Raw genomic sequence first — 67,043 nt, forward strand, 5'->3', positions numbered from 1 at the left:
GAATCTACCTGGAAAAAGAATTGAGGTGGGTTTTTGTCTCCAACCCAAACTTCATCGAAAACATCATCTTATCATTTAATATAAGAAAGTATATGATGAAACCATCTCACATAAATTATTTGATATAATAAATCATGCTATCCTTTGAGTTTGTGTGATTGCATAAGCTAACTAAGACTCTGTTCTTTTAAACTAAAATGGGCTGAAATGAACTAAATTAAACTGCGCTAAACTGAATTGAATTGCGCTGAACTGAACTGCAATTAACTGAAATTAATTGAAAATAAGTCCAAAAGAACAGGGCTCAATAAAAAATGAAAATAACTGCAACTCAAGTAGTTGCTTGATTGACATAAATTCATTCGAATTAGAATTTCATAGAAAGTAAGATAATGTAAGGTTGTTCGAATTACAATAATATAGGAATCTGTACGCGTACTTAGCTTCCTACGAAGTTCCACTTTTCATAAAATGGATGGAGGAAGATATTCACCTAGGGGGACCTATGTAAGTAGAACTTCCCATAATCAACCAAAAAGCTTCAACGAAAATACTACTTCTTATGAAATAATAATTCCTACATGCAACTAACAAGCCTTGAGAATAATAACATACTCTGTTAAATCAGGTGCCTCCCTCATTCGAGAAGTTAATGGGGGGACAATTGAGAAAGTGGAATTTAACTGGATCTGGGGTATTCATGCTCCGCCCAAAATTAAGAATTTTCTTTGGAAAGCTTGTAATGATGGGCTGGCTACTACTAGTAGACTGGAGAGAAGCCATATATTTGTTCCCCAAAATTGTTGTTTTTGTGACTGCCCTTCAGAGACAATCTGTCATCTCTGCTTTCAATGCCCTTTTACTTTAGATATCTATTTCTCATCTTGAGGATAAGTTTCATTGGCCTGCCTATCCTAGCTGGTTTTCTACCCTTCAATTGAGTTCGTTCCGTTCGGTTTTAGAAGCTTGTCACATCAATTTGACGTTGGAGTACCTTACGAAGTTAAGTATAGTGTGGTGGCATGTGTGGTATTTTCGGAATAAATTAATTTTCAATAACGAGAGTACGTCCTTTTCTCAAGCTAGTTTTATTATTCACTCTTTTATGGGAAAATGGGAGAAGGCCAACTTAGAAATCCCTTCTTTTAATACCCCTCTCCCCAAGGATTGTAAACTCCCAGTCCGTTCAGGCAAAAATCTTATTTGGTCCCCGCCTAATGAGGATGTGCTGAAAGTTAACTTTGACGGATCCAAGCTGGACAATGGCCAAGCGGCGTATGGGTTTGTCATCAGAAACTCCAATGGAGAAGTGCTCATGGCTAGGGCGAAAGCGTTGGGCGTTTACCCTTCGATTCTTATGGCGGAAGCCATGGGGCTTTTAGAGGGCATAAAAGGAGCCATTTCGCTCCAAAATTGGAGTAGAAAGATCATATTTGAAGGAGATAACATTGCTGTTATCAACGCTATGAGCCCAAGTGCCACTGGTCCCTGGACCATTGCTAACATTATCTTGGATGCAGGTGCTCTCTTGGGCCATTTTCAAGAGGTCAAGTTTCAACATTGCTATAGGGAGGCTAACCGACTGGCGGATTTCATGGCTCACAAGGGGCATTCTCACCCTGAAGTCTTGTGTTGGCTCCCCCCCTACTGTATTGATTTTTCCCTTCTTATCCGTAAGGATGTTTTAGGTTGGCCCCCTGACTAAGTTGGGCCATCTAAGGTTTTTCTTTCCCAATCAAAAAAAAAAAAAAAAACAATTATACATCTATGTATATTAATTATTAATAATCTATTAAAAGGCATTTATAAATAAGAAACGGTACATGTAGACACATAATTGTGTCTCCTCGCTTAAGGATCTAACTAGTTATTAGGCCCGGGCTATGCCCCGGGTAAGAAAAATTTCATTTATTAATATTGTACTTTGATATGATAGCACTAAATACAACTTGGTCTAGTGGTTAAAACTTTAATACATGAACTTCATGGGATCAAAACCTATACTATGCAATTTCTACTTTTTTTAGTGTACATGGATTACATGAACTAAAACTCCCTAGGGAGAGCGCCACGTGGCACCGTTCCCGGTTTACGCACGCCTTTTAATATCACTAGTAGAATAAATGCTATTTGCTGCGGTCAAAAAGAGGCATATTGCTGCGTTTTTGGGCGCGCAGCAATTAAGGGCGCAGCAATAGGTATTAATTATATTGCTGCGGTTTTAAACCGCAGCAATATCTACGCAGATATTGCTGCGGTTTCTAGTCCAAAACCGCAGCAATATATGTTTTTTTTAATTGAAAAAAATACAACATATTGCTGCGGTTTTGACCAAAAACCGCAGCAATAGGTACCGGTAAATTGAAAAAAAAATATTTTTTTTTTTTTGCATTATTCTATCAAATTTGAAAGACAAAAAGGCGGAAAGAAAATAAAACACTACTAATTGAAACTAATGACAAAAAATTATAATACAAATTCAAAAACATAAAAAATACAGATTAAAGTATATTATTACAATAAATTTAAGGCAGATTATAAAAAAATCAAAATTATAATACCAAAACAAAAAGCCTAATTTGTTAATAAAACTAGGTACTAATCTACTACTCCAAGATGCAAGTAAATGACCTAAAATCTAATCAACTATAAGCAACTCATACACTACTGATTGAAATGGATTCGCTTGAAGATGAGTGGGTATACCGGAGCTGAACCACCCGCAATGGAGGTGGATCTGAGAGATGTCACAAGATCTCAGAATATCACAGTGTGAGTGGGTATACCGGAGGGAAGTGGTGCACCCGGTCCTTGGTTAACTAGAATATCGGATTCACTGCACTTGTTTGTATCACCCCAAAATCGATTTGGCTTGTCAACGTTCTTTGGCGCTGCGACAAGCCAATCGTCTTCTTCGACAAGCCAGAGGCAATAAACATCACCAATTAAAGGAAAGAGAAACAGCGCAACAAATTGACAAAAGAGTATAATACCAAAACTTCGAAAATATAGAAATAATCGTCTTCTTCACATCCTCTATAAATGACGAACGACGACTGAATTTATAGAAGAGTTTGCGAGCGACGATCCAAACGACTGAATTTATAGAAGGGTTTGCGAGCAACGAACCAACGACTGAATTTGGCGTGAGTTGTGAGAGAGCGCTGAAACAATGGTGAACAGTTGTGGTCGAGAGGAAGAGAGGAGGAGAGGAAGAGAGGAGAGAGAAGATGAGAGAGGAGAGAGAAGATGAGAGGAAAGAGGCGTGAGTTTTGAGATATGAGGGAAGAGGCGTGAGTTTTGAGTTTTGACTTTTGAGATATGAGGGAAGAGGCGCGAGAAATAAACCCTAATTGAGTAATTGGGCCGCGTCTTTTTTTTTTTTAGAATAGACAATATTGCTGCGGTTTTGGGCGGGAAACCGCAGCAATATATTTTAAAAATATTTTTTATTATATTGCTGCGGTTTCCCGCCCAAAACCGCAGCAATATTAGTCTCTCCAGGCCCCACATTTTTTTTAAAATGTATCCGTTGAGCAATATTGCTGCGGTTTTAGGCGGGAACCGCAGCAATATTGTTATTTTCTATTTTTTCTATTTTTTTGCGTGTAATATTGCTGCGTATAGGTAAAACCGCAGCAATATCACCGCAGCAAATAGCATTTATTCTACTAGTGTATATTAGTATAGATAGATTTGTAAATGTAATTAGTGTAAAGATTAAAGGTATTAATTGAATATGTTTTGTTCATCTTATTTTTAGTCTTTATTAGAAAAAATAAGTTTAGATGAGGTCTAATAAAGTCTAATAAGTTCAAGTTCAATTCAGCAAAAATAAGAAATAAGGTATGACACCCTCACAAAATAGATCAAATAAAAGTTCATATGAGTTAAATAAGATCTAATGAGGACTAATAAGTTAATATAAGTTTAATTAAGTTCAGATAAGCAAAATAGGTTGAATAGAAGAGTCCCAAGTTTGTAATAGAGATTAATAAACAATATTAACTTGAATATCATCATTATCACCATTAATATAAAAATGTACTCCCTCCTAGGGATGTGTACCAGTCTAGGGCTGGATCGGAACCGGCCAAACCATTAGACCTTGATTGCGAGTTGGATTATAACTTTACCTCGCAATATGGACTGCTGAATTTCCTAGATTATATGTGGAAAAAACTTTATCTACCCAGTGGGTCAACAACCCACTACTAATAGAAACAAATAAATAATGGAATCCAACTCGTCACTTCTAATATTTTTTTAACTAGTTATTAGGCCCGGGCTATGCCCCGGGTAAGGAAAATTTCCATTTATTAATATTATACTTTAAAATGATAACATCAAATATCACTTGGTCTAGTGGTTAAAACTCTAGTATATAAACTTGAAGTCACGAGATCGAATCCTACACTATGCAATTTCTAATTTTTTTGGTTGTATGTGGATTACATAAAGTAAAATGAACTTAGGGAGAGCGCCACGTGGCACTGTTCCTTGTTTAGGAACGCCTTTTAATATATTAGTATAGACTAGCTTTTAACCCGTGCAAAAATGCACGGGAGGCCACATTTATATGAGATATTATAAATTATTTATTAGACAAAAAGACAAATGTTATTAATGTCAGCAACATTTTTGTTTAATGAGATTGATTGAAATCAAATTGAATTGACAACACATTATGATAAACAAACAAACAATTCACTATCTAAATTGATATATATAAAATTGGGTCAATTACAACTCAATACACGATTTAAACATTTTGAGAAACTTCCTTATAAACCACATTGGTTGAAACAGATGAGTTGCCACAATCTTTATCACATATTAAGATTTTCATACCCTTTTTGCTTGTAACTGAAATAGTAACATATAATTGTCCGTGGTTGAATACATAACCCAGCTGAAAAAAATGGGTAACTTTATTCCCTAAATGCGTCAATTTACTTATACAAAGCTGACTTGTTTAACATTAAAAGTAACCCATTCTGAATTAAAAATACAGTAACCCATTTCGACGTGAAAGTGACTTGTTTTGACCTAAAGTGAAATACTCTGATTAAACTTATTGTACTCCCGGTACACATAATAGTAATTGAATATAAAACCTACTAACCCTAACACTCTAATCATCACCACTGTGTTATACACTCTCGTTCCTCATTCCTCTTCCCTCATTCTCTATCTTTTCCTTCAAAATTGCCAACACTCAATTTTTTTCATACCGAAATTGCCAAAAATTACAACCTTAAATTTGTTGATCTATTTTAAAAATGATATTTCGATTTTTTGCACCTAAAAAAATACTTAATTTTTTATCAATTCTATTTTCAGTTTGTTTGTTATTTGAGATTCGATATTATCTATATCATTTACGTATATGTTGTGATTGTTACTTGTGTTCACTCAGATCGAAAAGTTGATTAATATTTCACCTCAAATTTTAGTTTTAAAATATTTTAAAATATGTTCCTTAAAATCTTGTGTAAATAATTAAATATTTAGTAAGATATTGATGACTTAAAAGTCTTGACATTGTAATTATCCTATATACTAAATATAAATTAACAAAAAATAAAGTATAAAGACATTTTCCAATTCAATTTATTTAAAAAATAAGTTTGACTTATTACATGTATAAACAATATATTTCATTATTTATATCTCACATCGACTGCTCCTTACAAAATTGAGATCAAGATTTCGAGCACCAACTCAGTGAATTTCATAATTATAAAACAGGTAGTTTGCTTAAAGAAACAAAAACTTTATAATTTATATTAAATAAATGAATAGAGCAACATGAGTAAAGTAGAAGTTATAGGTTTTATTATTATGTTCCAATGAACTTGTTATCATGAATTTTCTAAGTTGTAATACCTATGTTCGATTTTGATTATTAAGTTAGTATTAAACTATTAATTAAAATTGGACCTCGATGTGGAAAGTCTATGGATATTATGCCAAATGTGATGGTGTGATATATAACTCATGTATTATATATGTTATCTCGTTAGCAAGTGTATTAGCCTAGAGAAAAATTGATTGAATATTTATGGTTGCACCCACGCATTACGATCGGTCCCAGTAATGTCAGAAACCACACACATGGTTCTGCATATCAGAAATGATGATTTAGAAGTTAAAAATTCATAAATAAATTCATATTAGTTTAGAAAAATAAATCCAAAATGTTAACTATCTATAAGTTCGACTAAAAGTACTTCACAAAATCAAAATTTTACATTATCCACGTTGAAATATCAATTTTTGTTCATTTAATTAAAGGAATGTAAAAATTCTTTTAATCTATTAACATTAATCTAATAAGCTCCTTTTCTTTTAGTTTGAAATTTAATTATGGATTATGATAACATCAGTTACGTTTTAACTTTTCATGTTTATTAACTTTAATGAACTTGTAATGAGCCTTCAGTTTTATACTACACTCATGACAATAATCAAAATAGACAATAAATTTAATTATATCATGCCTTAAAAAATTCACCCAACTTAAATGACTAAAATAATATAAAAATTACTTCTATCACATTATTGATAGGGTAAACATATAATCTTATGTATAAAGTTTGATGAAAATTAAACAATTATCTCAAGGCTATATGTATTCCATCATCCCACTCAATAAAACTCTATGTAAAAGCCTTGTTTGTCTATCATTAAATAAGGCTAAAAGTCTGGGTAAAATACAACTTATTAATACCCGTAATATATATATATATATATAATATATATATATATATATATTATAATATATATATATATATATATATATATATATAATATATATATATATATATATATTATATATATATATATATATATAATATATATATATATATCAATCAATTTTGTTGAGCAAAGAAAAAACAAATTGATATCTAATTCCACAGGTTAAAGAAACCCATAATACATTTATCGACTAATTATAACCTCAATGACATATTAAGTTATATGTTGACGAATTATAACCTCAATGACATCTTAATTCGCACATAAATTCATATCTAATATGAGTTTATGATATTTAGATTTGTACAGAAAAGTACAACTTAATTTAAATTAGTATAGTTCATTTAAAAATCAACTATTTTGCATAATGAATTATTCCATGTAAGTTTCATAAGATAACCTCAATAACCTAGCTCTTTCTTTCCAATTGTGGCAATATGGATGTAACCACACAAAAAGGTGCATAATCATTTTCAGCCATTTGCGTTTATAGAAGAAAAGTGTATGTAAGCAATGAATTGGTGAAAGCAATATATGTAAACATTTATATATGATCACATAATTACTGCTATACGAAATAATTTAAGAAAGAAAAGTATAAGCATCAAGCAATGATATGGTGAAAGCAGGATGGTTGAAAAATTGGGACTTTTATTTTATTTTTTCCTTTACTGATTTTTGTAGACTGAATATCATTTCATGTATATTTATAGAGCTAAATGAAGGGCTTTATAATAAATTCCATATAAAAAAAACCTCCCATAAAAAGAACAGGCAATTGGTGCATTGATTGATTATGATTGTCAATCAGTTATACTAATCGTAAATGGAAACCTGTAATAATTGACATTATTAAAGAAGGATGATGCTCACTTGCACTCCTTATCGCAAGACACGTGGCATGTAGCAGCAAGAATCATGACACGTGGCAAAATGTATTGGTTAACTGCCATGTGGCAAGAATGAACCTTGTTATATATATATATATAGATGATGAAACACACGGCAATCTTAATTGGTTCGATCCAAGGACAGAGCAGTTTGAGAAAGTACTCCCAATAGTTTGGATTATTCTACAATAACCTATAGTTGGGATTATTTTGTGCGGAACGGCGATAGTTTGGATTATTCTTATCAATTTTTCCAAATTAGAAAAAGTTGATATTTTGAAAATATAAATTAAGAGACAAAATGACAAATTGAATAACAACTCCCTCAATATTTTAAAACGACTCACTTGGAATCTTGAGACTATTCACAACTAGAGAGAATTTTCTACATTTTTTTCAATATTTAAGAAAAAATATAGTCATGTGGAGTATATCTTGTTTGATTCGTTTCAACGAGTACTTTATTAATATTCAATCATTATAGTTTCTACTGCGAAAAATATAAGATTAAGGAAGTACATTGGTAAACGCGCACAATCAGTACTTAAGTTATAAAAATACAAAGGAAGTACATAAAAACTTTTGTTTTTATTTATCAATAAAGTTACACGGTCGATATGTAAATAGAGCAAAAATCAAAATGATGAACTACTCTAAAACCGATCTGAGGAAGTACCTCATATAATACTATCATAACACAAGTAAATATGAAACGTGTCCATACTAACACTCCTTATGCAGCTGAACTTCTTGTCATCCTATAAGCTAGCTACACAGTGTGCGAAAAGTTAAGATTATAAAAACGCAATCATCTACTTCAATTGTAAAAACACGGTGTATCTTAACTTAGGAGATAGAGTAGACATTTATTTGAATATTTTGACCTCTTGCAGGCAATGGCTCAGGGCGAACTCTATGATCCTTATTAAGCATTGCAACCGCCAATTTAATCTTGTAGCGGACAATATGGCTAAGGCATGTAAAAGCATGAAAGCCGCTTGTATTGTAACCAATTAACTCTGAATTGTAATAGTTTTGAAACTATTAGTTAATGAATGAATAAATGAAAGACTTTTTTATTAAAAAAAAAAATTGGAATTTTTTAAATATAACTAATCATAAATTGAATATGCCCTGAGGAGGAAAAGACCCAGAGGCAGCAGGAGATAAGACTTCCAAGTGATTAATGCAGGGACCAACAAATTGAAAAAAACAATATAAATACATAAATTATACGTATAGCATATATAATATATGAGGACGAAATTCAAACACGAAAGTTTGGAGTTTGGACCCCCCCCTAAAAAAGCCCTCACTTGGACAATCTTATCTCATCTCTTTAACTATATACATCTACATCTGCTTATGGAAAAGGGAAAAAACAGGTGGAGTGGATTCCATAACGTGCGAGAAAAAACTAAATTTTTATCCGGAGAGGTCATTTTGTTTATTTCCTCCATCTAGAAATGGCCAAACATCAATAATGTCACCTTTAGCTATGGAAAATTTGTACCGTTTTCTCAAATTTGTAGTAGACTTTAGGTTTCAATGAACTATTTAAGAAGCCTACCTCTAAATTTTTTTTATAACGAAAAACTAAAATAAAAGAAAAAAAGTTTAAATTGTTTTTGTGACAATTTCTTGTCATTTATAAAGTTATAAACTTATAATGTACATCCATACGGCCGGTTCAATTTGACATAAACAACTGAATTGAATTGAATTGAACTAATTGCAACTGAACTAAACTTATTCCAACTGAACTGAATTGAATTGAGCTAATTGCAACTGAACTGAACTTATCCCAACTGAACTGAAATGAATCTAATTATTAAATTATAATTGGGGCTGAACTGAATTGAATTGCAACAAACCGAATTAAACTGAACAAAATTGAACTGAATTGAAAATAAGTTGACGAAAACAGGTTTAGTTCTGGATTAAAGTAAATAGGAATGGAAAGAGAATAAGTGATATTGCATCTTGTAAGATGTTGAGTACTTGAGTTGGTAATTACTCCACCTTCCTCCTTAGTGGTAGACATTCTAATTAAACTTCTAATTTCTTATGGGGTAGGGCTCTTAATTGACATTTTTTAATAATTTTTGGCTAAGAGCGGTTTAATTTTAGTATGACCTGCAACAATTTAAAACAAGTATTTTCGTTTTTTCACTATTCATATTTTCACTTTGATTAAAATTTGTGACTTGTATATAATGAAAAACATAGTGAAGTGGGATCTTGTTAAATTCGTCTCCAGGCATACTTTCATAAAATGTAATTTTTATAATTTTACTTTAATGTAATTATAGATATTTGTGGTCACAATAATGTCTTGACATGCGTGAAAGTGAATTTGTTGCAATTAATTCGAATCCGAGAAAGTAATTTGATTTTACGTAATTTGATCCTCAAAAGTGGCATGAATTTGCCCAACATAATTCCAACTATTGAACTAATAATTAGTCATATTCATATTTAATCATATTTATTTTACTTTGAAAATAGTTAACAAAGTTAAGGAAACCCTTTTCTTTTTATCACATATTTTGATTTTGAGCTTTAATCTTTCTATTGCCAATTTTTAAATTCCATATGATTAGTACTCCTATTATACAAGACAGACTAACTATATACTTCATGAGATAAGTATTTAGATCTTTGGGCTTGTTGGTTATCTTTTTTGTTTTATGTTTTTTAAAACCAAAAACAAAATTATAGAAATCAGAAAAAATAGTTTATAGTATTATGTTGTGAATTATTAAAATTGATATAGTATTTGATAAAAGTATTATTAATTTTAATTTTGTTATACTCCCTCTGTATTTTTTTATCTTTCTCACTTAGAATCTTGACAATATTCACAATTAGAGGGAATCTTTTAGATTTTTCTCAATATATAAGAAAAAATATAGTCATGTGGGGTCTTGTTTGATTCGTCTCAATGAGTACTTTATTAATATTCAATTATTATAATTTTTACTAATATGTAGTAAAAGATATTCAATGTAGAATAAGTACATTGGCAAACGTGCAAAGTCAAAGTAGGAAAGATAAAAAAATACAGAGGGAGTACCTCTTATATTATATAACTTTTACATTTATAAAACCAAAACACTGGAAAATGAAATTGGCAAGACAAATACTAAAGTTATATATTCGCTGCGTAATCTAAAGATCTTCATTGTTACTGTTCTTACATATACCAAGGAGGATCCATTTGTGTGGGGTGTGGGGTGAGTAAAGTAGGAGAGAGAAAGGGGTTAAAATAAATAAACAAATAAAATTGGGTTAAAGGAGGAGGGGGAAAATGAGTAAAATTGAATTAATAATGTAATAATGGACCATGTGATAGGGACATAAGAGGGTAAAAGAGTAAAAATATTCCAAATAAGGAATAAAGTAAAAAGCAAGAAAATCTTTTGAAAACGCACTTAATAAAAAAGAGGGAAGATTTTTAGAAAACGGAAGAAGTAGATTACAAAGTCTACAACATTTTCGCACGAATAACATTCTCTTACTTTAAGGAAGCAGCGAGAAACTGAGAATGACGAGTATATAAAGGTTTAGAACAGTGAGAATGAGACTGTGAATGCTATCATCAACGACATTATTCCCTAATTAATTAACATTGGCAATATAATATACAAGCCGTCTTAGCTCAGTGGTAGAGCGCGTGGCTTTTAACCACGTGGTCGTGGGTTCGATCCCCACAGACGGCGTTTAAGCAAGATTGTTTTTAACTAAAATTTAGATCAGCTTCGTGAATTATTCTTTTCCAAAAACAATTTTTTTTTGTAGTTTTTTCTTGCAAAATAATCTATAAATATGAAAATATAATTCATCTATCTATTTATATGAACACGTGACCTTTGGAATGAAAAGTAAGATTTTAACCATTAATACATTATTTTGTTTAATGTTTCAAATAAATATATAAAGTCTTGTAATAATTGAAGTTATCTAAAAAGACTTAACAAGTATATACTCCCTCCAATTTTTTTTATTGCTACATTGTTGTATGCACAATAATATATGCAATGTCATTTTCAAGGTTTTTGGAGTATATTTTTTTGATTCATTTAATGTAAAATAATGAAAAAAAAAGTAGTGTTTTGGGTGAAAAAAGAGAAGAATAAATATAAAAGTATTATTTTATGGTGGGTCAAGTACCCCAAATAAGGAGAGCAAGTTCCACATAATTAAAAACCTAGCCTCCCCTCTCCTTTTCTCTCTCTAAAACCCTAGTCTCCCTTACTCCTTCTTCATCAATTAAGGGGCTGCCATGGATGTTTTCATCCATGGTAAGCCCCTTTTTCCCTTTTATTTTCAGTTTTTAGTTCATTTTCTTGTTTTGTTCAATAAATTAGTATCTCTTTATGAGATTTTCTCAAACCCTTTTATGGGGTTTTTAGTTTCTTTTTTGGAAATCTCCTTCTCCCCTATGGGAGTTGTGAGTATGGTTCTTTTGTTTTTAGGTATGAGAAATTATTCTCATTGGTTGAAGTTCGAGATTCAACATGAAGATTTAGGATTTCACAACTTCTGTAAAATTATGGAAGATTATTGGAGTACGTTCATCCCAAAATTTCCGCATCTGCAGATCGTATGCCGAACCAGAGCGAACTCACAGATTGCATTGCTTCAGATGAAGATTTTTATTAAGGCAAAATTAAGTCAAATCTGCGATGTTTACATTTCTAGGGTGATATGTATTTCAATTAGAATTTTATGTTTTTCAAAAATGACTTGTAAGTGCCGTTTGGCGAAATATTAATGAAATCCCTTTTCTTTCTTTCAAAAAAAAAAAAGTACCCCAAATAAGGAAAATATACCAATTAAAAAGAAACAATCATTACGGAAAATGTAGCAATTAAAAAGAAACAACCATTAAGGAAAATGTAGCAATTAAAAAACCCGGAGGGAGTATATCTTTAACACTCTTACTAGTTATTGGACCCGTGCAAACTGCACGGGAACTTTTCAGTAATTTTTTTCCGCTAAAATCATTGAACAAATTAATATACAACATAGACGTGATAATATTAGGATACATAAAAAGGTATCATCAATTAAGTAACAGATTTAATAGCTCTTTTATTCGAAAGAAAGTTAATAAGGTGAACCTTATATACTTAAGTGATGAATTTAGAATTAATAAATAACAATCTCCATAAATATCATTAAAATAATTGACATTAACAAATTAGGCAAATATCTTCATTAGTCAGTAATTGAACATTTTGAAACACTACTTTGTACACCATGTTAGTTGTAATATTCGACTTCGCTCGATCTTTATCACAAATTAGAATCTTCAATCCTTTTTTGCTCGTACCTCTTGAAATCGCCACATAAAATTGTCCATGACTGAAAACCGGCCTAGGAAGATATAAACCAACATGAGATAGAAATTGCCCTTGGCTTTTATTAATTGTCATTGCAAAGCAAACAACCAAAAAAAATTGTCTCCTTTGAAACTTGATAGGAAATTTTGTTCCATCAAGTGGGGTTAGTGTCATTCGAGGAATAAACACCTTGTCGCCTACGTTACTTCCAAATATGACTACAGCTTCAACGATGCGATTACCAAGTTGTTTGACAACCAAACGCGTACCATTTCATGCATAACCCAGAAGTTTGGTCAATATTACAGAGAAGCATTGATCTGAACTTATTGATATGAATTTATCCGAATTGAAATGAACTAATCTGAACAAAATTGATCCGAACTTATTGGACCCGATTGAAACTTATTGGATCTGATTGGAACTTATTGGAACTTATTGAAACTTATTAGACCTGATTTGAACTTATTAGACCTTATTCCGTCGCATAATATAATGCTTGTTTCTTTTTCAGACGGTCTCCAAGACGTAACTTTGACATTTAATATCTTCAATTCCGTATTAATAAAAAATATAAAAAGTTGATATTATGAAACTACAAATTGAGACGAAAATCGAACAAGATCACACATGAATATGTATTTTATATATATACAAATGAAAATATTCGGTCAAAGATTTCAAAGTTTGACCCACCAAAAACGAAGTAGACACTATATTATGGGACGGAGGAGTAAAATTTATCTTTCAAAAAAAATAGTAATTATTAGTTATCTCTTATGATTAACATTTTAACAAAAAGAAATACTATTTATATGCTTGTCTATACACAACTTTCACCACTAATATATCTAATAGTGTTGCTCTAATTTCATAAAGCACTAGTAGGAAATCAATTAATAACATTTATATCTTTCATTGTTATTAGTAACGAAAATATGTTATATCTTGTTATTTAAAGACAAATTGCAAAATATTATAATTATGATGATTATTATTGTGAACCTTATTTGACCACGATTATAATGTTTTTTAATAATAACATAATCAACCAATAGTAATATGAGTAATAAAATAATAAATAATAAATAGTAATACAAACCTAATCATATATAATCATAGCGATAAGAATAACACATCAGTTAATCGTAGTATGAATAATAAAATAATAGGCAATATTACACATGTACATATAATACTATATAATAATCATAGTGATACTTTAATTAAAATTTAAATTCAAATTTATTGATCATTAACTATTTGGAATTGATTGGAACTTATTGGACATGATTAGAGCTGATTGGAACTTATGACCCTGATTGGACTTGATTGAAACTTATATGAACTGAACTTATCTGAACTAAACTAAACTGATTAAACATGAAACTTAATTTATTAAGGTAAACAGAACCCACCCTAACTTTTACGCTTGTCAATGTATTACTTTAGTCATTAATATCTCTAATATTTTATTTATAATAATTATAAAAAATTGGTAAGTATTATGAAAATATACAATTAAATTAATCCAACAAGATACTCCCTCTGTTTTTTTTTTATCATTCCTACTTTTCTGTGCGCGTCTTTCAATGCGCGTTTTAAAACTTAAATATCTTTCATTATATATTAGTAAAAATTATAACGATTGAATATTAATAAAGTACTAATTGAGACGAATCAAACAAAACCCCACATGACTATGTTTTTTCTTATAAATTGAGAACATTTGAGAAGATTCTCTCTATGCATGAATAGTGACAAGATTTCAAGTGAGAAAGATAAAAAAAAACAGAGAGAGTATTAGTTATTACATAGTAACATTTAAATTTATACATGTTATATTAAGTTCAAAGTTAGAAGTCTTTACCCATGGAAATATGCAACTGTTGGATGACATAAGGTAAACACATGGATTTACGAACAAGTATGTGAAACGGGCGGATTGGATCCACCGCTATAACTCGCGCATAAATGAACTTAAAGCAAATGACTTTGCCTTATGCGTGGAGGAGATTTTTTTCGCATTAACATGGGTACGTTGCTTCCTAGATAGAGCAATTTTCACCCTTCCATGCACAATTTCTTTCTTATTTTAATGATTTAAAAGGAGCATACATGTTCAGCCGTTTATAGCAACCAATTAATTGCTTTTAGCATGAGTACATCTACCTAACTAATCTATATTCATGTTATTATATGGATAAAAGTGCACTAGATATTGGAAAACACACAAAACAACTTCTTAAAGTACATTGTTGGACTAATGCAAAAGAAACTATATATTTGGACGGGGATTAAGTTCAGGATTTGGAGAGTGTTATGCAAGATCTTGGAGGAGGGTAATACCAATATCTTATTGCACCATTTTTTTGGTACATTATAAGAAGTTAGGACACCCTATTCTCAACATAGTGTCTAATTACGATGTGTATTTTTAAAAACTCTATTTTAGTTAGCCATTTCTCCTTGATTAAAATAACTTGGGATCAAATCCCGTTTACATTGATACTTTGTCTCTCTCCAAACAACAAAGATAAAATTATTTATGTATAATTGAAGTCTTTCTTTGGTTACGATTACTTTTGTATAACCAAAAAACCTTTTTGGAACTTATGTATTTCGGTTTTCGGAGATATGATGATACATCGATAGACATGATTATCTTTTACACAAGCTTATATCCACCTAAAACTTTAATATGTACTTACAACCTATCCGTTTTCCAAACATAGACAACATTAAAAAAATTCATGATTTTTTTTATTTTTTTGCAATCCCAAACTCCAATGTGAAAGTGAGGTCCGAAACACGTGATGGATTTCAAATTAAGCATTGTGAAGCTCGTAAGCAAAGTAAGAGGGACAAACAAGACACTCCTCCTAGTTATAAACACAAAGTGAAATAAATTGGAATAGAAATAGTGGGCTAGGAGAGTTATGCTCCTAGTTAAGCATTGTTTGGAAAATAAAGGGTAGAGGACTTTTGTACTATATAAAGACATCTTAGGTCTTGACTCTTTCAACACATTGGCAGTTTGGCACTCAAACATGTTGAGATGTTACATATACCTTTAGGTTTCTTGATTAGAATTGTTGAGGGAGAGATGATAAGTATGTATAAGTGAGGTTCTCTAATATATTTTGATTGATTAATAAAAGTTTTGGACCTTTGGTACTTATTTCATGTTCAAGTTTGTAACTAGTTTTTCGACGTTAAATTGTATTTGACATGTTTTTTTTAAAACTCGTATTATTTTCTTGTTAATTGTTGTCCGGAATTCATTACACAATTTATACCCGTCTGCTTACATAGACCTAAATCCACATTTGCCTACACGAAATCCGGTATCCACTCACTATCCATCTTGGCCACCTATATCCACATCACATCAAACCTAAAAACACTTGCCAAACACTATTAAACAATTGAAACTTCATCAAAAGTTCTCTAGAAATGCCGACCTACAACTCAAAAGTCTAAATATAACAAAGATTAGTGTTCTAATAATATATGTTTAAAAAGTCAAACAATAACCTGTCTAATCTGAAGACTCTTGAATAATAATCATTTGTAATAGTAGGATCTCTAGAATTAGTTTGGTTCAGTGTTTGGGCATTGCTATAAAATCCATAAAAGCAGTAGAGAAACCTAGATGATAGATTTGGCCAGTGATGAAGGTATTCGTCTCTTTATATTACTATAACTTCTGTAATAATCTATCCTCTTATCATATAAATGTCCCCAAAATCTGACAAATCCATTGCAGAACATCCATAGCACATTCAATAATCCACCCACGGTCTTTCGAACTTGATATGTATTTTTTTTCCATTCCTATTAAAATATATTAAGGAAAACTCAACATTTGAAAGGTACAAATATAATAATGTGGACATTTAAAAGCATGATTAGAAATTGGTTGAAATGGTAATTGTGTTAGAATAATAGCAAGAGGTTATGGTTTCAAATCTTGTTGCAAGCTAATTTTACTTTTGTTAATCGACATGACTTATGTACACATTGAACAATTCATTTTTTTCTATATAATTTTCTAGATAGACAGTTAGCTTTCATATTTGAAAAGACTATCTCAATTCTATAGTACTATATCTTTTTGTTTAAAAGGAAAAAAAGAAAAGATTTATCTAAATTAAACAAGATAGAACTATAGAAGTTCAATTGACATCTTGGGTCGGATTTCCTTACCCATTTCCTATCCTTAAGTCGACCCTCGGCTAAACTTGCTTTCGTTACATACCAAAAAGAAAGATATTGAAATTGTTGGCACTTTTTTTCGGGTTTTTCACCATATACCTCTGAATTTTTTTTTGCACCGTATACCCTTTCACTTTTCCAAATTTATCATATACCCCTCATTTTTCGAAAAATACATCAAACTACCTTTTGACTAACGGTGTTAGCTAGACTTCCGTTTGTCATTAGGCCCTAATCCTCTCCTAATCCTAATCTAATACCTTAACCCTAACCACCCCAAACCACCCCTGCCCCACTCCAGCCTTCCCTCCCCCTCATCACCACCACCACCCTCGAAGCCCCCCTTCCCCACCTACAGTCGATGCCCCTCCCCTTCCCCCGCTAACCCCTCTCCCCTTCCCTCCCCCGTTCACCCCCTTCCCCCGCAGTCCCCTAACCTCCATCCACTTCTCTCGCAACACAACATCCCTCTAAACGATTGGAGCTTAAAGACAAACGGTTTAGGCGAACCAGACTGTGGGAACGAGCGAGGGAGGACCAACGACTGTGGAGACGAACGAAGGAGGAGCAACGAGAGAAGGGAGAGTAGTGCGCGAGGGAGAAAGGCGAAGCAGTAGGGGGAAAAGCTACGCGACTGTGGACGGGTTTCGATGGAGGCTGCCGGCAGTGAGGGAGTTGGTGTCGCGACTGCTGTGCGAGGGTGCAGCGAGAGCATGGGGTAGGGGATGCGTTTTTGCCCGGGGGGGGGGTGCTAGGGTCGGAGTGGTGGGGAAGGGTTGTTGGGTTGGTGAAGCGGTGGGGGGAAAAGGGAAAGGGGTGGTTAGGTTTAGGAAATTAGATTACGGAGTTAGAGTTGGGGTTTGACTTAGATTTGGACTAGCTAATTAAGGTTAGGGGGATTAGGGGGTTAATGAATAACGAAGATTAACGTTGTCAGTCATTAAGGGCAAGTTGATGTATTTTTTGAAAAGTAAAGGGTATATGGTGAATTTAGAAACATGCGAGGTATACGGTGCAAAAATTTTTTTGTCAAGGATATAGTAAAAAAAACCATTTTTTTTTAAGTTGATAGGATGAAGGACCCTACTGAACTGGCCTCGCACATGTATAACCAGTCAAATTTGCAGTAAGAAAAAACTCGCCCTAAAGTGCGTGCCCCTAGTGAAGTTTATCTTATCTTATTTGATCTTATCTTATCTATCTTATAAGATCGTTTATTGTGTGTGTCTAACATCTTATTTTATCTTATCTATCTGATCTTTATATAAGATCTTATTTTTTCTGATATAAGCTAAAATAAGTTCACAACAGATACTAAGACTAAGGTAAGAGTTTTTCCAAGTAACCAAGTACTCCCCCGTATTTTTTATATTAGTTTTTCCACTTGATTTTTTAAATGTGAAATATATTTTGTTACATTTGTCTCTATGTGTACTTTCAAAAAATTCATTTTTCCTTAAATTATTAGCACTTAGGGGGCGTTTGGTTCACAAAGGGGAAAGGGTAAGGGTTTAAGAAACGGAAACAAGGAGAATGGAAAGGCAAACCCTTAGATTTACTATGTTGTTTGTTTAAGACATCTAAGGAAAACCTTATTATATCACCATCTCTCCTCCTCCACCAGCACCACCACCCCACTTTTACTTCAAAATAAAATCACTTTGTAGCCACCCCATCCCTTCTTTCGGCGGCCCCTCCCCCACCACCGTCATCTCCTTTCAACGGCGCCTCCCTCACCGCCTTCTTCTTTTGGCGTTGCTGCCCCCACCCCCTTCTCCTTCCTTCGGTGTTGTTGTTGCTGCTGCCCCCACCCCCTTCTCCTTCGGCGTTTGATTTTGGTTTAGGGTAGTGGGTGGGTTTTCGGGTTTGGTAGTGGTAGTGGGTTTTCGAGAATATGGATGGCTTTTTGGATGCGGTGGTGGTGTTTTGGGGTGCGGTGGTGGTGTTTTGGGGTGCGGTGGTGGTGTTTTCGGGAATGGGGGTGGGTTTTCGAGTGCGGTGGTGGTGTTTTCGGGTTTGGGGGTGGGTGAAGCTCCGGCAGGTGGTTGGCGTGGGGCCATTGTCGGCGGTGGGCGTGGTTTTGGTGGTGAGGGTGGCGATGAGAGGTGGTGTCGGTGGCTGGGATAGTGGGGCGGTGGTTGGGGTGGTGGTTTAGTGGTTGGGATGGTTGTTCTAGTGGTTGGGTGGTGGTCAATCATTAGTCAAAGTGACCATGGAGTAGAGGAGAGAAAGGGTAAGTGAAACCTTGGGGGGGGGGGGGGGGTAATGGAAGTAGAGGAGTTTGGGGGAAAGGGAAGGGTAAAGGGAATGATTAAAATGTGCTAACAAACAACAAGTAAGGGAATCAACCTATTTGTTTCCCTTACCCTTTCCTAAAAACCTCAAACCAATCGCCCCCTTACATAAGATATTAATGGCCTAATGTGAGAGCTAGAGATCGCAAAAGTATAAATGGAAAAATCCACCTTACACTAGTGAAAAAAAGCTCTTTTGTTATTACATCACAAATAATGCTACGTTTTTTTTAAAAAACGGAGCATTTGAAATAAAAAAATTGAAAATTGAAAGAGTATTATAAAAAATATTATTGTGGGTATTTAGTTGAAGGTTTAGGGATGTGATACTATGAAAATGGAAGGTTGTTTGGATGTTGTAGCTTGGGTAAAAATGAAAACTTCATTCTCCAAAAAATCTGGAATTTCATATCCACACACACCTTATGGATTAAGGTCCCCATATACCCCCTTAGTAATGAACCGTTAATCCATGAGTGAACAAACAACTAGAAAAGGAGTTCCAATCATCTATATATGCTTGTTAGGCTCTCATTTTCATACGTATTATTCTATTCCAATCATAAAAACCAAATGCCTCCCAAATAGAAACTATATACAATCTCTCTATTTTTAACTAATTGTTCAATTTGTATTTTTTGGTAGTGTCTATTTCACATGTTTGACAATTAGTATGCTAAATTACATTTTAAGTGAAACCTTATAAGAAGTTAATTGATATGGATTTCCTATGATGCATCACACCCTCAAAAGATAATGTTGCATTATGAATTTACAAAAATTATTAAAAGAGACGGTCTAATTTTAATACTCCCTCCGTCCCAAAATATAGTTCCCATTTCCCTTTTTTCATGGTAATTTATGCAAGTAGAATCTAAGAGGGGTATCAAAGATTTTTTGTTTATTTAAATAAATGTTGTATGGGAAAAGATGATTTTGAGAGAGAGAGAGTGGAGAATAATTGGTGAAAGAGCATTAATTGTAACATTTTGGTTGAATAAACAAAGGAAAAAACAAATTTCAAGAAGCAAATAAATGATGGGACACGGTTTTTCTAGACAAATTACGGAAAAATGTGAAACTAAATATGGAAATGGGAACTATATTTTGGGACACCCAAAATGAAAATGGGAACTATATTTTGGGACGGAGGGAGTATAAAAGTAGACCTATTCACTAAATGGATTAATCTAGTTACTGAAAGAAATTAATCTAGTCACTATTGAGTTTATTCTCTTTTTAATATTGGGTTTACCATTGCCTAATTTTAATTTAAAAATAGGCGGTCTCTTACAAGACAAGCTCATGAATTTATCTATTTGTTTCTCAATAAATATATGTATTACGTGCAACCTCATTTCAATCTTCTCATCAATAAACTCATATATGTATGATTAATTATAGTAATCTCGTTTATGCTAATTAACCCTCGCAATTCAACTTGCGTGGACCCGGTTCACATTAAAAATACTGTGCACCAGGCTCAGGCACGTGACCCGCTACAAACTACTCACTCCCACTTTCCAAAACCTGTGATTTTCTCTCTTCAATAATACAAAAATAATTGTTCAAAACAAACATACACTATATCATGTCAAAACACACTACATCGTGCAACACTATCATGCCAAAAAAAACACAGCAAAATGCTATATCATTTCAAAATACACTATATCATGTCGAAACAAATTAAACTATATCATATTCATATACACTATATCATGCAACACTATTATGGCAAAAAAACAGCAAAACAACATCATGTTTAAACACACTATGGGCCTGTTCTCTTCGGCATACAACAGCTGAACTGAATTGAATGGAAATAAACTGAACTGAACTGAATTGAACTGAGCTGAATTGAAATGAACTGAATTGAACTGAAATGAATAGTGAAATGAACTGAACTAAAATGAATAGTGAAATGTGAGAGTAAAAATATTGTCCAAAATTGAACTGAACAGAAAATAAGCTGGAGATAACATGTCCTATATCATTTAAAAATAAACTATATCATTTCAAAATACAAAAAAAAAAAATCTTCTTAACAACCTAGGGAAAAAAAAAATTAAAATTCTCATACAAGTACACTGACAAAAACTAAAGTTACTAGCAAGTATAGAAAAATAAAAATATATAATATATCCTTTAAAAAAAATATATATATAAAAAAAAATCTAAAAAGGGAGGATTTGAGTTGATCACGCAAAAATCTTAAAAATTCTCCTCTCTTTCTCTCTCCACAGTCCACACCTTAACTTTTATTTTTTTTACCCCCCTTCCCCCCGCCCCTCCCTCTCCCCTTCATATATTCTCCTTTCTCATCCCACAAAAAAATACTCCCTTCACTCACAACATCATCAAACTTAAAATCATACTCACTCCATCCCAAAAAAAAAAACACAAACATTTCCTTTCTTTTATTTTCCAAATGAGCCATTTCTCCTTAAATCTCCCTTCTTCAGATACACTTTGGTACACCCCAACTTCAATGGACCAACAACAACAACAACAACAACAACAATCTTATCATACCCATCAAAAATCCTTACCATTCTTTAATTACCATTCCTCTCTATCTCTCTCCTCATCACATGACGTCGAATCCGACAACAGCTCTTCTAATAATAACAACAACAATAATAACACCACCACAATAACCACCAATGTGGTTGACCGTTCCGAAACAACATCTTCAACTTCATCATTTGATAGAGAATACATGTTTGAAAAACCATTAACACCAAGCGATGTCGGAAAACTTAACCGTCTTGTTATCCCAAAACAACACGCAGAGAAATACTTCCCTCTCGCTAATAGTAACACCACATCAGATGCATCTGCCACCGTTGTCGGCGGCGATAAATCCGGTGGTGGTGGTGGAGGTGGTGGTGGGGTTTTGTTAGGGTTTGAAGATGAGTCTGGAAAGTGCTGGAAGTTTCGATACTCTTATTGGAATAGTAGTCAAAGTTATGTGTTGACTAAAGGTTGGAGTCGGTATGTTAAAGAGAAGAAACTTGATGCCGGTGATGTTGTTTTGTTTGACCGTCATCGGTTTGAGTCTGACCGTTTTTTTATTGGTTGGCGTCGACGTGGCTCCCCTCCGGTTCATAATCCCGGTCCACCTGCTCCGGTTCAATTTAATCATAATAATAATAATAATAATCATCAGAATTATGGTGTTGTGCAGTCTCAAGGGTTTAATGGTGGTCCCCATCATCATCAGATTGCTTCCTTTCCGTCTTACCGACCTGACTGTCTTCATGCAGGTAACCACCCTCCCAAATTTGGACTCGCTTCGTTGAAGTTGCGAAGTATAACTTTACATGAATTTGCATTATTCATGAAATTTTATCCGAGGAAATATAATTTTTTATTTGGTTGAATATTGGAAATTCTATTTTTTATGGAAATGTCTACTTACCTTAGGTGCTAACCAAACACCAACACATATATTTACTTATCAAGAATTCTAATTTGCAATACATTTTAAGGTTAATCAAACAAGCTCTAAGTAAAAAATATATTTATTTATTTTACCATTTAATAACTTCAATAAATGGGTAATATTAATTTGTTACAAAAAGTAAAAGGATTTTTATTTTATTTTTGTCTTAAAGCTTTCGTGTAAAAAATAAAAGTTTTGCGAATTCTGAAATAAGTGAAACACTGCTCTAAAAGAAATTCTCCGATTTCTTTTACTATTTTGTTTATTTTGGAGGGGAGGAAGTATTTTTTTAAATTAAGGATTTAATTAAAAAGAGGAGAGAGAAAATGTAGGGAGAAGAACCGAACAAGAAACCTATCGTCTCGCAGTTGTCAACTCATTATAAACTTAAGTGTTTCGCCTCCTTTTGTTTCTTGTTCCCTTGTTTTTGTTTCTTTTGTTTCCGTTTTTTTCCCAAGAAAATCTAAGATTTCTTTCCTTGAAAATATATATACTATGTCCAACAAATTCGTTTCACATCTAATTAGAAAAATAAATAAATAAATTCGTTTCACAACTTTTAATAAAATGGAAAACGCAATTTCATATGATTTTCTATAAATGTACGGTAACGCTCATTGGAGTGCGTGACTGACACCTTCCAATTACTTGGGAGAAAAATGTGCTTCATTTCAGCTTCTCAAGTGTCCTTTGGTTTCGCGCGTGATTGTCATGTGCCTATTTTTTCGAATAAAAATTCGCTTGTAAGAAATGTGTTCGGGTTGTATTGTCATGTGGTCCAACTGTATATACGAATATATCCGAGTAGTAGTGAGAAAATATTATTTTGGATCTCTATCTGAAAAGTTGCAAGTATGAGTCAAAATTATGACTAAACCTAAACTTAAGTCGGTCTAACTAATTTATATTGACAAGTATGTTAAAAGAAAAAACGAACAAGCACGTGGGATGACATAAAATAATCGATTAAATCGAGTTACACAATTATGAAATGATATTAAATGTTTATAAAGTTAGTTAAGCAATAAAATAATTAATACTAGTTGTTTAATGATGATTATGTAGGGACAGAAGTTAGGCAAAAAGGAAGGAAATCAGGGGGTGGTAATTCAAAAAGAGTGAGATTATTTGGGGTAAATTTGGAATGTCAAATAGAAGAAGAAGAGGAAGATATTGAGGAACCTCAAACATCAGATGGGTCATCTTTATCAAGCCAAGGTCAAGGTCAGGTTGGGTCAGGTTCAGGTTTCGGCGTAAATCCTGTCGCCTATAATTACTTTGACTACGTGGGTTATCCTCCTAACAACAATTACAACAATCACATGGTTAGTTGCTTTCTTTAATTATTTTGAGTTAAGTTTGTTTGTTAATTACTTGGAATCTTCCTTAATATGTATTTACCCAAATCCCTAATTATTTGCTCCCTCTAATGAGACAAAATCAAAATCGTATAGTTTAATGTACAGGTTACACTAATACTGTGCATTAGGGGATGTATTTCTGACTTGTTTATTGTATGAGTATTCTTAAGACTGATGTTGTGTCTTGCTGTCTTCATATATTATCTCTGCAAAGTCTACATAATATCTCTAGAAAACCGGGAGGTCAATAATAATAAGTGATATCATTTATGGTAACCCTCTAAATTTGACAGGTTTTCTAAATAACTTTATTATAGTATGATTTACAAGGAGATCTCTATGTTATTCTATATTATTTGATGCACCAATAAGCTTAATTTAATTCGTTAATAGAAATAAAAAGTCGGTTTGAAGATCAATCGGTAACGAGAGAGATCGGAATCCTTGAAGTGTTATTTAGAGTTTAGGGTTATTTTAAAGAGCAATATTTTAGGAAAATAAAAATCTTAAGCATTGGGTTATCTTTTATTATTCTATTAAAAATGTTACATTCTAAATCAATCAAGTCTTAGGTAATATCGTCTCACCTAAAAAAAATGTCACATTGTATATATGTAAATATTATCAAATTATTGTACCCGTTTTGTCTCAAAGTACATTACACATTTTGCTGTAGGCACATAGTGAAGGATTATTCGTATAATATCGTCGTTTAGATTTTTTTATGCAATTATAGATAGTATAAGGTAATATGATATCAAAGTTAAGTAATAGAGTAAAAATGAGTTGAAATGTGGTCTAATTAAATCAAAATGGACGTAGAAAGTATTATGATTGTAAGAAAGGATATTATATTTTGAAACCGATGAGTATATTACATCTAAATTTGAACATTTTATATAGTTATTTAGGATTTTTTTTGAACTTATTTTCATTTTATTTCAGTTAAGGGTCTATTCTCTTCGACATAAGACGACTGAATTGAATTGAACTGAACTGAAAATAAGTTGGGGAAAACAGACCCTAAATTCAGTATTTTTTACCGTTCAGTTTCCTAGTGAAAAAGAACGGAGCTGTATCTCAAATAATTGAGATGATTGATGCTTCATATAAAGATAAAAGTCATCTAATAATCATGGAGACAATAGTAAGAAATGCTAATATTGATATGATACTATATTGAGTATTAATTACAGACTAGTATTTCTGTGATTATAGTATAATAGTGTTAGGTGTACGTAAGAAATCCAAAATAACACCTGTTGTGCAGATAAGGAGTAAGGGTGTTTTGTGATTTTGTTGAAAATACGTGTACCTCGTGTTTTGGGGGGCATATGGAAGATTATGGCATGTTAATAATTAAGTAATCAGGTGGTTATGATATAATTAATACTGCAGAATATCTCTTTGATCACAGTGAAGTGCAGAAAGAGATAATAGTAGACTAGTAGTGTGGGTTGAAATTTAGGTCCCATTGAAAATGATAGACTTACATGCAACTAGTAATCTCCAACGTGAATACGTGATGGATTAGGACTATTATCATTAGCACGAGGTTTTGTCACTGTCTTGTTTTGCAGACCAAATTCTTTATTTTACTTGTCTTCTTTTTTTCAATATCAAACTTCTTGTTACACTGACTTTTACTCTCTAAGTCTATCATTACTATTTTTTAATAATATTTATGTAAGGTCCCGTTATTTTCGACTGATAGAAATTAAACTGAATTGAATTAAGAAAAATCGAACTGTTGAAAGTAACTGTAACTGAAATAAAATGAATCGATTTGAAATAATTATCAAGTTTTTAAAAATGTTCATTTAATGACGTAGAAGTTGGAGGAGATCTAGGCATTCAAAGACCTTTAGACGTCTGAAATTTCAACTTTGATGTGACGAAGTCTATTTTGTTAGTGTAGTTTTGTTTGTAATATAGTTTATTTTTATCTGATAACGCATAATTTTGTTACGTAGTCGAGATGTTAATGTTTAAAGATATGTGTCGTGGAGGTATCTTGGACTTGAGTAAGAGAGAAAAGAGAAAAAGAAGAGAATAGAATAAGATGGGCAGCTGAGTGGTGGGAAAAGAGGGGTCAAGGACGGTGAGCTATCACGTTGAACGAGGAGAATTTTGCAACAAATGTTTGAGAAAGGAGAGGCTTTCAAGTTTGAATACAACTAGTGCTAAAAGAAACCTGCAGACCAAAAGACTATTAAACCCAAAGAAAAATTGTAGTTTTATTTGTTGATGTATGTGTTATTGTTTTTGTTTTGGGAGGTTTTTTATGATGAATTTATGAGTCATTGGGTTGGACTTGAAAAAGTGTCAATTATATCTGCCGTGTATGAGTTTCCTACGTGATAGAATGGAATTAAGAAGAGGGAGAATTGGTGTCATTTTCAAAAGATGGGGGGAAAGTGGTCAGGATATGTGGGGCTTGGCCTCATTTTACAGGAGCATTGTTAGATTACAAGATTAGGATTGGATGGGAGTGGGGTTTCTTAGATAGGTGGGATAATTTTTAGAGATTTGGCTTTCCTTGTAGTACATTTTCCACCATGGATGTGGATGCTACATTTATTGTTGAGGTCTTGAGGAGGTGGATTGAATCAATAGGATGCGTGCGTTCTTTTTACTTGAATGTAGGTTGTGTTCTTTTAGAATGAGAGAAATTGAATTGAAATGAGAGAAGCTGAAATACAGAGAGTAACTGAATTGAATTAAACTGAAAATAAATCTAAAACAACCGGGTTTAATTCTATCGATCTTAATTTAATGAGGTATTATAACTTATTAACTTATTAAACATGAAATATATTTTTGTATGGTGAAAAACGAGAATGTTTTGTAATCCCTAAGTATTATCAATTGAAGTATAATTATTGAGTAATATTGTATGTAAAAGAATAGTATGGACTTTTACTAGTCGTAGGCTTGTATAAGTGTGGAGAATAATTGTGTTAATCTAATTAGGTAAATCCTAACATTTAATATGTATAGTGTTTACAATACAGGACTACGACTAGAAAAAGTCCATATATCCTTTTACATACAATATCATTCTAATAATAATCATAAACATTTTTTTTTTTTTTGCTTTTTTAGAGATATTAATGTATAAGAATGTAAATGAAGTTAAAAGGACAAATGGTAAAAAATAAAGTTTTAAGTGGACCAAATTGGAGTTGTTTCTGAGAAGTTACACTAGCATGACATCCCAGGTGATATTTTTGCATCAAGTTGTCATATTTCTAGATGATGGGCCTAATTATAATGACTTACTTCATTTCCCTTGGTGGAAGGAAATATATATAATACTAGTAAGATAAAAAAAAAAACTTTTGTTTAGTTGCAATTGAGGTGGGGAAATGAAGATTGGTTTTGTAAGCATGTGAAACTCCAAAGAATAAGGTGGTAGTGTTGACAATATATATTCACGCGTACCAATGGAAAGGTTTGGGTTACATAATCATGTGCCTCTTTGTACAGCTTAGCCATGGACCACGAATGTACATAGCTGGCCCCTAGTAGTCTACTATTTTGTGGGGTTTATTACATAATTAATGAAATACTACTTCTATATTTTTATATAAGAAGGTTTTATCAAGAGACAATATTTGGGTCGTAAATGTTTTCAGCAATTATATAGTTAAAGCTTACCGTTTGTTTGGTAAGAGGTTAAAAATGGTCGAAATGGTAATGTATTATAGTGTAAATTTATGTTCAAATACGTCGTTATTATCTGGTGTAATGCTATTTCATTCCAAGGTGATATTGAGTGGTAATAGAATTTTATAAAGAAAATTCATGTTTTGTGATAAAGTTTTATTTCTATGGTCATTGATGTGATAACTTTTTTACACATTTACATTGTAGTTCATTACTATTACCATTATTTATGACCATTAATCATACGTACAGTTAGTGTATAGGTTACTGAATGAATAAATTGTATAGCATCTTGGTCCTGGTGGTCCACTAGGCTACATCTGGGTAGGTTATACATGATTCCATACCTGTATTTTTCTTTGGGCTTGTTCTGTTGATATGTCACTTTAACACCTAATAAAAACACCATATTGCTCCCAACATCTTTGTACTTTTTGTGTGAATTTTCCACGCTTCTGCTTTATATGCAATCCTTTTCTCTTGGGAGTTTGCTAATTGTCTTATGAACCCTAATCTCCTGGTTAAGATACCTTATATAGATATTAGGTCTTTTTAGTTCGGATTCTCTATTTCGGGGTAAAAAATATTATACTCGTTCTTATATCTCTTTTTGATTCGATAAATCTTTGCTTGTGAACATATTTCACAAGAAAATTCAATCTAGTACTCTTTTTTTTCCTTGTAAATTTTTCAAGGATATAAGTATATAAGCTTGTTTGTTAAAGAAAAAGCTAGTGCTCTTCTTTTGGAATGGATTGTGATTGACATTATAATAGTCTATTAAGAATTCCCCATAATTTTACTGAAATCCCCTTTTATTTTTTTTTTGTATGTAGAGCTATAAAGGAGATTAGGGCAAATTATATAGAAAAAATTCAATCCCGAATCTTAGATTAATATTTTCTCCGTTTCGTTTTCACAAAAAATACCCTTTTGTTGCATTTAAAACGAAACGGAGGAAATATTTGAGTAATTAGTATACCAACTAACGCGCGGACATCAACTATATATAATGGGTGAATATTTTGATTGGGAATATACGAGTTTTATAATTATATACACAAATTGTTTTTATATTAGAAAATGTGATAATATTTCCCTAGACTGTTACTTCCCATAGAAAAGACTACATCATAGTTGAAATTTCACCAATGTGAGATGCACTAATTATTTTTCATGGACCAATAAGAATTTGTTTGGCACATGCATGACTTTATATGTTTGAAAATTAAGAGTGGTGAATATCCTTACAAGTGGTGTATTAACTTGAAATTTGATTCCTTGATTTGATCTGCTACAACTTTTGGAAAGACAAAATGTTATGCTTCACTCTGTTGATATACCATTAAAAATTTCCACAAATAAATATGCGTAACAATATAGTTTATTCATTTGTAATTTACTCTTTTACCCTAAACACTAATAATTGCACGATGTGGGTGTAACAGGACATGAATTTCCCACAAGATGTCAACCAAATGAGAAATCGGCTAAGATAAGATTTACAAGGATGTGACATGTGCCCTCTATTTGAACTTTGAAGCAACTTGCATGAGGTCAAAGTTTACACAAGTAAAATCCAAAATACAATAAAAATTTGGAGGATATCATAAGAAAGAAGAAGAAGAAATGTTTTTTTACTGTTACATCTGTTTTTTTGGAAGGTAAAAAAAGGAGAGAAAATCCCTAAAATTGAGGCATATTCTCTCCTTATAACATGCATGTTGATGTTATAATACGTTCTCCGTAACAAAAAGAACGCAACAATTGAGTGTTATTTGTCAGGTATAAAATATCCGATGGTTGTATTCTTTACTTACGGAGAAAGTACTATAAATCTTTAGTATAACAACAAGAAGAAGAAGATGAAGAGTGTCTCAAAAACCAAAGGAATGGAGGAGATTTTGACAACACAAGTGAAGAAGAAGGTATGGCATTTGAAAAGTGGGTCCCATTTTTATGACAAAGAAAATGGCAACTGCTATGTGCTAAGTACAAATTGCCCATTTCAAACACGTGGCATTTTGGGTTACTATCTTCCAATTTATCCATTGCCTGAAGAAGTGAAGATTTTTCTACTCAGGGAGGATAATAAAGAAAAAAGAAAAAAAAAATATATTTGAGGCTAACCTTATCTAGTGAGAATTCTAAGTTTACTTGTAGATTTATTTTGGTCTTGTTTAATTTTTTTTTTTCATGCTTTATTTTTTTTTTTATTAAAAAGGTTATGATATTTCTTGGAAAGATTTAAGAATTGTTGAAATGAATATTTGCAAGAAGGAACTTTTGTGTAAATAGGTGTATTGTTTGGGTTACTACTTACTACTATGATGATAGTAATGATTGTCATGTGTTTTACTCAACGATATGGATGCACTTTTAGTTTGGGTTGTAATGATTAGACGTTGGTAAAGAACGTAACCATAATGAACTCGTAATTGTGTTTATCTTACTAGTTAATACGCCACTTAACATTGCTTAAATTAGTCTATACGTCCTTTCAATAAGAAAAATCTATGTTAGTGATTAGTTACGAAAATAAGCAAAAGATTTATTTGGTTTTCTATTACAAGAGATTTAGTATATGTTGTTAGGAACGATAAGTAGGGATGGGATGGTAACGAGTTAGATTTGAAACGAAGTATTATATAATCCGATTTCGACCCTATAAGAAGTTGGATTTTAAATTCGAGTCCGACTACGATATCCGACTCCGAAAATTCGAATCCGATTCGATTTCAAAGTCGGACATCCGACTCCGACTTTGATCCGACTTAAAATCCGAGCATCTGACTCCGAACTCGATCTGACTTATTTTTCTGCCCATTTTTTATAAATAGAATAGTCTTCTATTATACAATAGTCTAATCATTACATTTTATTCTAATAATCATATGGAAATCTTATATATTATAAATAATCTAAATATTAAAACAATCATTTCTTCAATGGGAAAATTATATATAATATAATTTGCTGAAAGTCAAAGTCAGGTTATACATAAATAATACATTAACATAAACAGGAAAAAAGGATTGGTTGACTCAAAGTCGGAGTAGGATTCGAATGTCGGATTATTTTTTGAGATCCGACTCCGACCATCCTCCGACTCGGAGTCGGACTTTTTAAACAGAGTCGTAGTCGAATTACTTTTTTGTGGGAATCGACTCGAATTTTTTCCTTCGAGTCAGAGTGGACTTGGGTCGGATTTGGACTGGGTTGCCATCTTTAACGACAAGTAGTAGGGCCAGTTAGGTGGATATTATTCTATAGTTTCCCCAAATGAAGTAGATAAGGGTATGATGGGTCATTCATAGAAAGTGCTTTGGTATGGAATTGAGATTGTTCAGGTTGATACTTATATTTTCAAAAATGTTTTGGGTGGAATGAGTTTACAATAATTTATTGTGCATCTAATAAATTTACTTTGTCACATAAAAATTAATCCTATAATAAAAAAGATCAACTATAAGTATATGAAAACTGAACATGTATATATTAGAAAATTGGCTGAGTATATCATATAAAAACTATATATATAAAAGGTGACTTTATCATACAAAAGTTATCTATTTCAAAACAAAGACGGACTACTATATCAAATGAAATCTGATTATTTCATATGGTTTTCGGTCCATAATAACTCAATCCATTTAAGTTTTTTGCTATGTTATATGTCTTACCTTATTTGTTTATTGTAAAATGAATTTTCTCTTTTATTGGGTCATGAATTGTTTCTTAAGAGAAGATGTGTATAGGTATATATAAACTAACGATTTAGATGGGGGGTCATCACTAATAGGCGTCATAAGCTGTTGGTTATTTTTGCATAGCGACGAGGAAACTTGCTTCATGCTTGTTTCGTTGTGCATGTCATATATGAGTTCATAGACCTTCAAGAAGTATGTAACTCTAGGTATTTATGTAGTTTTTTTTGGCGAAATAAGGGATGCATTAATTAAATCAAAGTGTCAAGCAACTCCATAGAGTCAGGCCTAGGGCCTGTTCGGCAAAAGTAGCTGTAAGAGTAGTTGTTGGCTGTTCGAGTAGCTGTTAGCAGTGTGCTAGTAGCTGTCAGCTTTTAACTATGAAAGTAGCTGTTTAAAATATATGTGTTTGGTAAAAGTAGATGTAGAGATTGTCATTATAATATTAATTTCAATAACATAAATAATTATCGTACGATATTATGAACATGCACAATGCGTTACTTTCTTTTTATACTAGATAAATTTTATTCAATGTTTATATTAAGATCAAAATGATTAAACTTTATTAGCTTATTCAATGTCAAGAAAGTTATACTTTATCCAGCCCAAGATCTAGATACATCAGAGAACAAAATTATACAACTACTAATTACACATACAATCACCACAATATAGGTATCAAATTTAGCTTCTCAATACAACTAAACAAGTATAATAATTCATGGAATCCACTCTAGGTCTCTCACATGTTTTTAAAATGAAACTCATCATGTAACATGCCATAAAGTAGAAGGGCTCAAGATACTTAAGTCTAATGGTAAGCTAAAAATGCCAGGCATGCATTTCTCCTCATCTTTCGCCTATTTCTCTTCCCCTCTCTCTCAGTTCCTTTAGAGGCACCATTAACAACCTGCAACCACCATGTCATCTCCTTCGTTAATAGCTGAAACGGCTGCCTCAACCACCACCACAACCAGAACCTCCGCTGCCGACCTGCCGGGCTGCCGTTGACGAATTCGAGAAGTTTTGAAGCAGACATGACCGCTTAAACACCTTCAGTTCATATTGGTGATGATGTTCGATTAAAAATAATTATTGCAAGAAAAATATGGATATTCCTCAACATTCATTGAACTGTGCTAGATTTCGATGGAGGCAGAGCAAGAATGAAGATGAGATTAGGAATTTTTTGTAATTTTTCAAAAAAAAAAAAAGAAAAAAAAGAAAAAAAAAGAGAACGCTACTTTTCCTCTTCCAACGCTATAAATTATGACGTTTGCCAAAAGCTATCTAAACACTACTTCAAACTCTAACCACTACTCCAAACTCTATCATGCCAAACACTCAATTAGTGTTTTGACTTAGTCAAAACACTAAAAGCTAGTGCAAAAGCTGTTGCCGAACAGGGCCCTAGTGTTATCACTATTACATTCCTCCAAATAAGTTTCTCCACAATAGATAGGTGGATGAATGAAAAAACTAGCTATGCTATTACATATTTGGGAATCTTCATGCTCCATACAATACTTTGCCATTTGGTCTGCAAGTTTGTTGTCCTGTCGCCTGCAATGTCGAATCTTGAAACCTTCAAACTTCCCTACTAACTCCCTGCATTTACATAGAATATCAGTATAAATGTTAGTTTGGGTTACTTCTTGGGCAATGAGTTGCACTGCCTTCATACAATTGGAAAAGAGAACCAGTTTTTTAAAACCATGATGTAGGGCAAGTGTTAGGCCTTCCCGAATCCCCTGGAGTTCAGCCCCTAAAGGATCCCTCGCAAAAGTTGTTTTTGTGAACCCTAGAATCCAAACCCCTTCTTTCGTTCTTAACACCCCCCCGAGGCCACAAGTCCGAGCTATGCCCTTGAAAGCGGCGTCCACATTTAGCATGGTCCATGTATTGGGTGTATGGTCGGGTGGTCGATATGAGTGATTACTATCTTGATTTGACTCTAGCCTACGGGTTGCTTGGAGGAAGTCTTTTGCGTTTCTCCACGCCTGAGCCACTACCTCCTCAGGAGTATGCGCATTCTTTGTGGGGTTAAAGATAACATGGTTTCTACTTTTCCAAATTTCAAAGCAAAGGAACGGGAAATATATAGGCCATTCAATGTTCCTAAAGACGCTCTTATGATTGATGTTTCCGTGTATCCAATTATTCAAGTCAAGGTCAGGTGAAGGTGTGAAAAAGGATGTGGATGCTAGTGCCCATATTCTTTGGGTGGCTGGGCATTGTCTCAGTATATGGTCAGTATCCTCAACATCGTGCGGACATCTCGGGCACTGAGCTTCATGGGAAATGTGTCTATCTCTGAGCATTTTATTGTGAGGAAGGCGATCTTGGCACACAAGCCATAGAATGACTTGGACTTTTGGGCTTGTATTGATTTTCCATATCCCCCCTAAAACATCCCTGCTACTACTAGTGAATTGGGCTTGGTACGCTAGAGCTAGGGAGAACCCTTCAGGTTGTAAGTATATTTGGGCTCTAATATCACTTTGGTCTTCGTGGTTAGGGGGATTAAGATTCAAAATACGACTCACTATGTGGTCCGGTAAGGTCACGGTCAAGGCCTCTAAATTCCAAGCTCCCCTCCCAATCACGTCACAAACTTTATACTTCTGTTCATAATGATGTAGAGGTCCTTCCACATGACTCCGAATACTTCCTATTCCTAGCCAATCATCATCCCAAAAATCTATAGTTTTCCCATTACCCATGATCCACTGACTGTTCTGTACTAGGAGGTCCCACCCTTTACCTACACTTTGCCAAATTGGTGACCCCTTCGCAAATGATGTAACGTATTCCCTATGAATGTACTTGGAGGTTATACACTTTTGTGCTAGACTATCTGGCCCCTGGGATAGTTTCCACCCTAGTTTTGCCATGTACGCTTTGTTCATCAAAGTTTGGTTGCGTATACCCAGGCCACCCATTGTTTTAGGCATGAAAGTTTTCTCTATTCCTACCAGATGAATTCTTTTTTGATTTTCTACGTCCCCCCACAAGAAGTTATTGCATACTTTATCTAGGTCTTTCAGGGTTGCCGCTGGGAGGGCCATGGCTTGCATATAATATGCTGGAATTGTTGAAAGAGTGGAGGAAATGAGGCATAGCCTACCTGCTCTTGACAGGTACTTCGTCTTCCAGTTTGCAAGTTTCCCTTTTACTTTGTCAACGACAAACTGAACTTGGTTCTTTGAGGGTCTCCTATGGGACAAGGGTAATCCCAGGTATGTACCTAAATTTTCATTCTCCTCTATGTTCAGGGTTTGCTGGAACAGAGTCCTTTGCTCCGTGGATGTATTCGGGGAAAAAATAAGTCTACTCTTGGCTTCGTTGATTTTTTGTCCCGAAACCTGACAAAATTTTTCCAGGATGTCTCTGACTGTGAAAGTGGTTGATTCATCTACCCTCCCAAATATCAAAAGGTCATCCGCGAACATTAGGTGTGACACCGGGACTTTGTCTTTTCCTACCCAAAAAGGAGTCCAAGTCTTATCTATCGTTGCTTGTGTGATCATATGGGATAGGGTTTCTAGGCAGATATTAAACAAGTATGGGGACATCGGATCCCCCTGTCTCAGCCCCCTTGTATGGTTGAACGCATCAGTCTTTTGCCCATTTATGAGAATTGATGATGAGGCTTGCGTTATACAGCTCATGATGAATTTAATGGACGAGTCGTTGAGGTCAAGATTTTGAAGACAGGTTCTAGCGAAATTCCATTCAATCCTATCATACGCCTTTTCTAAGTCAATTTTTAGCGCAAACCACCCCGTTTTCCCCTTCTTCTTTTTCATTGAGTGGAGGATTTCAGTGGCAACTACAATGTTTACGTCAGGCCCTCTTCCCTTGATGAAGCTATTTTGGTTTGGTGAAATCCAGTAGGGAATCAAGGGTTTTAGTCGATTCACTACGACCTTTATTGCCAATTTGTACAAGCTGTTGCACAGACTAATGGGCCTTAGGTGTTTGACCGTATCAGGGGGATTTTGTTTGGGAATTAGACAAATAACTGCTTGACACATTTCCTGGGGAACCTTGCCATGAGAGAACCAGGATCGAATGTTATGACAGACGTCTTTACCAACTATGTCCCACATTTTTTGAAAGAAGATAGGGTGGAACCCATCTGGGCCCGGGGCTTTCGTGGGTTTCATTTGGTTTAAAGCTTTCCTTATTTCTTCATCAGAGGGAGGGTAAGCTATGTCTATGAATTGTTGGCTAAAGTTTGTTGACCGAGGGCATTCCCCTTGTTCTGATGAGTAAAGATTTTCAAAGAAGTTTTGGATATGGGACCTAAGCTGGTCTGGATCATGTATATCTTGGGCTACATCGTTCCTCAGCGAGAAAATGCGGCTAGCATTACGTTTTATCATCACACTCCTGTGGAAATATCGGGTGTTTCTCTCTCCCTCTCTTAAGCGGTCCATTTTATTTTTAGCGGCCCAAAGGGCCTCTTCCTGCATTAATATTTGGACCAGTTCTTCTTGCAAATTCCTCTCAAGGTCATACAAGAAGTTCGAGAAGGGCTTGATATGGAGAGCTTTCTGGGTTCCATGGAGCCTAGCCAAGACTTTCCGCTTTCTTTTATATACGTTCCCAAACGTATTCATATTCCAATCTATGAGCACATCTTTAAGGTCAAGGAGCATACTTCCTATTTCCCCCCCCCCCTCCATAGGCCACGCATTCTCTACATTTTCCTTGAAAGAATTATCTAAGAGCCACATTGGCTCAAACCTAAATGGCTTAATGCCTACTTTGGGTGGCGGGTTGTCTAAGAGCACTAAAATCGGGCAATGATCCGAGGTCACCCTAGGGAGATTCCAAAGGTTCGAATTCGGGAATTTAGTAATCCATTCCGGGTTAACCCACCCCCTATCTAGTCTCTTAAAAATTGGGTCTCTTTTCCGCATATTAGACCATGTATACTTTTGACCTTGGTAACCCAAATCTAACAAGTTACATTCATTCATCGTAGATGCATACAAATTAGCACGGTTTCTTTTTATCGCTTGACCACCAAATTTTTCTCCTTGACTAATAATCTCATTAAAGTCACTAATAGTTATCCACGGGCTCGTTACCACACCCGAAATATTTATCAAATCTTGCCATAACAATTTTCTATCTACAAAGGAAGGGCTTGCATAAATAGCAGATAAAACATAAGTTAACTTTGTATTACATACCTCAACAACTCCATGCACCCCTTGAGCATTTCCTCCTATGTAATGAAAGTTGATGTTGTTTGCATTCCACAAGAGGATGATGCCTCCGGCGAACCCCCTCGGCTCCACCACATGCCAGGAATCAAAACCCATATTTTGCAGGATGTTATTTGTAGTTTCCCGACACACTCGGGTTTCCACCAGGATGACAATATCCGGGTTATGCTGGTTTATAAGTAGGCGCAGGTTGGGTTTGAAGGAGGGTCTCCCAATCCCTCTTACATTCCAAAAGAGGATCGTCATATCAGTTAGTAGTAGGGGTTTGTTGAGGAACCTTGCCATTATTCCCCCGTAACCGGGTTCCCCTGGCTGAACTTCCATCCCGGTTTCTACATTTGTGATCGTTTGTATGTGTGGGTGGAGGAGAACCTCGGCTTCGCGAGGGTACCTTGTTCCTCTTGCCTCATCCCAGGTGGCTGTCACAGCGAGTTGCCTCATCGGCTTTCGCACTCGGGCTAGCAACACCCCGTCTGTGTTGCTCATAATCTGTAACGTCACCATTCTGTTCACAATCATCACCATGGTTCGTGTTCGAGGGAGAGTGGGTGCCGGGTCGAGCCACGGCCCCATATTTTGAAACAAATCCCTTATTTCTTTCTCTACTCCTCCCTCTTTCTCTAGTAACCAATTGAGGAACACTAACATAGTTTTTGGGACGTGACTCGCGTCTTGAAGTTGTGGTACATGCACTGGAGCTAGATCCGAGTTCACGTACAGAATCATTTTTTGGAAAATTACAGGTGGTGGGTATGGGTTTAGGACTGGCGCTTTGACTTCTTGCCACGTAAGATCTGCAAAGTACCCTTCCTCTCCCTCCGGGATCAGATAGTCGGCGTATCCCAGATTGAATTCCGACATCACCGGTCGGACCGGTCTGTTGTAGTGGAGTGGGTGTTCGTATTGTAGCGGTAGGACTCGTGGTGGGGTTGGAGGTGATTTTGGTGGGGACGGTGGTGAGAGTGGTGGTGGTGATGATGGGTAAATTTCTGTTGGTAGTTCCATGGCTGGGTTGGGAGCTTTGTGTTTCTTTAGTTTTTTCGATATTGTTTCTTTGGGGGGAACAGGGTGTATTTGTGTTGGTTTTTGAATTTTGTAGTTTGCTTGTGGAAGGGTTTTGATGGGATGTTTTAGGTATACTAGGTTATGCATGGGTTCCACTTTTCCCTCCTTTAGATGTAGCTTCTTCTATCATAGCAGAGAGGGAGGATCCCCCCAAATCTCCTGACTCCTGAAGCGCCGAAAAGGAGTTTGCAAGAACATAGTTCTCTTTTTCCTTTCCCAAAACCGAGGATGTGTCCCCATTGGTTTTCTTTCCCTTTTCGACGGTTTCCTCTACTTTTCCTTGGGTTCTGTTTAACCCCACTTCCTTAATTTTTTTAGGAGTCCAACGTGTGGTAGTGGTCCCCTCCCCCTGTTGACTTTCCTTCACCTTTTTACCATTCTCTTTTCTATTGACTTTTTCCCATTTACTTCCCCTGTCTTTTTCCTCATCAATACCTTGGGGTCGTGGGTTCTGCATTTTATGATTCCACTTCTTTGGATCTTGACCACAGTTACGCGTGTGATGGCCGAATTTATTGCACACCTCACATAACCATGGACCCTCACAGTAAATTAGGGGTTGGAATGTTTTTCCTAGCCATGCCCCTTTTGGTAATATCTCGTCGTCTTCCATGAGTACACATATGGCGGCGAATCTCCGTTTCTCCCCCGTAAGAGAATGAGCATCAATTTTGAGCAGTTTCCCCAATGAATTTCCCACCTTTTGGAGGATGTTTTTGTTAAAAAATTCAATGGGAAGCTCCGGGAGAGCCACCCACTTGGGTTTTTCCGTCACCTGTGCCGTGGACGGACGGAATCCCGCTGACCAACATTGGGTCCATATGTGACAACCTAACAGAAACCATGGGCCATTAACAATGATCTCGGATCTTTTGAGTTGGCTTGGGCACTGGATACTGTAGAACCCTCTCCCAAGAGTAGTCATAGCTAGGTTTCCTTCCCAGCTCCATATCTTCTGCAATTCCCGGATCAGAAATTCTCTAAAGAAGGACCGCCTTATAACCTTACAAATTAAAGCATTTTCCCAAGGTTGGGCAAGGTTTCTATATTCTTCTTCTGTTATAGGAATGAATATTTCCTCCTCTCTCTTTAACTCAACACATTCGGTTGCAAACGGCAGCTCTATCGGCGGGAGACACGCTATTTCTGACATGGATATCTCCTTGTCATGGTGAAAGGTTATATTCATGGCTTCCCTGAAGGACTTGGCGACAGGTGGGTTTTGGGTGGAAGATAAAAGGGTCAGAGGGGGACTATTTGGATTATTTGGATTTTTTAATGGTGGGGATTGGGTGGAGGGTGGGATGGTGTAAGGCTTGAAGGAAGGATCTTGGTTTTGATTCCTGGCATCTATGGTGGTGGCGAGGGCTTCTCTGGACAGGGGTTTTTCCTCTCTTTGTGCCTTGAGGGCATTTAGGTTTAGAGAGAGAGGCTCTCCCCTCTCTCTAGACATTTTTACCCCAAGTGAATGAGTGAATATAGTTCTGTAGTTTCCCCAAGTGAAGAGGTGGATATCATTGTGTAGTTACACCAAGTGAAGAGAATTTATTATATGGCCTACCTCGTTGGATTATGATACTTCTTTTATATCGAAATAAGTGCAACGTTTCGACCTTCATGCTTGTCTATATAAATTTTTTTGATCATTATTATCTCTAATTATATATTCAAATGATTATAAAAAAATTAATATTATGAAAATATTTAATTAGTTAGACAAACTTGAAAACATATTATATCATTATTTTTAATAAAAAAAAATCTTTCCAAGAAATATCATAACCTTTTTAATAAAAAAAAACATAAAGCATGAAAAAAAAAATAAACAAGACCAAAATAAATCTACAAGTAAACTTAGAATTCTCACTAGATAAGGTTAGCCTAAATTTTTTTCTTTATTATCCTCCCTGAATAGAATAATCTTATGAATAAGTGACGTAACTCTAATGAGAAAGTGATGTAACTCCAAAACTAAATATTAGATAAATAATTCAATTTTATTTTTGGTTCAAAATTTTTTAGGGGATATAACTCTAAAGAACAACTGAACAAGTGTTATAACTCTAATCCAATCGTGTGGTTGATATTCATTCTCATTTCTTATGTAAGAATCATTCTCACGTGATCTTGCTCCTATATATAAAAATCATATTATAACATATTTGCGGTATATATATGACAAGTTTATGAGGGGAGAGAAACAATATTATTTTATTAAGATGTGTTCAATAATGAACGATGACTACAATATATATAGGAGTACATGGAAACAATCTCCAGAAGATATATTATTCTAAATATATATCTAAGACTTATTGGAAATAAATCATAAGATAATATTTCCCTAAGATAATTAATATTCTAACTACTAATATATCCTAAAGATATTTCTCATATCTTTAGTATCCTAATATATCTTTAACACCCTCCCGCAATCGCAACGGCAGTAATACGAACATTGCGATTGGAGAAACAAAAAAAATTAAGTCAAATCAAATTAAATAGATATATTGTTGGGAACGCCATTCTTTTCGAACCCGCCAAATTTTTTCTTCTTTTTGATGAGAACGCCAATTCTTTTCGAACTCACCAAATATTTCAATAAATCGGGAACGTCATTCTTCTCGAACCCGTAATTTTCTTTTTCTTGAAGATGAGAACGTCAATCTTTTCGAATCCATCAATCGTCAGTCAAAGAGGGACACCATTCTTTTCGAACCTGCAAATAAATTTTTTTTCTTGATGAGAACGCCATTCTTTTCGATCTCACCAAATATTTCAGCAAAACGGGAACGCCATTCTTTTCGAACCCGTTAAGTATACGATGGACGCCATTCTTTTCGAACCTCTTATCACATATATATCAATCCACGGAAAACATCGTTCTCTTTCTATCACTTTTCTTCTGTTTCCCTCCCGCGATTCAAGACCTCTCTTTGAATCGTCTGGTTTTCAATTTTATGTTTGATCGCAACGGTGGTGGGCTAAAATAAAACCTTATGAAACCCTATCCATCAGTAGGGAAAAAAATCTCAACTTTATGAGAATATATCCGGCCGGTGGGTTTAAAATTCTAACCCACTGGCAGGAGAGAACAATATTTAGAGTTTTGACCCAAGATCTCAATTGGCTCTTGATCCTAATATATCTCTAACAATATATGTAAACTTATTGAATTAACGTATTACTATCTACATGGACGATAGCCACACCAAATAAAAAGATGTTACGTTAGAATTATCGTATAGCTTGTTGCGTTGTCTCAATGTCCGTAGACAATGAAATTGTTGGAGTGAACATCAATTTTGTTGGAGAAAATGATACTACGTACATGTCATAATATGATGTATATATGTGCGTGGTTTCGTGCGTGGATGCCGTACCTACATCACCCTTAGTTTTCGTCTACGCCTTAAAGTGCATGCAATTAAGTGAATTAGTTAAGAAAGATTAGCAATCAATTAGTTGGTGGTATAGGCAATAACAGAAATGGAATTCCTAGTAGTAGTGTTATTTTCTTAGAATATCATCCCATGTCATATGAACAATAACTTGAAAACTCACAAGTATTGTCATTTTCATGTAAAATTGTCGTGTTAAGATAGAGATGTCACCTCCTTTGAAAATCATCAAATCACATACAACCTGAGTTGTGTTTAAGTGTTACAGTTGGTAATGTTCAACAACCAAAGTGCCATGTGATTATGAGGGCCCATATATATTTCATTAAAGTTAAGGGTGATAAAGATAGTGTCGACCCCAAAAACAAAATTTAACTTCGAGTAGCCTAATTATTACTCCTATTAGATGCTTTTAGATTATCATGTCAACTATGATTTCCATCAAATTAAAGCTACTATATATGGAATAATTTGATTGATGATAAGATTGTTCTTGAAGTGTTTTCAGTGTTTTTTTTTGACATAACTTGTGAAGTTTTCAAATTTAGGCAAAATTTATCAAAGATTTTTAGGAAATGTTTACTCGGTTTTCAAAAGATTGAGCAACTTTTCTTCTTTAGTTGTCCTAAAAGTTGCCCTATTTTCTATCTAGGTAATATGATCCTCCACCGTTTCTCTATACTTTTTCTCATACTTTGCATCTTACAAGACAAAAGCATTTAACCACTTAACACAATTTTTACAATGAAGATCAAGGTTGGCCCTAGTGGTTGTAAAATCCCTTTTTCCACTCTTGTGATAGGAATTCGATTCTCATCACTTACAAGAATGATCCCTAATTTTTCCTCTTCTTGCAAGCGATTCTCCTTACCTTTTTTTTAAAAAAAAAACACAAGTGAAAAAAACCTCATCTACTCTGGTCAAAACAGGCCTTATTGATCCGATGAACCGGAGCGGTTGAGGTCGCAGCTGTTTGGTGAAATAAACTGATCCGATTTTTGTCCGTGTCAGTTGAGCATAACTGGTGCGGTTCGTTCAATATAGCGCCAATACAACACAACATTCCATCCACTTTTTATAACAATAAAATCATTCGCATCCAATACAACATTCCAACCAAATAATTCACAATAACATACCATTCCCAAGACATTTAATTAATATTAAAACTAATTACAATTAACTCAATGCTTCAATAATCCAATCAATATTAACGAAAATCAAGAGCAAATTAGAAAAATAAAATTAAACTAAGATAATTACAAAAGATAAAAACAAAATCCTAACTACAAACTAATCATAAAAAATGAAACCTTAATTTACAGTCAATATTCTTTGTGCCATTTGTTGTATTTGATATCTTTTATGTGAAAAATAATTTAGAAAGTATGTTTTTATATTAATATAAGAAAAAATGAACATTGGTCCAAGATTTTTAAAAAAAGACCATAACAAACTAAAGATGTTAATAAAACTCAAGGAAATTCTCATAGGTAATGCTATTTATTGACTACTTATACTTGGGTAACTAAGAAAATCAATTATTTTATAAAAATGGTCATGAATTATGATTTATTCAAAAAAATCTAAATTATACGCTTTTAAGATTACTTGATGTTAAGTTAATTCAGTTGGCACAAATGACACAAAGAATAACACCAAAAACTAGTTTTTAGACCTAGGCTACGCATAGATACTTATATTTTCATTTATTAATAATTTTACTTTATAATGATTAAACAAATATCACCTGGTTTAGTGTTAAATGTATATTATTCTTATTAAAAGGTCAGAGGTTTGATATAAAACATTAATATATTTTTTCTAAAAACACAATGACTTGTCTATTATTGGTTAATTGCACACGTGGCAAAATCTTCTGCAAGAGGGAGGGTTTCACGTGTCAGTGTGTCACATAAACATTAAAGTGCACACCTTTTAATATATTTGTATAGATATTGTAGGCTACACCATAAGTCCATAATATATGATCATTTGATGTAATAATGTTTTGGGTAATGATACATACAATACAACCCTTAGGGTTGTATATGAGCATTAAATACATTTTCTGAATGGTATTAAATTGTGAATTTATGTCACAGTCACGTGTCAATAATCGATATTGTAGACTACACCATAAGTCCATAATATATGATCATTTGATGTAATAATATTTTGGATAATGATACATACAACCCTTAGGGTTGTATATAAGCATTAAATACATTTTCTAAATGGTATTAAGTTGTGAATTTATGTCACAATCACGTGTCAATCGATATTTGTAGACAACACCATAAGTCCATAATATATGATCATTTGATGTAATAATATTTTGGGTAATGATACATACAACCCTTAGGGTTATATATAAGCATTAAATAAATTTTCTAATATGGTATTAAGTTGTAAATTTATGTCACAATCACGCGTCAATCGATGTAATTAATGTTTGAATATTACTTAGAATTTTCTCTTTTAGGTTATTAAGTGCAACTCTTAGCTTTGTATTTATCATTTCCTTAATATTTTTCTTGTTATTAAACAGAAAAAAGCCAAAACTAATCCGAAGTTACCAACATATGGAGTACACATCTCTCAAGTTGGAGGAAACTCCAAATTATTAGGGTTTTCTTTTAATTTGCTCTCTTCTTCTTCTTTCTGTTGATGGCCAAACAAATTCTGTGCAACGGGTCGTCTCTTCTCTCTTTTCTTCTCTATGAAAGAATATATTTGCATGCCCCAAGCACTAATAATGCATGAATAGTTATAGGGTAAACACAATATATATAACTCATGATTGATGATTATCTTCACCACTTCTTCAGATAGATTTCTTCTCTATAACTGCTTATGTTTTTGGGGTCCTACCACACACCCAATTTCATCCCACAAACAAAGAACTTGGACTACTTTTGTCCTTTTGGTCTACTCTTAAGTCTTAACAAAATGTGTATCTTGCCTAATTTTGGTACAACATGTTTAGGCTTAAATTTTCTATGCTACGATAAGATATTCTTTTATTGTCATGTACAATAGGTAGGTAACTATTCAAAATAGTGAATTAGTAATTTGTATTACAAGTAGTGTTTTTAAAAAATGTTATAAAATAATTTATTAGATATCACCATGCAAAATGATAGTGGGATCTTTCAAGATGGATCAGTCAGTTCTGGCCTAAATATTTTTTGAAGAACATTAACATAATATTCTTCCATGTATCTTTGGTAACAATTTGATTAGTTCAAATGGGATGAGCATCAAAGTTCTCATTCATATTTCGAAGATGAGAGTTCTAATCACTTGAATTTCCACTTGATTCTCACAAGAAAATGATTGTATTTGTAGTATCTCCTCATGAGTGTGTTAATCCTATGGTTTGATCTTTTAACTATATTTTCTTTTAAATAACCATGTTTTATGTAACATATCTTTAGATTTTCACCTTATATTTTGCCTTAAAAGGGTTCATTTAGAATAACATTGATCCTTTTAAGGCATGCGGTAACCTCCAATATGAGAGTGACTCTTTTAGGGTGTGTTTTTTCACCTGAAAAAATCTTAACTTATCTAAAATGAATTTATTAGACCTGATTGACCCTTATTGGAACTTATATTTGAGTTTTGTGTTATACATGATCAAACATATATGAACTTATTGAACCTAAAACTTCTTTTTTAAGGTGAAGAGAATGCACCTTTAAAATATGCTCCCTTTAACTTAAAAAGTTATCTTTTTATGGCAAAAAAAAAAAGATGGACTTACATTAATTTCATAGTAAGATGGTGTTATACAAGACTTACTCTATTATATAACCTTAATGTAGATCTTTTAGACACCTTTCTCACCCATCCATAATGCTTCACCAAAATAGTGAAAAATCACTTCTTTCTTGTCACTTAAATGTATCTGGGACCAAAGTTTAACAGAAATTGGGGTTATACTGTTCAGGCTTTGTGAAAGGAGAGTAGGGCCAAGGCTATTCAGAGTGTAGACTTTCAATGTGATTAAATTTTACTTTCTGTTTTGTCACCTGATTAACAAATGTAAGTATTATAAAATGTTTTAAAATTTATTTAGTTGTAATATTTACAACCTATCAACTTTTTATAAGATTTTTCCAGATAAATAATTAGACATATAAATAATCAACTTGTGCATATGATTCACATTGTTGCAAGTGATATGAGACAGAGGGAGTTACGCTGAAATGAACTGAATTAAAAAGCTAAAAAATACGTCCAAAAGAACAAATCTAAGTTATGTACAAAACTAATTAATTCGTATAAGTGGAATTCAAGTTTGAATAAGACACTAATAAAAAAAAGGAGATTCTCTATTTATAAGTTGTAACCCTCTCCTACCTACCATTTTGTAAACCCGACTGTATTTTATAATAAGAAAATCTCTCCAATAGTATTACATATACTTCTTCCGTTTCATATTATTCGCTACACTTCTCAATTCATGGACTCCTAGATAATTTTTGGAGAAGATAGAGGTAGAGAGTAAAAAGAAAAGGGACCCATGTGAGAGGACTAGAGGAGTGAGATAGAAAGAGTATTGCTCAAAAAGAAAGTGTAGCAAGTAATGTGAAACTTCCCGCAATAGAAAGTGTAGCAAGTATTGTGAAACAAAGTAAGTAGTTCTTTTGAGTGATTATCTAAAGTTCAGATTTAATTTAGATATAGTCTAATAAGTTAGAATCATTTTAGTAAAAAAAAAGTCTTATCCTATGATAATTTTCCATAAAAAAGAAGAGAAAATATAAAATGAGATAGAATAGGTAGTGGCAGGATCTAAAATACTGTTGAAGAGGAATCTGGAGAATAATAGTTTTTCAAACGACAAGACTGAATTCCCAGTGATGTTTGAAAAGACTTTAGAGCAATTCTGGTCACAAGTAAAGTAGTAGTAACTGCCGCTCTGCAGTAACAGATCATAAACACACACTTCACTTCACTTCACTTCAGTTGAACTGCTTCAGTACTTCTTCTACTAGGAATACTACCAAAAAAAAAAAAAAGTTAACTTGATGTCTGAAATGTTATTTTTAATGAATTACTTTGATTCTGCAGGAAATTTATGTACAAGTTTGGGTAAAAGTGAACAGTTATTTTTATACTAAGATCACCAAACAAAGATTCATGGTCAGGAAAGTAAAATCTGCAGTTAGCAGAAATATATGCAAATTCCAGCATCTTTATGGAAGTGTATCATAGGTTATCATTCTACACATGTTTTGCCCCTCCCACAAATAAAGTAAGAAAAAAGATGAAAGTACTCTGTCAAATTACAGTGACTGAGTTAAGGTAAAAACCAAGTTTGCCATCAATTTTCTGCAATTTCTATGTAACTTTAGTTTCAGACTTTAGGGGATGGGAAAGTCAATTATAAAACAAAAGCTAAAATGAAATAGTATAACAGCATAGATCATCTGGCCTAGAACTAGTTAAGTAATTATATGCATTACTTTTCTTTTCCTGATATTGAGTTTCACATTTTCACTTTTACCAAAAGTTTTCATATTTGGGGTCCATTTGGTTTGATAGAAAATATTTTCGCAGAATAGGATTTTCCGTAGAAAGTATTTTCTGGGGGGTAAATACATACGAATATTAGTTTTTTCTTTGTTAGGTTAGATGGAATACTATTAAACTAAGTTCGGGAAAAAAAGATGGTGGGAATGAGAGAGTGAGGAAAATGGTTTTCCTTACGATTTTTTAGGAAAATATTTACGAAGGGATGAAAAAGTATTTTCCACCTTAGTGCTCTATTTTAAATCTTTTGTCTAACCAAACAAAGGGACATGAAGATAATCGTTTTCTTGTAACGTTTTCGTTCAAAAGAAACGGAGCTTTGGTTCTTGTTCAACCTTGAACCATTTCTTAATTATTTTTTTGGGCCTCCTTTCAGAAATCCCTTGATAAGAAGAATATTCTCTGAACTACCCTCGTCCAATAAGCTCTAACCAAGATCTGAACGTTGGCCCCATGTGGGAGATGGAAAGTCATACCATTGAACCACAGGGTTCTTGGTTGAACCATTTCTTAATTGCTAGACACATATGAGTCTTCTCATGTTTGCTATGATGATAGAATATAAATCCATTCGCCCAGTCTATTAAATTGAGAAGCTAATCCTTATTCCATTACACTATTTATTTAGGGAAGATATATAAAGACTTTAAACAAGCTTATATAGATCGTCCAATATAAAGACTTTCTAGTAATACTCATTTCATCTCTTAAAACTTGACCTACTTTTCTTTTTAATATGTCCATAAAAGATGTTTCCATTCCTATCTATAGTCTCCACACTATCTCTACTAATTTTCGTATAAACGCATAAAGAACTACCAACTTAATACAACTCTAAGAGTACAAATTTCACCTAAAAAAGGAGTATAAAATAAAAATGGAGCAAACATTAAGTAATTTTAATCAGGTCCAATAAGGTATAATAAGTTTCAATCAGGTCCAATAAGGTGTAATAAGTTTCAATCAGGTCCAATAGGGTCTAATAAGTTCCAATTAGGTCAATAAGTTTCAATTAAGTCCAATAAGTTCTAATCAGGTTCAATTAGGTCCAATAGGTTCCAATCAGGTATAATCAATTCAGTAAAGTTCAAATCCAATAAATTCGGTTCAAATAAGTTTGAGATCATTCAGGTGAAAAGAACAAGATACGAAGTAATTCAATCTCATTTAGGGCCTGTTCTCTTCGGCATAAAACAGCTGAACTGAATTGATCTGATCTGAACTGAACTGATCTGATCTGAACTGAACTAAACTGATCTAAACTGAACAGAACTGAATTGAACTGAACTGAACTACTGAATTGAACTTAACTGAAATGGATAGTGATATGTGAGAGTAAAAGTATTGTCAAGAGCTGAACTGAACTGAACTGGTCTGAACTGATCTGATCTGAACTGAACTGGTCTGAACTGAACTGAATTGAAATGAACTGAACTGAACTGAAAATAAGCTGAATTAAAAGAGCTAAGGAAGGGGGGAGAAGAAGGTAGCAAAAGAAGGGCAATAGTCTTATATTAGGAAGCTAAAGTGTATCTAGTTATAGTTGAAAAACATAAAGGGCAACAGGATAAATAAAGTCACTTTATTAGTTCTTACATAAATTCTATTGGAGAAAACAAGGAAAAGCTAAATCTTTGGAATTGTTTATTACTTTGAAGATTCTAAAGAAACAGATTCTTCTTTATCAATAAAATAAAGTATGTTTAGCAATTTGAGCATGATATGATATCCTCTCCACTAGAAAATCCTCCTTTGTGATGTTACAACCCAAGTAAACCATTATTCAATATCATGCATTGAATCATATTTATTCAAGAATTTTGAATGATACTATACCAAAAGGAAATTAAAAGTCCATTATAGCATCCTCTTATTTTGAAGGTAAGAGGAAGTCTTTGTAGACAAAAGATCTATAAAATAGATGAAAAGAAAAAATATATAAAAGACTAGAAAGTAAATTAAAATCGAGTACATGAAACTTCTACTCCTTTCTCCCTTAATATTATTCACAATTATTGATAATCACTCATTTGAACGAGATGAATTTACAATAACTATAGAAACTCAAGAAGAAAGAAGATTAAACTCCATATTCATATCATTTAGAGAGAGAAAGAATAACTCTACAGAGAGTTTATTACAAGAGAGAATGAATATCAAGCTAACAACTTCAATGTGAGCTATACATTTGCTTTATATACAAGTTAGATTTAACTAACTGAAATGCTGACTAGGATATATGAAATAATTTAGTTTAATTAGTTTATATCCCCCTTCAAGCTGGACTTGAGATATAAGTCCAAGCTTGCCACACAGAACATGATGCTGATTAGAAGGAAGTGCTTTGGTTAACACATCTGCAAGCTGAGCTGCACTGGATACATGTGCTGTAGTGATAAAGCCTGCTGCCACTTGTTCACGAACATAATGCATGTCCCTCTTCAGGTGTTTAGTTTTCTCATGGAACATTGGATTATGTGCTAAGTGTTCAGCTGAAATGTTATCACAATTGAGCATTATAGGCAACTGAACAGAAACTTGCAAATCTTCAAGAAGACCATGTACCCAGACTAATTCACTGGCAGTATTGGACATACTCCTGTACTCAGCTTCAGCTGAGGACTTGCTTACTGTAGCTTGTTTCTTGGTTTTCCAAGAAATCAATTAATTCCCCATGAACACATCATAAGAGCTTAGAGATCTGCTGCTAAACTGACAACTGCTCCAATCTGAATCACTATAGGCACAAAGATTAAGAGCAGAATTTTGTTTGTAGTGTAATCCATAGTCTAGGGTACCCTTTAGATACTTGACTAAATGAAGAGCTGCACGCAGATGTGGAACTCTAGGTTCATGCATAAACTGGCTTAAGTGCTGAACTGCATAAGATAGGTCAGGCCTAGTGATGCCAAGATATAGTAATCTGCCCACAAGCCTCCTATATACTCAGGTTCTGGTAGGACTTCTCCTATATCAGTGGAAAGTTTTAAACCAGCAGATAAAGGAGCAGCAACACTTGTACATTCTTCCATACCAGTATCAACAAGAATGTCTTTGATATATTTCTTCTGAGACAGAAAAGTGCCAGTAGAATTTCTTGTGATTTCAACACCAAGAAAGTAGTTTAAAGATCCCAAATCTTTGATAGTAAAAGCTAAATCAAGACTCTTTTTAATGTCTTGAATTTGTACTCCAGAAGTACCCGTCACCAACATATCATCTACATACACCAGGATTATCAAGAATTCACCATTAAGAGATCTAGTGAATAAAGAATAATCTTGTTTGGACTGAGAAAATCCAAGAGAAACAAGAAACTTGGTTAATTCTTTATTCCATTGTCTGGATGCCTGCTTTAAACCATATATGGACTTTTGTAACTTACACACCTGTCCATGTTTGGCCTTGAAATAGCCAGCAGGAGGAACCATATAGACTTCCTCATCTAAAAAACCATGCAAAAAAGCATTGTTGACATCCAATTGACATAAATCCCATTGTTTCACAGTTGCTAAAGCAATAACCACCCTAACTGTAGCCAATTTAGCTACTGGAGAAAATGTCTGAGTAAAGTCTTGCCCCTCAATTTGCTGATAACCAATTGCAACTAATCTTGCCTTGTGTCTTTCTATAGTACCATCAGCCTTCAACTTGGTCTTGTACACCCACTTTGAGCCTATAGCTCTCTTACCCTTAGGTAAATCAGTTAACACCCATGTCTCATTAGCTTCTAAAGCCTGTAATTCTTTCTCCATAGCAAGAATCCAATCAGGATCATTCCTTGCTTGATTATAGTACTTTGGTTCAGCAATTTTACATGAATTTACAACAAAGGACTTAGATTCAGAGCTAGAAGAAAGAGGTGGTAGATTTTTGTGAGGTATATATGTTGTAAGAAAATCAGTAAGTTTAATGGAAGGAATAACATGTCTACTACTATGTCTAGGAATAGGAATAATATGTTCATTTGTATTGTGAGAATTTTGAAAAGGTGAAGAAGAAACAGAAACATTATCTGTAGAAGAAACAGAATGAGTAGGAGAATTATTATGTGGTAGAGAAGTATTATTTGTAAGATCATGAGAAGAAGTATGAGTTGGAGATAGAGAATGAATTTGAGGTGAATAGGCTTATTGAGAGTATCAATTTCATTTTCAGATGCAAAATTTATCATATTAGGCTTATATATGTGTGATTCAGGTTCAGATGAATTGAAAGGAAAAGATTTTTCAAAGAAGATTACATCTCTAGAAATGAAAGTAGTGTGAGAAGTAAGATCATATAATTTATAAGCTTTCTGGCCAGAAGGATATCCTATAAATATACACTTTCTAGCCCTAGAATCAAATTTGTCTTTGTGAATATTCATGTTATATGCATAGCACAGACAACCAAAACTCCTCATAGCACTGTAATCAGTTTTTTTTTGCAAACATTATTTCAAAAGGTGTTTTCCAGGAAAGAATTTTAGTAGGCAAGTGATTTATCAAGTATGTTGCAGTAAGAAGGCACTCTCCCCGAACTTCTTAGGTAGATGTGCTTGAAACCTAAGTGCTCTAGACATCTCCAAAAGGTGTCTATGTTTCCTCTCAACTCTACCATTTTGTTGAGGAACATATGGTACACTTTTCTGCATAACAATACCATGAGACATGAACAGCTGAGTACATCTTTCTTCACTATTTCAGTTCCATTATCTGATCTAACCACCTTCACATGTTTATCAAACTGTGTTTCAACCATTTTCAGAAAATATTCAAGAGTTTTAGCAACCTGAGACTTATTATGTAAGAGAAAGTCCAGGTAACTCTACTGTGATCATCCACCAATGTAAGAAAATAACTTGCTCCATTTAAAGAATGAACTCTGTATGGCCCCCATAGATCAATGTGTATTAGGTTAAAACAATGATCTGCTCTACTATTACTAACAGAGAAAGGAAGTTTGTGCTGTTTAGAATTCAAGCAAATATCACAGTTGTATTCATGTAAATTTGTACACCTAAATCCTGGAATGTGCTTCATCTTGGACAATGATAAGTGTCCAATCTACTATGTAACAAATCTACATCATTAGCAGTATTAGATGCAATTTGTCTACCTACATCAGTCTTATTAGACAACATACCAGTGCTAGAAGTAGTTCCCACAGCATGACAAGCTGATCTTGTACTGGATTTCTTATTTATATCACAAGTATGGCTGTAATAGTAGTAAAGACCTCCCTGTTTCTTACCAAATCCAAGAACCTTGTGATCACATAGGTCCTGAAAATAGCAGTTATCTTTAGTGAAGTGCACTAAGATATTACTTTTCTCGACCAACTTACTGACAGATAGCAAGTTATGCTTAAAATCTTCTACCAACAGCACATCATGAATACTTAAAAATTCATTAAGTATAACAGTTCCAGTCTTGAACACCATTCTGAAAGTTCCATCTGGTAATCCAACTTTAATCTCTCTTTTAAGAAATCTTATATCACTTAATATATGTTCATCATATACCATGTGATCACATGCTCCTGAATCCACAATCCAAGAATGACAATTATTTGCATAGTTTACAGAATGATAGACATTACCTGCAAAGCTAGCAAAGGACATGTGTTCATCAGCAGTGTTTGTGGTTGACTGTTCTTTCCCTTTCATCATCTTCATGACTTCTTGACAAATGTTACTTATCATCTGAGTATTCATCTGTTTGTTATCATGACAATCTGAATTATCTTCATAATCCAGTGGAGTATCATAATGTCCATTATTATCAACATGAACATTGGCAGCAAATTTCCTATTTCCTCCTGTGCTTCCTCCATTACCACCTTTTGCACCTTTCACAGCTGTGTACCACTCAGGGTATCCAATTATCTTGAAACATTGATCCATAGTGTGCCCTTTCCCTTTGCAATGATCACACTTCTTTTCTAATTTTTCTTTTTCCAATCTTTCTTCCCTTGAAATCTTTGGATTGCAGCAGACATCCCTTGATTATACTTGTGAACTGCCATGGCACTACTTTCTCCAATCTCCAGAAACCAGATATCTCCTTTTGTTTTTCTATCTGTTGTGTTATAGAAAAAGCACGATTGATAGTAGGCAGTGGTTCCATTGAGAGTATGTTAGTAATAGTGCTTTCAAAGCCACTATTCAATCCTAACAAGAACTGCATTAGCTTATCTTCTGCCTCAATGTCTGCCAATCGTTTAACAAATTGACATGTACATTTGTTCAAAGCACCACAGCAGCAAGAAGGTGTCATTCTTAAGACTTCAATTCATCCCAGAGTCTTTTAATCTTTCCATAATATGCAATTATGGTAAGGTTTTCTTGTCTTAAGCTATCAATTTCTTTCTTTAATTGATAGATTAGTGGACCATTAGATTGTCCAAATCTTTCATTCAATTCTTGCCACAATTCTACTGAATTACTCACATACGCAAAATCATCAGCTATTTGTGGATTCATTGAGCTTAGAATCCAACTCATAACCATATAGTCTGCTCTAGTCCACTTCAAATAATCTGGACTAGATTCGTTAGGCTTAGATGTTAATCCAGTAATAAAGCCATCTTTATTCTTTGCAATTAATGCTCGCCTAACATTCTGACTCCATCTAATGAAGTTCGTTCCAGAAAATGTTACAGATACTAATGAAGAAGTTGGATTATCTGAATTTGATACAAAAAGAGGATCCAAATTATTACCTCCATTAGCAACATTGTTCAACTCATTACGTCCTGAATTTGCATTATTCAATTCATTCTGAACTGAATTCGTTGCAGATTCCGCCATTTTAATGATCACCAGAAATCGCCAATCAAATCAAGAATTACAGAATTCAATTTCAACCTTCAAACGAACTTAATCGCATTCAAACGAACTTAATCGTTCATCAAGAAACAAAAATTTCACAAACAGTCAATCTCTACTTGAGATTGGCTCTGATACCATATAGAAACTCAAGAAGAAAGAAGATTAAACTCCATATTCATATCATTTAGAGAGAGAAAGAATAACTCTACAGAGAGTTTATTACAAGAGAGAATGAATATCAAGCTAACAACTTCAATGTGAGCTATACATTTGCTTTATATACAAGTTAGATTTAACTAACTGAAATGCTGACTAGGATATATGAAATAATTTAGTTTAATTAGTTTATAATAACTTATTGAAAGATCTGAATAAGTCTTATTTTTTAAGAGATTAATCCTTAATATTTATAGAGATAACTCTTAAGTTCTTATAAAAGAGTTTTTTGCCGGAATTTACTAGGGTAATAGTGCATTTTGTGGGGATATATACCTCATTAATTTTTTTTTTGTGGGAATACACCAACCTAAATTTAAGTTTTGTTAAAAGTTACCAAAAACACTATTTTTGACGAAAAAGTCAAGTTTTCGGCCTTTGACTTGGTAAGGCCGAAAATTGGACTTTCTCGCCGAAAATAGTATCTTTGGTAGCTTTTAACAAAAATTAAATTTAGGTTGGTATGTCCCCACCAAAAAAATTTAGTGAGGTATATCCCACAAAAAACTCTATAAATTATTGTAACTCTATTTTTCCTAATACTTGTTAATTTAAAATAGAAATTCGATATTGATAAGGAAAAGATGAGAATTAACAAAGAAGAAGAAAAGGCAAGGACTACTATTGATTTTGAAGAAAAAAAAGGCTAAAAAGGGAAAACCAATTACTTATAATAGAAATGCTAAATGTTTTTTTAGACATTCTCATTAAGATAAAAAATATGGCTCATTCAAAGATTTTAGGCCAATTGTAATTTTGTGATGTTTCATTCATTTAGTTTCCATTGACTAGGTAGGCCTTAAGAAGAGGAGTCTGTGCTGTTCTTTCCAAAAATTAGCAATTGACAGATAGTGTTGTTAATAGTATTAGTTAGCCGCTGACAAATTTTATTACCAGGTTTGACTTCTTCTCTATGAAGAGTGCCAAGCTTTCTTTTCCTTATAAAAAATTAGAAATGGATCACTTAACAACTAATTTGAAACATACGAAGTATAAAACAAGCTCCTATGTCTATGAATAATTGGTATATTAGAGTAAGGCTAATATTAAGAAACCAAGTTAAAATAGCATGATTATCTTTTATAATTTATATTTTTGCATCACAACACTTATCAATGTAGTTTTCCGAAATAACACTGTCAAAGATACAATTATTTTAGTTTTGTGTCTCCTTATATAGTATTTACGTTTGAATAGACGTACTATTATGACCTATGAAATATAAGGAAACAAATTCCATGCAAAGTATGGAAGTATGTAATACTTGGTCACTTGACAAGACTCTTACCTTAATTTCGAGTGCTAGTTGGCAGAGGGTAGAATGAGAAGAGATGAGAAGAGGGAGAAGTAATTAGGAGGGGCGGGATACCAATAATGCTTATTAGTTGATTCTGCAAAGACAATTATGGTTCTTCATCATGCAAAAGTTGCTTAATATAGAGATATTGCAACTATTAATACTACATTGCTTTAGTGAAACAGATAAACATCATTCAACTTTTAAAATGCCAATCCAGATTGCAAAACTGTTAGTTAATACATTTTAGCATTCTAATTGAATCAAAAAGCTAAAAGAGTTCCAATATTCCTAAATCCCCAAAATCACTAATCCACATCATAAAAGCATTTCCTTCCAGAAGTGCCATTTTTGTGTCTTGACTTCACCCCCAAAGCATGCTGCTGCAGGTTCCGCTCTTTCTGCTCGGACACTCGAACACTAAAACCACCATCCAAGGGCCAAGTTGTGCCAAGTCCTTGTTATCAATTACATCAGCTATTATTATCACTTTCTACATCTAGATAGCCCAGAAAGATCAACAGTCTATTTACTACAGGCAGTTGCTGGTCAAACAAGTATCGAGATTGACAATGTTTTCACTTCCTCTTCGCAAAGTGGAAAAAAGACTCTGGAGAAAGACTATCTACATAACAGGTTTTGTTGAGCACAAGGGGAGGGTGGAGGCGAGGCCCACTAAGGTAAAATACAAAATTACCTCTTCTATGTTTGCCAGATACCATGTTCTGTAAACTGACTCAAGACCTATGTTCGATGTATGAGATACCGCTCATTGCACAGGTTGCATAACCAAATATGTACAAGAAAACATCAAAACTGGTGAAAGGAAACAGAACTCACGAACATTTCATCTGTTAGAGGTCAAGTGGACTTCTTTGCATCATCTTCAGGTTTTTGAGATTCAGACTCTTCCTTCTTGTCCATAATATGCTGAACACCTTCCTGGTATCCCTCGATGAAACTCTTCATAGCATCCTTGTAGGCTGAAGCTCTTGTCATGTACAGTCGCTGCAGAGCGGGCTTTAGGGTCTCCATCCCTCCTCTAGCAGCAACAGCTATATCCATCCGGTTCCAATATGAACACATGCCACCAAGAAGCAAAGCATATCAGAGCAGAGGCACACGCTACTTGTTTGATATAAAGAAATAAATAAACTAAAAAAGAAAGCAGCTCTCATGCATGCAAACACAGTTTTAATAATTTTCTCTTAAGTTGAAGTTTTTGGGTAATTGGCAATTGAATAACAAACAACAATATCAAAGCCTTTATCGAAGATGGAGTCGGATGTATGAAGTATGAACTAAGAGTATATCTCCGCTAATCGTCCATGAGTATCATTTTCCTCCATCCACTTCTACCTATATGCTATTTAGGGCCTGTTCTCTTCGGCATAAAACAGCTGAACTGAACTGAACTGAACTGAACTGAACTTATCAAAGCTGAACTGAACTGAACTGAACTTATTGGAGCTGAACTGAACTGAACTGAACTTATCAGAGCTGAACTGAACTGAACTGAACTGAACTGAACTGAACTGAACTGAATTGAATTGAATTGAATTGAATTGAATTGAATTGAATTATATTACATTGAAATAAATTGAATGTAATAAATATATAAATAATATTTTAAACAATAATAATATAAATATTAAATAATAATTATAATGATAAGTAATAATAATGAATAATAATAATAATAGTAGTATTTTGAATATTTTTAAATGATAGTTATAAATAAATAATATTAATATCATAAATTAATAATAATAATAATAATTAATGATAGTAATGATAATTAATAATAATTATTTTATATTATTTGTATTAATATATTAATACTTGACGATGATATATAATAACAATAATATCTAAGAAGTAAATTAATATTACTATTTTAATAATTATATTTAATAACTTAAAAATATTTAGTAATAAAAATAATGATTGGGTTGGACCACGAAATAACAATAATAATTAGAAACAACAATAATAATAATAATAATAATAATAATAATAATACTTAATAGTAATGATATATATTTAAATAATAATAATAATAATAGTAATTAGTAAAATAAATTATACCAACATAATAATAATAATATTTAACAAAATGGTTATAAAAGAATAGAGCTGAACTGAACTGAACTGAACTGATCTGAACTGAACTGAACTGAACTTATTGGAGCTGAACTGAACTGAACTGAACTTATTGGAGCTGAGCTGAACTGAACTGAACTTATTAGAGCTGAACTGAACTGAACTGAACTGAACTGAACTGAAAATAAGCTGGGGAGAACAGGCCCTTACTCCTAGAATTCCATTTTGTTCATATTCTTTTTAATTCCCTCCACCAAGTCATTCTTGGCCTCCTTCGATTTCTTCTAATATCCCTATAATCCCAAGTTCCCAAATCTCCACTTTCCTTTTTGGGGCGACTTCTAGTCGACGGCACATAATTCAGAACCAATGTAGTCAATTTTCCCTTATGCCCAATATATGTAACTTCAACCTTACCACAGATATCCGCATTTGGAATTCTATCCGTAAAGGTGTTTCCATACACCAATCTCAACATATGCTTTTCTCCTACCCCCATCTTCTTAATAAGATCGTTCATATATGTCTAACTTCAACCTTACAACAGATCCGCATTTCGAATTCTATGCCTTAAGGTGTTTCCACACACCAATCTCAAAATATGCATTTCTCCTACCCCCATCTTCTTAATAAGATCTTTCTTATATGGCTTAATATTCTAACCCATATAAAAGTGCTGGTCCATGAAGTTACCCAGACTTGATCATGTGAGTTACTTCTTGGTCAATCTATATACTGTCGGCAACATAAAATGTTCATTTCTATCATATGAAGTCTATACTCCGCGTATCGTATATTCTTACAGATCTAGTAGTAGTACAAATAACAGTTATCAATGAACCGTACATGTTCATTCAGAAATGAAAACAGGTCAGACAAACTTGGGTGAATATCTCTACACACATCCAGTCCAACATCCACAAAGTAAAATACAAGTGACGTCATTTCAAACATTATCAAGCAAACAATAAGTATTTTCTTGCTAAGCTAAATGATTTTGCATCTCGTATGCCAACTTTGTAATAGAAAAGAATGTAGCAGCAACTAAACACGAGTGAGATTGTTTAATTGGATCAATGACTACAGTTTCCATCTGCCTGATTATAATTTTTTAAAAAATACTTCCAAGGCGGGTTTTTCTGAAACAATCATGACAATATTAACTTGATTAGAAAGCTTACCATGAAAATATGAATATAACCTACAAAATGTTGTTTTCAGTAAGTGGTACAAGAATGGTAAAAGTTCATGGAAAAATGTGTTGTAGAGGCTTGATGTTCATTAGATTGCAACATTTATTTCTATCATGAGAAAATTGTTTTTGATGAAGATCATACAAATTTGACAAGAATCATCTATAATGTTTCGATCAAAAACCCATGTGTACAAGTCAGGCTACAGTGTGGCGCACTATGTGGTAAAGCATGCTGTGGCAGATGTAGGAACATTATTGATTTTATATCCTGATGATCTCTACCGCAAAAGGTTTGAGATCATTTAGAAGCCTTTGAGAAAGAATACAAAAATTCTTACCAAGATCCTCTAGTGTTGTTGGTTCTTTCTCTTTTTTCTCATCTACTCCACCAATCCTATCAGCATTTTCTTCTTTCTTATAATCATTTGGACGGAGTTCAGGACCAATGTCTCGTACCCAGCTTGCGGCATAAAGGCGGGAGGCCTCCTTTATGACCTGGAGAAAATGTATAAAAAGATCCAAGGGCCAATGAAAATACATACAATTTGCTGAATCTCATCTTTCCTTTAGGATGAATGCAAAGTCGTAAGAAAGACGGCCAGACCATCTATTAGTTAAACTAAAAGTTATAGAAGTTTCAAAAATAGGTAAAAAGTTAAAATATTAAAATATGTACTATAACCGTAAAAAGTTAAAATATTGAATATACGTACTATAACCGTAAAAAGTTTGAAAACTACAAAACGAATGCTCAAAAGTTAAGGATGCAAGACGATATGAGAAACTCATGATCAAATCAAACACTCTACTATTTCTTGAGAGCTACCAACATAATCTGGAAAATTAACAAGAGGGGAGAAAGCTCTTATAGAAAAATGAAGAAGATGGATAGAGTGCATGCATTTAAATTACACATTAGGTTAGTTTGTAGTGAAAAGAGTATTTAGGACCTCATATCCATCCCCCACACAAAAAAGAAATAATAAAGAAAAGGGGAGGGAGGGGAGGTTTGAAATTTGTAAATTTAATTTTGAGTCTATCCAACACAAGATGCTGGTATATACAATACCATAACCTGACCAGTATTTCAGAAATTCGTAAATCCATGAAACTTTAATTTCGGATATATATTCCTCAGATTGAAAATCATAAAAGCGAGAGTTTAAGATCAAGATTCACCAAGTGAAGTTTGGAAGATTGGAACTGAAGCCAAATCAGGCACTTCTACATCCAATGCAGTCCCTAAAAGGCTATGAAGCTACATGGACATGCAAACTTTAAAGCTGAGCTACCAGAGTGAGTCGTTTCACAATAATTTCACACTTGGTTGCATACAAAAAAAATCTAAGCTAATTCTTTTTGAAGACCTCACCACCCTCGGACGGCACAACTAATTATAATCGTTTTACTAAACCAAAGATATAGAGAAACAAGCCCTTGGTCGAACTGATCATGATGACATACTAGCATATGCCGCTACGGGGAAATGCCAATGTTTGACCATTTGGGAAAAAATAAAAAAGGAAGTGAAAGCTAAAACCAAGTTTAAACAAGTTACATCAGAAGGGAGCAGAACCCTTGGGATGTGTCTGAGAATGATCACACAGAGAGTAGCTTAAGCAGTCGCTAAGGAACAATTAACCTACATAGCATCACCGTACCGAATGTAGAATCTATATAGAGCAGGAATAACAGAAGTCTTACATAATAAGATTCCTTCCAAGTCAATTTTGCCGCTTTTTTATGTGAGGTGGATCAGGCAACGAGGAAGGAAATGCTATTTCTTTTAAATCATACCGAACATAATCATAAAGTTTCCTGCAGACAACCTTGACCTTCATAATCAAATATGAAGTATTGACATAGACCTGAAAAGGGGAAGAAAAGTACCCAATGAGTTCCTCTCCAAGCTAACTAACTTGAATTGAACATACCAAAAGGTACAATTCTCATGAAAAGCAAAGCTTTATATAATTTACCCTTTGCAGTTATAGTATTATACAAATGAAAACAAAAATTCTAGAATATGAGCAGCTACAAGACAAACTTGTTCATTGAAGGGTTTCCCAAGAGCTTCAAAGATTCAACCATCGACTTGCATCAATCATATGTCATCATCGCACGTAAAACCTCTATTCCATATCAACTCTTGTCAAATGCGTTCGAAATGCAAATGATTACTCTCATAGTCTCATGTAACTAGCACTCTCACAAACAACAACAAAATGTTGCTCAGATAGAAATGTGAAGCAAAACCCGCTCCACAACACTCAAACACACAAAAAGCAGAAAGGAAAAAAAAAAAGCTCTCACAAATATTTTAACAAACAGGTGGTGATCATACAACAATTATGAAAACACATACTCTGATATGTGATCTGCCACAGCAAAGATAACTTAATTGCACAATTTGATTAGTGGGCTACAATGTGGGAGTAAATCTTAAGTTTAGAGTACATTTTTCGTGAACGTATGTTTGAAAAATCTGTAATGCCCGTAAGACTAAGATGAAAAGGGAGGTTTATTTGGGAAGATTAGAGAGACGGCATCACTGAACGAGAACTGAGCATACTCAGTGTGATAGTTTAATGGAATAGTCAATGGGTGCAAATTTTAGTGCACACTCAGGCATATTAAAAGCAAGGTGTATCGGAGTACTTCAAATCAGTCGATTGACTAAAAGATAAAAGATGACAACCAGCGGCACATCTAGGATTTCAAGTCAGGGATAGTAGTAATTTTGCGATACCATCGAATGTCAACAAAAAAAACCAAAATAACAAAATTCAAAACGTCTCAAATCCAAATACAACCTCAAAGTACTTTAATAAAAAATATTACAACTGTTCATGACGAGTTTCATAGTCATATTAGGTGTCCCTTTTCAAGAAAAAGCTTGAGATATCTCTCTTTTGTTTTCTCTTCATGATTCTAAATGACATATATATACATATAAGTTATAATACAATAATTCACTAATCAATTCAACTACTGTTTCCTTACTCCCGTAGTCCCGTTACAACTCAACATTGGAAAACTAGAAAACATTCTCGCAACTCATCACAAATTCACAACATCAATATTTGTATCAGTGTATATTATTCAATAATTCACAAATCTGTAATTCACATAACAATTCACAGAAGTCACAACTGTAAATCCACATTTCACAATTCACAAATTCACAAATTCGAAATTCACAAATTCGCAATTCAAATCCCACAAGTGCACAAATTTATAAATTCCCACAATCTCATAAATCATAATACATAGATTTGAGCAAGGTAATGGCCAAATCATAATTTGGAAAGAGAAGGTAGACATATTCTTTAACGTCTTACAAAGGATATAATACCATTCTATAAATTAACAATTAAGTAATTAAGATTAGATGAAAAAAGATGTAAGAAATTAAGAGACATAAAAAACTAACAACATACATTCAGAGGCCACTGCCTCGCCTCAAGCTTCCACCAGCCGCCGCACGTCCGCTGTCCGCACCAGCTCAGCAGAGACCAGAGTGAGTTAGTGAGAGGAGGAGGAGAGAGAAACGAGTAAAAGGAGTAAAAAAAGAGAGAAATGTTTGATATACATAAGTGCTATATACAGAAAAAAAAAAAAAAATACAACATCTAAAATTATGCCTAACTTAACTATGGTTAGTTTTAAACTTTTTTAAAAATTAAAAAAAAAAATTGTATGCATAGATGCAGCAATGCAGCAAAATACATTACCATAAGTACTTGTGCACACAAGCCAACATGTCAAATTTATTTATAAAGTTGGATGCGTTAGGGTTGAGAATAATTCTGAAATAGGCCTATGGCATCCCCCCTAACATAATAGCCAACGCCCGTATTTGTCATAGATGACCCCCCTAAAGCGGGGTCATTTGTCATAGATGACCCCCCTAAAGCGGGGTCATTTGTCATAGATGACCCCCCCAAAAGGGGGTCATTTGTTGTAGAGGACCCTCCTAAAAGGGGGTCATTTGTCATAGATGACCCCCCTAAGAGTAGGTTAGTCTTTTATTATATTTTGCTGTATATATCATACCCCTTGATATATGAATGTAGAGGTGATCATTTTGGCCCGGCCCGCTTTCGGGCCGGATTTTGGGCAGAATTTTTCAGCCTGCGGGCCGGGCCGCTCAGATTTTTTTGGCTTTGGTCAAGCCAAAAACGACTTTTTAGTCTATTTTTTGGCCCGATCCGTTTTGGCCAGCAAAAGCCGCTAATTTAGGCCCGAAATAGCGGGCTTTGGACACAAAAATTCGGCCCGAATTTTAGGCTCGGCCCGGCCCAACCACTGGGCAAATTTTTTTTACCTCGGCCCGGCCTGAACCCGGCCCGACCTGGTCCATGATCACCTCTATATGAATGGTGTAAAAGTTAAAATGTTCCGACTTTTAAAAAGAGAGAAAGTAATTTCTAACTAGTGAGTGTCTTTGATAAAATGTTTCATTACTTTTTATAATTTTTTGTATTGTGAGTAAAAACTGATATCATAATATAACGAGTAATTAATTTTCATGATTTTAATATATTGTTCGAAGTTTGAATTTGTTGGATTGATTGTGTCTAAAGATTCTTGCCATTATAATGATTCATAGTACCATAAGTTGTGTCATGGGAAGGCTTCTTGTGGGTTTGTTATTCGAAACCATGAGGGTGTTGTGCAGCTTTCGGGTTCTATGTCTCTCGCGGCTGGGTGCTCTATTCTCGCAGCTGAAGCTTGGGGGCCTCGAGAAGGTCTCTGAGCAGCTATCTTTCTTGGTATCTCTTCGTTAGGTATTGAAGGTGATAATTTGGTTGTTATTAATTCTATCCGGCAATGTTGGAAGATTCCGTGGGAAATTTCTTCTTTGATTCAGGATTCGGCTGCGGAGATCCAGAAGTTTCATGCCGTATCTATGGATCATTGTTTTAGGGAAGCTAATCAAGCGGCAGGTTTTATGGCTCATCGTGGGCTTGAGGTTTCTTCGCTTGTGTATTGTTTTTCCTCTTCTAACATTACTTTTTCTTCCATCATCAGTAAGGATGTTGTAGGCTAGTTCTATCCAAGGGCTAGACCTAGGTTTTCTTCTCTTATCAAAAAAAAAAAATCATAATGTTGTTCGAGGTTGGTGTAGAGTGTTAGTGAGACTTCAAGTTATATGCTTCAAAAGAACAATCGTTCACTTACGCAACATGGACTCGTTTACTTTCAATGTCCTACACTGACGATTTTATAGTTTCCTTCCTTCTTTATACTTGTTCTGTTTAGAAATACTTGTACAATTGTACCATTTGCATAATACTCCATTTATTTATTCACATCTTACATTTTGGTTGTATTTGGTGATTTATATTTTCGAAAAAGTATAGTCATATTGGATCTTGTTAGATCATCCCAATATATATTTTTAAATATCAATTTTTTAATAAATTTTTACTTGATAATTGAAATGTTAATGTTTGAAACCATGCATAGGCAAGCGTGAAAATATGAAATCGTGCAACTATTTCTAAATTGAGAAAGTATATACTAGTGACCACACACGAGCATGTCGGTTGGGCTGGGCTCGGGCGTAGTATATTTTGGTACCAGTTTATTTATTTTGTTCCGAAATCAATAACATCATTTCACTAATCTCATAACTAGTGCAAGATTGATTCTATAACTGATTTCACTCCTTAATTATGTCTTCCATTCCGGAAATGATCTTCTCCTTGCTTTGTCTTCCCACTCTCCACATAAATTCCATTCTTTTTTTTTTTTTTTGGCAACAAAGGGAACATATATAAATAGGATATCAAGACGAGTTCAACATCTTAGCCATGGTCCGAGTGACCATGCACCATATTACCGATATTACAGTTACGTGAGTCTGTTTGTAGAAAATTAATACAAACCGGGGGAGGGGTACAAAGTTCATTCAAAATATTAAAGCCTACAGTCCTCCCTTGTGCATATTTTGCTAATGAATCCGCAAGCTTGTTGGCGAGTCTCCCTTCATGCTGTAGCTCTAACCCTGGATTTCCTTGGATCAATTCCCTACATTCAAGAATAGCATTATACATAATATTCCTTATCTTTCTATTGCTTTTTATTTCGTCAACCGCATTTACGCAGTCCGACGCAATGATGCACCGGGACCAATCCTGATTGACTGCCCATTTTATAGCCATTAAAATGGCTCTTAATTCAGCTTCCATGGCATTTGCACAGTACGAGATCAAAAATACCGCACCCCCTGCCACTTACCAAAGTGGTCTCGGCAAGTTGCCGCAAAACTAGATTTTTTTGTTAGTAAGAGGAAAGAACTGTCCACATTGATTTTCAAGGTTGAAACTGGGGGAGGGGCCCACACTGGCTCACGGGGGGCAAAATTTGAGGAGGATGATGGGTTTAGAGAGAGGGAGGGGGAGGTGGGGGGTAGTGGTCGAGTGCTTTACCCACCTTAGGTTGGTCCCTAGAATAAATAGAACCATTCGGTGGCGGCCCAACTGGACTTTTTGATTGTAGTGGAAGAGGAAATGTTACTCTTGTTGAAAACCCATGCGTTTCGCCTCAACCATAGGCCCCATAATGTGAAAAGGAAATCAACTTCCGGGGGGATCCCATTTAGAGGGAGGTTAGTATTTTTTGTGATTTTTTCTTTAAGCCATTCCTTGAAAGGAGTATTGATGTTGTGGTACTCCTTCTTTTTATCCCACACCTGGATGGCTCTTGGGCAATCTCTAACAATGTGGCTCATGTTTTCGACAATAAGAGGGCAAAAAGGACAAAATTTATTGTAAGAGTTAACTCTATAATTTATGTTTTCGTTTGTTGGCATTCGATTCCACCAAACTTGCCAGAGGAAGAACTGGTGTTTAGGAAGGCAAGGGCTCTTCCAAATCCAACCCCAGTCCTCGTTATCTTTGGGGGAGGAGAGAAATAAGTTAGCATTTTTTGAACTGAACTTGCCCTTTACAGTCCAGGTGGAATAAGTAAGGTCAGCCTTTGAAGATAATTCAGTGGCTCTCACTCTTTCCACTAGGTCCTTGGGGAGATTTATGGAACAAACCGAGGTGATGTCATTGTGTTTTAACGAGCTCAGGCACAGGTTTTGTTCATTGATATTTAACGGCCCTTGCACTAGAGATCTGAGGCTGTCACCTTGTAACCATTTATCATTCCAGAGGTTAATGTTGGTCCCATCACCTGCGACCCAGGCAATGCTATGTTTATAGGTCTCCCACCCAACTCCTATGTTCTTCCAAATGTGAGACCCTTTTTTAAAACTTAGGGGCTCGTTTCTTTTATTAATGTATTTTTCTTTTATAATGTCTCCTGCCCACATCAAGTCATTGTCTAGTTTCCAGCATAAGCGCGCAAGGCTTACCTTATTGATATTTCTATGATTAGTAAAGCCTAGCCCCCCGTAAATTTTATGGTTACAGATTTTATCCCAAGCAACCCACGTTATTTTTTTGTTATCCCTTTTACTGTTCCAGAAGAAGTTACTACAAATGGAGTCAAGTTTCAATTTTAAGGCAACAGGGAAGTCAATAAGATGCATATAGTACCGGGGTATGGATTGAAGAGCCGCGTTTATGAGAATCGCTCTCCCTGCTTTATTAAGGCTCTTTGCTTTCCAGGAGGCTAACTCTGTAGTAACCTTGTCAATGATAAAATTTAGTTTATTCTTTGAGGGCTTCCTATGACACAAGGGGAAACCCAGGTAAATACCAAGGTCATTAGTACTGAGTATATTAAGTTCTTGTTCAAATTCATCCTTCATGTTAACACATGTGTTAGGAGAGAAATAAATCATGCTTTTTGATTCATTAGCTTCTGACCCGAGGCATCAAAGAAGGAGTTTAGGGTATTTTTCACAGTGGAAAGGGTGGATTCATTAGCTTCCCCGAAGAGTAGGATGTCATCAGCAAAGAATAAGTGGGATATTTCAGTACTACTCCCTCTAACTCTAAAAGGAGTCCAAACTTTAGACGCACAAGCTTCATGAATCTTCCTAGACAAGTATTCGAGACAAATGATAAAGAGATAGGGCGATAAGGGGTCTCCTTGCCTGATGCCACGGGTCATGTTGAACGTTTTGGTACGGTTGCCATTAACTTGGATAGAAGTATCCCCGGAAGCTACACAGCTCATAATTAATTTAATTGTGTTTGTTGTGAAGTTCAGGGATTTTAAGCAATGTTCTATAAAATGCCATTCAAGCCTGTCATAAGCTTTTTCAAGGTCCAATTTTAGGGCAAAAAGCCCTTTGCGGCCTTTCTTTTTATTCATGGAGTGAAGGATCTCCGAGGCAATAATGAAGTTCTCCTCAGAACCTCTCCCCTGAATGAAGCTATTCTGGTTCGGGGAGATAATCTCTTTTAGGTGAGGCCTCATTCTTTGGACCAGGATTTTAGTGATCAATTTATAAGACGTGTTCACAAGGCTAATGGGTCTAAAGTTATTAATCCTACTAGGGTTCA

General features: G+C 34.1%; 2 protein-coding genes, 1 non-coding gene and 1 pseudogene across 3 annotated transcripts; 3 read left to right on the forward strand and 1 right to left on the reverse strand.

Moving 5' to 3' along the window:
* Positions 1 to 775: 775 nt before the first annotated feature.
* LOC109134751 (uncharacterized) lies at positions 776 to 1,745 on the forward strand. The gene has a single exon (XM_019248817.3). The coding sequence runs from the start codon at positions 1,106 to 1,108 to the stop codon at positions 1,703 to 1,705; it is 600 nt and encodes a 199-aa protein (XP_019104362.1). The 5' UTR covers positions 776 to 1,105; the 3' UTR covers positions 1,706 to 1,745.
* A 9,557-nt stretch (positions 1,746 to 11,302) lies between these two features.
* On the forward strand, positions 11,303 to 11,374 carry TRNAK-UUU (transfer RNA lysine (anticodon UUU)). Its single transcript has one exon. It is a non-coding gene; the product is annotated as a tRNA-Lys (tRNA).
* A 10,242-nt stretch (positions 11,375 to 21,616) lies between these two features.
* Positions 21,617 to 30,273, forward strand: LOC104898284 (B3 domain-containing protein At2g36080). Its single transcript, XM_010685338.4, has 3 exons — positions 21,617 to 22,781; positions 24,026 to 24,285; positions 29,439 to 30,273. The coding sequence occupies exons 1-3, from the start codon at positions 21,944 to 21,946 to the stop codon at positions 29,487 to 29,489; spliced, it is 1,149 nt and encodes a 382-aa protein (XP_010683640.2). The 5' UTR covers positions 21,617 to 21,943; the 3' UTR covers positions 29,490 to 30,273.
* A 25,199-nt stretch (positions 30,274 to 55,472) lies between these two features.
* On the reverse strand, positions 55,473 to 62,140 carry LOC125491539 (uncharacterized; annotated as a pseudogene).
* Between the last annotated feature and the right edge of the window lie 4,903 nt (positions 62,141 to 67,043).

This window comes from Beta vulgaris, chromosome 7, assembly GCF_026745355.1.
Source record: "Beta vulgaris subsp. vulgaris cultivar EL10 chromosome 7, EL10.2, whole genome shotgun sequence".
Classification (NCBI taxonomy): domain Eukaryota; kingdom Viridiplantae; phylum Streptophyta; class Magnoliopsida; order Caryophyllales; family Amaranthaceae; genus Beta; species Beta vulgaris.

Coding starts and splice junctions, on each gene's coding strand:
- LOC104898284 (XM_010685338.4), top strand. CDS start 21,944: ATGAGCCATTTCTCCTTAAATCTCCCTTCTTCAGATACACTTTGGTAC. Junction 22,782..24,025: donor ACCTGACTGTCTTCATGCAG/GTAACCACCCTC, acceptor ATGATTATGTAG/GGACAGAAGTTAGGCAAAAA. Junction 24,286..29,438: donor ACAATTACAACAATCACATG/GTTAGTTGCTTT, acceptor TGGGTGTAACAG/GACATGAATTTCCCACAAGA.
- LOC109134751 (XM_019248817.3), top strand. CDS start 1,106: ATGGGAAAATGGGAGAAGGCCAACTTAGAAATCCCTTCTTTTAATACC.